Below are 72,089 nucleotides of genomic sequence, written 5' to 3' on the forward strand. Positions count from 1 at the left end.
TCAACCTCTGCACTTGACCTAGTCATAACCGGTTGCTTCTTTGTTTTCCAAGAGATCAAGTTTCCACCTACGAAAGTGCATACTCCTGATGTAGATCTCCTGTCATCTAAACACCTTGCCCGGTCTGCATCTGTATAGGATTCCAATTTCATATTTTCATGGTTTGAAAAAGGAATGCCTCTGTCAGGGTGTTTCTTTAGGTATGCAAGTATTCTCTCAATAGCTTCTCAGTATTGAACTTGAGGTGCATGCATATACTGACTCACAACACTGACGACATAGGAAATATCTAATCGTGTCATACACAAGTACAGCAGCCGACCTACCATTCTCTGATATCTCCCCACATCTTTTACCAACTCTCAATCCATAGCATTAATTCTATGGTTTGGATCAATAAGAGTATCAGATGGCTTGGTTCCTAACTTCCCAGTTTTCCGTACTAGGTCAAGAGCATAATTTCTCTGAGAAATGAAAATCGCATGCTTGGATCTTGCAACCTCAATCCCAGGAAGTATTTGAGCTCACCAAGATCTTTAATCTCAAATTCTTGTTGCAGTAGCCTTTTGAGAGCATTAATCTCTCTAGATCATTTTTTGTAACCATTATATCATCCACATATACAATTAGAATTGACACTACAGTGTCTCTCCTCTTCACGAAGAGGGTGTAATCAGACTGGGTTTGTGTGTACCCAAAACAAATAAGTGCCCCTTTGAACCTGTCAAACCAAGCCCTAGGTGATTGTTTCAAGCCATACAATGATTTTTTTAATTTGCACACATTTCCTCTACCAATATTTTCATAAAAGCTTGTTGGAATGTCCATATATACCTCATCCTGCAAATCATCATTGAGGATTGCGTTTTTAACATCAAATTGAAACAAAGGCCATGAGTTGATTGTTGCTAGTTATAATAGAAAATGAACTGAACTCGTCTTAGCTACTAGTGCAAAAGTTTCCAGATAATCAATGCCATATGTCTGAGTATACCCTTTTGCTACCAAATTTGCCTTGTACTTCTCTATCCTGCCATCAACCTTATACTTTACAGTGAACATCCATTTACATCTAACCGTTTCCTTGTTTGAAGGAAGATAAACTATTTCCCAAATTTGGTTCTTAACCAAGGCTTCCATTTCTTCTTATATGGTTGTTTTCCACTTAGGTTTGGAAAGAGCTTTAGTAACAATCCTAGGTATAGACACAAAATCTAGGGAAGAAAGAAAAGCTCGATAGAATGGTGATAAGGCATTATAGGAAAGATGGTGTGAAATGCAATGGACTGTACATTTTCTCTTCCCTTTGCGAAGAGCAATGGAAGATCAAGGTTAATGGGATCAGCAACAACAATAGTGTTAGGTACAGGAACATTATCATAGAAGAAATGACAAGCTCAGGCTCAAAGGGAATACTTGGAACTGCATCTACGGAACCTAGAGCTTCAGAAGGACTGATGGAGAGTGGTGCGGGTTGTGGATGTATGGAGTCAACCATCATCTGCTGGTGCTGCTCAGGTATAAAAACTGATGAAGGTGCTGCTAATGGGGATGTTGGTGAAGGCACAAAGGGAACAGGAAGATGAATAGACCATAAGTTCTCCTCCCCAAAACTCTCCCCCTTAGGAGAACCATTTGAGAAGTAGAAGGTAGATTCAAAAAAGGTAACATCCATAGTGATAAATCTACTCATCGACATAGGGTTATAACAACAATACCCCTTTTGTTTCTGAGCATACCCAAGGAAAACACATTTCTTGGCCTTAGGATCCAATTTCTTGTGATGGGGGCCAAGAATGTAAATAAAGGACACACAATCGAAAACCCTCAGATGAATGTGAAACATCTCTGCATTAGGAAAAAGAATGTTAAATGGCACCTTAAACCCCAAAATACATGAAGGAACACGATTAATCAAATGCACAGCTGTAAGAACTACATCTCCCAAAAAATGGATAGGAAATAAAGCACGTACCATAAGACTTTTTGCCACTTCCACAATGTGTCTATTTTTTCTTTCTGCTACTCCATTCTGTTGCGGTGTATGCGCACAACTGCTCTGATGAATTATATCATGTTCCAAAAAGTATGATGTCAAGTATTTCTCAAAATACTCTCTGGCATTATCCGATCTGAAGGCCTTAGTTCTTACTCCAAATTGTGTGAGAACCATTTGATGGAATTGTCAGACCAAGTTAGGGACCTCATTGCGGGATCTCGTCAAATATATTCAAGAATACTGTGTGTAATCATCTATAAATAGAATAAAATAACGATAGCCACCCATATAAGGAATATGATATGGTTCTCATACATCAGTGTGAACAATATCAAAAGCAAACACACTTCTTTTATCACTTGGTTTAAAAGAATGTCTACAATGTTTTTCCAACTAAAAGCTCTCACACTCTAATGTAGATAACTGAACAAACTCAAATAACTTTGGAAACAAAAATTTTAAAGAACTAAAAGAAAGATGCCCTAGACAATTATGCCAAAGCATAATCGAACTCACTGATTCTAATCTACTACCATTGCTGCAACTAACATGATGACTCTGATATCTCAGAATCTCATCAAGAATGTATACTCCATTCACCTCACGACCACTCACAATCATCCTCTTTGACTCCAGATCCTACAAAACACAATTATTAGGAAGAAAAGTCACTGAACAATTCAGATTTTTTTGTCAAAGAATTAACTAAAAGTAGGTTAGTATAAAGTTTACAAACATGTAAAACATGATAAAATAATATCATTGGTCACTCTAATTGTTCCCTTCCTAGCAATGAGAATATGAGAATCATCTGTTGTAGAGACTCTGCCTCTACTAGAGCACAACTGATAAGAACTGAAGAGGGTAAGGGCATCGGTCATGTGCTTAGATTCTCCTGAGTCTATAATCTAGGGAGGTCTGTCCTTACCTGAAGTGGATGGAAGGTTTGCAGTTGCATATGAACTACTTGCATATGCCAAAGAGGTCGTGTAGTTGGCTCCTGCACTCTGTTGTCCATATGGAGGTTAGAACTAGTTGCATATTTTTTACTCATGAGATATTCAAACCTTTCTAATTTTGTTCTCACAACTGCTAATACGATGGATTCCCAATCAATTTGGGAAAGAGGGGCTAAAGAATCTCCTGTAGTGGCCACATTCGCATTTCCCTTCTTGTTCTTGATTTGAGTAAGCATAAGTTGTGGATGGAGTTTCCAACAAGTATCTCTGATATGCTTAGGCTTCTTATAGTAATCACACACCAAGTCCTTTTTATCCTTCCTCATAATCTCACTGCTCCCTCTGTCTCCATTCGGTTTACGTTTGGATGTACTAACCATGGCCGACTGGTCAATCCCAAGCTGTCTCAACATGACATTCCTCATGCTTTCCTCTCCAGAAGCAAAGGCATAGGCTTGAGGGAGTGTCACACTCTCCCTAGAGAGGATATGCTGCCTTGCAATGTCGAATTCGGGGTTCATCCCTACCAAGAACTCAAAAACCCTACCAGTTTCCGGTAGGTTGCTGCATCATTGACACTTTCCCATATCATAGTTTCTAAGTGGTTTATTTCCTGCCACAGGGTTTTCAACATGGAGAAATACATAGCAAGAGGTTTATCTCCCTATTTTATACTAACCACCTGATTTCTTAGCTGATAAGCCCTGGCTACATTTTGTTTTTGAGAATATGTTTTGGTTACTCCATCCCAAATCTCCTTAGCAGTATTAGCCCACAAAATTTTTTTTTCCAATGTGAAGTAGCATAGAATTACATGGCTAGGACATCACCATGCAATTCTCTTGTACCCACCAAGAAGAATCTATATCTGGTTCCCTTTCCTCCCTAGTGATGTACCCTAACTTTCCGTGGGCACCAATAGCCATCTTGTAGATTGTGCCCATTCTAAATAGTTTGTTCCATATAGTTGTAGTAATAATTCCAGACCAAAAAATATCATTATCACTTCCAATACCTAATCCCATGGTGCTGGTGGATTTCAGCTCGGTATTCCAATTCTCCATCTTACTTCAAACAGTTTGATAGATTGAAAGAAGAAAGTTAAGAGCTTCCAGGAACAATTTTAAGGCACATGTATAGAAACAAACCCTTCCAAGAAAAGAAAAACCCTAATCAGAGAGAAATCTCTCTCCTCCTAGCGTCTTCCAATAGAGAGGAGACTGAAACAACCACTCTAGAAGGTTATTAGGCTACGTTTGTTTGGGGTGGAAAATTGAATCGGGGTAAACTTTACACCCCAGTTCGATTTTATTGGTGTTTGGTAAAAACGTAATTTTACACTTACATTTTGATTTAAATTTACATCGTTAATCGATGTAATATATACATCTCTCTCTCTCTCTTCTCCTTCTCTTCTTCTTCTTCCCCCCTTTTTTTCTCTTTCCATCACCGCCGCTGCAACCAGTTGCAATGGTAGATCTAAACCCACCTTTGAAGGGAGTGCCGGAGAGGAGCAGTTGCAACTCACCTCCAAAGGCATATCTCCGTTGCAACTAGCCGGAGAGGAGTAGTTGTTCGTTCTCTCTTTCTCTCTTCTCCTCCTCCTTTTTCTTCTTCTTCTTTTCCCCTACTTCCCTCCTCCTCTGTAGATCGTCTTCTCCTCCTCCGCACCATCTCAATGAATTTACACCTTGACAGCCAAACAAGGTAGGTGTAAATTTTCAAAATGAATCGGTTTTAATTTCCACCAATCACTAAATTGGTTCATTTTTTCCATGGTGTAAAGTTTGAATTTACACCTCAAACAAATGCAGCCTTACTGAACCATGAGATTCGCCTAAACCATTCCAAGCAGTTGTTTGACTCTTATCAATCAATTGCTAACTTGGCCCATGTTCCCACCACAAGACACTAACCTCTACACAAAGATAAAAGAACCAAACCAAAGAAGATTACTAAAGGTGCCAAAGGCAAGAAGCAAAACACCTACCAAGTTTGACAAGTCTTTCAAGCAAGAGCAAGACAAAAATGCCTCCTCTCCCTACCTACACCAACAACATACACTGCAACCACATCCCCTTCCTTTTTTATTGATGTATTTTTACATCTTATTATCAATGTAAATATGCATTGGTTTGTCATTTGTCAATGCATAAATGCAATGTTGCGAAACACAGGCAAAAGTGAACTAGAGAGTGCAAATTGACCCTAAACTGGGATTTACACTCCATTTGCATTGTTTCCAAACATGGCCTTAGTTGCATATACTAAACTTTGCTCTTATCTCTTTTACTCTATTTCCTTTATTTCCTTTATTTTTGGCCTTTTTATCCTCTACGATTGGTTTTACTAAAGCGAGATGCAAAGGTAGGAATGGAGTTGGTAAGAATTAGGGGTGCCCACTGTTCGATTAACCGAACCATGGGGTAATTTTTTGGACCGAATCAATATGTTTGGTTTTTACATTTAGCCGAACCAATGCAACTGTTTAACCGGTGGACTAGTTAACCGTGGTTTGATTTTTTGGTTTTTTATGCCCTTAAAATAAAAAAAAGGAAAAACACAGTCGAAGAGAACTCGAATTCCACTTTGCTAGTGTCACCGAGATGCAGTAGAGCTTCTAACCCGCAGCCGAGCCTCCAATGTCGCTGAGGTAGGAGGGATCGCCAGTGTCGGAGGCCGTCGGTGAATTGGTTGGAAGGTGGAACATTGAAGGCCAGAACCCAGAACTGGGAGAGTGAGAGTCTGTGTGTGTGTTTGTGTGTGTGTGTGTGTGTGTGTGAGAGAGAGAGAGAGAGAGAGAGAGAGAGAGAGAGGGAAAGAAAGGAATCCCTGCGTGGTGGGTGTTAGATGACTCGGACTATTAGATTGGTTGTTCGCCAATCTAGCTGCCAGTCTGCCAGACTGGCGAACATGAAAGTCTTAGATTCTTAGTTCAACAGTCTGAACACTCAGATTGTCGAACGTTTTTATTAAATTAAAAAAATAATAAAAAATATATAATATTATATAAAAATATATTATTGTATATATATATATATATATATATATATATATATATATATATATATATATATTAACCGTCAATTTTTTTAAATAGTTAGCTGAAGCCAAACTAAATCGGTCGGTTCGTTTTTTCGGTATTTTTGCTCACCCCAAGTAAGAATAGTAGTCAAGAAGGAGGTTGACGGGAAATTAAAGATGAACCAATTTCTAGAAGCAAGATGGGGTAGATAATAGAAAGGAAAGCAAATAATACCATAGCAAAAGGTAGTTTGGTAGTTTTATTATCCACTATAATGTCCGTTAATGGTGTTGTAAAGTGGCAATTTTTAGGAGTTCAAGAACTATAGTGGCAAATTTTAAAAATTAGGTACTATAGTGAGATTACCCCCAAGGTACAAGCCTATAACTATTACAAGGTTAGGAGTATTAGTGGCAATACAAAATGACTGAAATAACATTACCTTCTTTTTTTAAATAAACATGCCCATGTCTTCTATATATTCAACACATTGTTGGTAGCAATGTGTTATGGTCGTCAAATCTGGGAGATGATTAGCTGTGAAACCAATCATTTTTCCCTACACCAACCATAAATGAAAGTTAGAGAATAAGTGATTGTGGGTCACTTGGATCATCCTCATCATCTTTCTTGAAAATAGGTTGTGATTTGGGAGTTCTTGCCAACAACATTCTCAAACCCTTCATAGTTCCAACATGATTTGATACCATACATCTTCATGGCGAGTAAGAATCTACTACCAACAAAGCTCCCAACACCGTTCCAACAGGTCATTGCAACTACACATTGGGAGTCCCCAATGTATAATTGTAATGGCTAGTTAGGAGTTGGGATAGTATTGTGAGCTTTTGCAATCATTCATGGTGGGTTGCAATTTTATGGTGGATACTAGTCTCATGTGGATGCTTCTAACCAGTCCAACAAATTATCTGTCATGTTAGGATATTAACAAAAATCATTTAGAAAGGTATTTGGACATTAAAAAATAAGAGGTCACGTTATGTGCACATATACATTTTCCATCAATTGTCTTGATAAAAATATTAATGGAAGTGGTTATTTGCTTACTTTTGTCATAGTTCAGGGGGTGGCAAAAATAAATAAATAAAGTTTAGGTAGTGAAATGATACACCCCAAACTATGGGGTTATATGGCGTTTATCCTATAAAATAGGATAAATCTATGATATCAAAAAGATCAAAAGAGATTAAAACCTCTGGTGAATTTTGATGAATGCTACCTAATTGGATGCCACTTTTATGATACCAATTGATTTCTTCTAAGTTTTTCTTGGTATCAGGTTTTTCCAATGTCAGTTAACCCGATAAAATATATGTTTTGAACCCTATAAATTATGTGTTTTACAAGGGTTCGACTATGATACTAGAAAGATATGATGCAGAAAAAACTTATAACTAATTAGTTGGCATCATAAAAAGTGGTAGCCAATTTGATGGTTATTTATCAATTTCACGTGTGGTTTTTGATTGGTCAAAGCCCTTTCAGTACCATGTCTTCTTGCAACATAGATCTTAATTGCAAATCTATTCTAAAAGGACTATACCGGCCTAAAAATGACCACTCTTGCATGAGGCATGCTCTAGTATGAGATGCTCCCTAATTAATTTATGGTGATTAGTGAATTAAATGTGTGTGTATCTAGGGGTGCAGTCGGGCGGGTTGGGTGGGGTTTATGGTCAACCTAGGTTTGACCCTAAAAAGGTTGGGTTTAAGGCCCAAGCCCGATCTTCTCAACGTGAGGCCAGCCAGCACTATAATTTGATGCACTTGGGCCTGGGCCAGGTTCGGGTTAGTTAACGAACTCACTCTAAAATTATACATACATGTAATGTATATATGTAAATGTGTATATAAATAGGTAAATATGTATACAAATGTATATACATACAAATATTTGTGTATACATATGTAAATATATATGTATGCAAGATTTACACACACGCATGTATGTATATATATATGAATATGTATAATTGAGTTGGACTCTGGCTGGGTTCGAGCTACCTAAGGGTTAGGCCCAGGCCTCTTGGGCCCGAATCCAGCCTGAAAAATGGAAATTGCTTCCATTCACATTGCGTGCAATTAATAAATACAAATGGCAACAAACACGAAGCGGATGGAATTTCTCTCATGTGCTCCCCTGAGCTTTCGATTCTTTCCATCAAGTGTGTAGCTGGCAAATTGGCAATGGCATTGAAATAAGTACAACTATATCTATAAGCTTTATTCGGTTTAGTAGCTGTTTTCAATTTTCACTTGTGAAATCAAACCAACAGTACGTAGCAGACGGGTTTCTAGTGGGGGCCGCAATTATCGAACGACTGTCCGTCAGATTTTTCAACGTTCAGCTCTCTTATCGGAACCGATGCTAAACGATTAGATGTGGGACCATGCCTGATGCAAATTGCCATGTAGCGAGGACGGCTTTCATCCTGTCCTCCCATCCGGCACATAAATATTCCCCTCCGTTGATCAATAATTCCAGCCCAGCCCAGAGAGAGAGAGAACTACTCGACTCGAAATTCTGAACGCCAAAACCAAAAGACTCTTTGATGCGACGCCGAAGTGGAAGCAAACTGGCAAAGAGATCCATGGCTGCTGCCTGCTAGTGCTTGACTGCTAGGTCTCTTGTTTGACATCTTCTGGATTCTCTCTCTCTGCTGCAATAAATCCACCACGAGAGCACAAACAACAGCAGCAACACTAACTTGCTTTAATTCTCGAATCTTTGTTTTCATTTATTTTTCAGGCAAGTTTCTACTGATTTGCTTACTCAAAATTTCGTGGCTGCTCAATATGCATAACGATCTCAGCTTCTTTTCTCTCTCTAAAACCCTAACTTCAGGGCCCGGTTGCTTGAGTAATACCGATGCTTCTTTCGCTTTCTCCTTGTAAACCAGATTTGGTGAGCCGTCGTTTCAACACTGTTATGTTTTACCCGCCAAAGCTTTAATTTAATCAGTTAATGATTTAAAAATCTATGCTTTTCTTCGAGTCCAAGTGAGGCATGCATTTTGCATTTCCTTACTTGTTTCTTTTAATTTCGAATTGCTGGAACAAGCCATTGGTTGATTGATCCTAGTGTTGCAAATGCTGTTTCAGAGTCCGGTCTTTCGAGCTGAGTTGTAGTTAGGTCGGTTTGGTTCTGGGGTGTCGGATGCAATGTTGATGCTGTGCTGTGATGAGGACGAGGGCCTAGAAGATTGTGGACGGTCCGCAGAAATTTGAGCTGGATTTCTCGTGTCCTTGGATTTGGAGCTTTCTCTTGTGCGTTAGCTTCTTTAAAGTGGTAAGGACGGAAAGCGTTTGTGTCTTGATATGGATGATACGGCGGCAATAGTGGATACACTTGGATCCAGATTCACTTCGGTGGAGCTGATCGGGAAAGGATCCTTTGGTGATGTCTATAAGGGGTAAGTACTAATTCTCGAAAAAAATTGTAAATTTATACTTCAATTCCTGTACCATGTTTTGATACTGGATATCAGTGTATAACGGTTCTGAAGAGTGTCCGTTTTTTCTCTGTGTATGTGATTTTTTACTACTTCCTTCATTCATTACAAATTAAGAACTGATTTTGCTGCAACCTTACTGAATGTGGACTTTTACTGTATGAAAGCGGGATCTGACCATAATAATGAAAGACGGAAGTTAATCCGATGGAACTAACCTGAATAATGGAATGAATGACAAATTTAATCTTATGATATGACTTTTCTGTTGTTGGTGACAACTGACATGAAAATTCGTGTCTACATTATTTCTGAGTCTACAAATAAGAAGACTCAACTCCCTCCATGCACTAGGTTTCAAGGAGGTGACATAGAGATCAGGAACCTATAAGGGCAGCCTGATTTATGCTCCTAATTAATAAAGGAGCATATCAAAGATATGGAGGATTCTCTCAAGGATATAGAGTTGTAGCCTTGTAGGTTTATGGCTTTTTTGGTGATTCTTAATTAAGAAGATCTATGATCATGTATGGGGCTTAAATCACAAGCCGTCTAATAGTTTCTTTTATCAGGAAATCTTGGTTTGCACAACCACATATTCAATTTTAGGCAGTTCTTTATTGGAAGGGATGAGATAAATAACATGTTTTTGGTGATCCGTTGCTTTTGTGGGATCACAATCCACATGGTATTGAACTTTTAGATCTGTTATGCGTTAAGCCTACTGCATTTTCTTCAACAATAAAATTTGTTGTTGGTGTCTATGTCATCATGACTAGTATGCGTTTTTTCCATAGATAATTTATGGTGTCACTGGATAATTGAAACAGACTACATTAACAAAACTAGTGGTCTTTGTCATTAGGATTCATCAGCCACTAACCAGATTCCACTTTGATATTATGGCTCAGTTTGTTTGCAGTGCAAATTTCTTTTGCACTGGCGTAAATGTGTATGGGTGTGCAAATGGTCAGAGTGTACATTCTGATTTGCTTCAGATTTGACTTTGCTTTATTTGTTTGTGAGAAATAAAATAACATAGTCCCCACCTTATATTGGAAGAGAATGGAGGTAGGAGGAGGGTAAGGTTGGAAGCAAGATGATGTGCTCCCAACTAAATATGAGAGAGAATTGAGATAGGAAGAAGGTGGTAGAAAATTTTCATTAGTTTTTGAGATGCAAAACTGCACTACTAATAAGTGCAAATGAGATAAAAAGTACAAAAAATTGCATTATGATTGCAAACAAACACCTGCAAAACTGAATCAGGTACGAAATTTGTATTTGGTTCAAATTTGCATTGCAAACAAACAGAGCCTACAGATTAACAACCCCTACTGGATGCTGAGTGAGTGAGAGAGGACTTGTTTCGTTCTACACAGAAGACACCCGGACCCCAATTGGAAAGGTCTGAGTCCTTGGTATTGTGACTAGTGTCTGCTTTGGTATTTTTGATTTATAGATGATTTAACTGAATGCTTTTTTTTTTGACAAGTAACTGAAATTTCATTAACCATAAGCCGATCAAGGAGTGCAAGAACCACCACCAAGTTGCCCAAACAGGCAACAAGACATTATCTGTGCCTTATTCCAACTATATGGGGTGAGCTACATGAATCCTGTTTTGCCAATCCATTCTATTTACACGAAAAGGCAAATCAGGGTCCATATTTATGAGGGTTTGGCAAAAGTTTTAGTGCCAGCTGCCAACCTGATGTAACCTCCTTGAGACTGGCATGTAAGACAAGCTCACACCGGAGGAGTTAAACAGGCAACAAGACACCGAAAACAAAAAACATAAAACAAATAAACCAACAGGAAGAGTTGCAAATTAATTCCTGACCCAAGACAACGAACCAAGCTTACCTCTGACAACCCCAGCTCTTGCTAAAGAGTTTGCCAAGGCATTGGCACTCCTAGGAACCCAGTTGAGCAATTTGTTTAAACTGTTCCTAAGGATCCAAGCCTTTCTAACCAAAGCTCCGAAGGTCCATGGGATTTTCCTTTGCTTCTTCATCCAGAGTAACAGTTTGACAGTCCCCTTCCGCCTCCATGTTCTTCTAGTCATTCCTTTTCAAGAGGTCAAGGCCTTGAATCAGAGCCGACAGATCTGCTCTCACTGAGTTGCCATGTCCCACAGGTTCTGAAAAGTTGGTAAAAAAGGACTGCAAATGAGATAACAGATGTATTAGCAAAAGGAGTTAATGGGTCTCTTCTGTTTTGGGCAAAGTTGTAATCCGGTGTAATTTGGGCCAATGTTTTAAAACGCAGGGGCGTGATGCAAGGCGTTCCACTACCTAGAGGCGTGAGGCGTAGTTCAAAACGCAAGAGGCGTAAGCCTCCTTAAGAGGAGGGTGGTTAGGAGGAGGAAGGGTAGGAGGATGAAGAGGAAGGGGGATTTCATTTTTTCTTTATTTTTAATAAAAATCTTTTATATTAAGAAGAATAAAGATGCATAACATTAGTTGAAAGGGGGGGGGGTCCTATTGAAGTGGAAGGAGCAGGGGGCAAACCACTTTCTTTCCCCTTATCTTTTCTTCCCTTTCCTTTCCTTTTCTCTTTTTTCTTCTCTTTCTTTTTCTTTCCCTTCCCTTTCTTTTCCTTTTCTTTCTTTTTTTTCTTTTTTTTTTCTTTTTTGTCTTTTTATATAAAATGTGCATGAGGCGTACGCCTCTAGCACGCCTCATGAAAAAAGGGCATGAGGCATATGCCTCTTGCACCTGAGGCGTATGGCTCAGAGGTGTTAGTGCCTCTGGCATACGCCTTAGGGTGTTTTGGGAGCGCCTCGCCTGGAGGTGCGCCTCTAGGCGTATACCTCCCACGGCTTCTAAAACACTGACTTGGGCTGGTGGATTGCCTAATGACTGTACTGAATTTTCTGAAATTATTAGTAAAATCCTTTTGCTAATAAAAAAAGCTGAGCAAAACATTGCCATTATGATCCCTTATAAACACCTCCCACATCAGATTGACCCAGAGTAGCCAAACTGCAGCCATGATAGTTGAAATTTAATCTACCTGCCTCCGGAGTGGTCCACTCAAGCACAGAACACACATATTGATGATCGGTTTCTGTCATTAATGCGAGTTTAGGCAATTTGATGGTACAAATTAAAAAGTGTCCTTGGATGGCTGAATAGCAACAACTACCAACTCTTTGATTCTATGTCTGATGTCAGCATAAATTCTTTCTTTTTTCATCTTTTAAATATTGAAGCCTTATGAATTCCGATCTAAAAAAGAATATTGAAGCCTTATAAACAATGCTGCCAAAATATTCCAACGTTCATGATTCAAATTGTGGACCCCAAGGTTCCAATTTGAATCTTATGATTGAAATCCTTTTTTTATCCCTGAAAGATCTTATTATTATTGTTTGAATCCTGAAAATTGATTTGTGAATCTTATAATTTTTTTGATTCATATGAACTGGATCAATTTGACTGGGATCTAGTCTTATACTTTGTTTTTTTTTTTTAATTTTAAATGGACATTTTTTTGAAACCCATCCTAGAATAAGACTTATTTGGGTTGACTGAAACCTATTCAAAGACCTTTTTGGTTTATTTTACATTATATCAGGTTAAAGAACCATGATTTGTAGGTTAATTGACTTTGAGGTCAAAACTGGATTGTTTCATATCGTGCTTATAATGTATAAGTGGTAAACTTTGTTTTATAAAAACATACATGGAGAATATAGATTCATTTTTTTACATATTTATGTTTTTACTATTATGCATTGTGTATACTCGTCTTTTTGACAAATTCCTAAAAATAGAAATAATCTAATGGTATACAATACTATTCATGATTCAATTTGATTTAGTTTAATGTCCTCTATGATTTACAAATGAAGGTCTTAGCATAGTTTTCAAGGCGCCAAGGCGAGGCTAGGTGACAAGGGTGCCTAGTTGCCTAGGCAATGGATTTTTTTAAGTAAAAACATGTATCCTAGGGTGGTTCCTTAGGTTCCGTAATCATATTTCCTTAATAAATATCCATAATTTTCATAAGACAAGTATAAACTTCATGTTAAAGTATAGAAAATCAACATATTCCAACATATTCATGAGAAGAAAAAGAAGAAAGAAAAGCAAATTTGAAAAATATAGAGGCTGAACCCCTATTTCTGTTATAGGAAAGAGGAAAAGAAAAGGTTCCAACATATTCCAACATATTCATGAGAAGAAAAAGAAAGAAAAGAAAACTTGAAAAATATATAGGCTGAACCCCTATTTCTGTTATAGAAGAAGAAGAAATTAGTATATAAAAATACAAAATTAGTAAAGAAAAAGAAGAAAATGTATTGATTGGACAACATTTTATGTTCTTTCTTACTTATTGGTTCAGGTTTTGAAGTCTTTGAGGGTTCAATACAGCATTTAGCAATGTTTGTGTTGATTAAACCCTAACAAATAAGAAAATAATAAAAAAAATTAGTATATAAACACACAAAATGCTGTATTGAACCCTCAAACTTCTTGATCCTAACAAACTGTCATGCCCTCACTTCCTCTAGGAAGCCTAGAGTTCAAGTAACTTGGACTCCGCTGATGGAGGGTTTTGTTAAGCTGAACTTTGACGGGAGTAGTCAGGGTAACCCAGGACTGTCTGGGGTTGATGGTGTACTGAGAGATGAGAACAGCAACATCATTGCCTTTTTTTCGGGACCGGTGGGAATAGGAGACTCTGTGAGGGCTGGACTCCTAGCTGCGGCACAGGGGGTACAGATTGCTTATCAACTTGGAGTGCAAAACGTAATAATTGAAGGAGACTCTAAGGTGGTAGTAGGATGGTTGGCTGACCCGGGTACTGTCACTTGGAACTTTAAGGATATCTTAAAAAAGGTCAAATGGCTATTGAGGGGCACGACAGTTAGAGTTCAGTGGTTGGGTAGATCGGTTAATGCCTTGGCTGATTATCTTGCTAAACAAGGGGCTACTCAGGTTTCATTGTATTGGGCTTCCCTGTAATTTTCTTTTTCCTTTGTTTTGTTCTTTAACTAAAGGGTTGATGGTCTCTTCCATCTCCCCTCCTTAAAGGGGAGGTAGCATCTCGTGCCTCTCCCTAAATTGTACTATCTTTGGCTTTGATTTAATAAATCTGATAATTCACTGATCAAAATAAAAAAAAAATGTCTTCTTTATAATTATAACCTCAAAAAATTAAGAATATAAAAGTTTGTTATAACATGCTATAGAAAACTGCTTGGCGATTAGGCGAGGCGAGACTCCAAGGGCACCTTGTCGCCTAGGCGTCGCCTTGACAACTATGGGTCTTAGTTCTTGATGTGTCTTCTTATCACTTTGGACTACCAGATGAAATTGTTGAAATTAACTGAACAGACTGTCAATGATCAGTTGATGTCAGAATTATCCAAAAAAAAAGGATCAGTTGATGTCATTAATATAAATTAAAGATGATTTGGTGATACAAATTAAATGTGTTCTTGGGTGGCTGAAAAATAACAACTATCAACTATTTGATGCTGATGTATGTATGCATTCTCTCTCTCTCTCTTAGTTTTTCATAATGAATTCTTATGATGATGTAAGATAACTATAAAGAAAGAAGAGATTGAACTGTTTTACAGATGAACCTTTGGTTATTAAATGAAAATTCCTATGTACAATCAAGGACTGATTTTTTTTGTGTTCTTAGCAGTCTTTTGTACATTTCCTATGTACATCCTCTAGTTGCACAGGGGTTCTTTTTGGTTAATGAAATTCCCTACTTTACCTTCTCTCTCTCTCTCTCTCAAAATAAAAGACAAATCTAGGTGTCTCTCACTCATTGTCACATTTTGTTGTGCAATGTCATCAAGAGCAATGGAATAAGGATTTGGGTGACTCTAATTACTTGTTTCAGAAAGATAACATCTTGCAATGCCTTGCGTTGTGCTACTTTTTCAGAGGAAACAAAATAGAGCAATGTTGATTGCATTGAGTCTTGTCCATTATAAAGCCCTTGAATTACAAAAGGACAAAATATAAACAGTGTCTTCTGTGCATATACATGAGAGTTATGGGTATTTTGTATTTTTATCCTTTTGTGATCTAAAGGCTCCATGATGCTACGATTTGCTTACCATGTTAACACCAGTTCATTGGATAATAGTTGTGATAATGTAACAGCGTATTTCTCCCATAAGTTAGAAATCGTGTTGGCTGCTTGGAATTCTAAACATAGCAAATTTGTTCATCTCTGGGTTATGTAGATGGTCAATGTTTTGATTTGCTTTATGGAAGAAATAGATAGCAGTGTATGGGTCTCTGACATATTTGTGTTTAATTTTAAGAGGTTAGTTTTCCTTTTTTTTTTTTTTAATAATAAAATTTCTCTACTTCTGTCAACTAGCTATGGTCTTGTTATGATATTGAAAAATGTTATCAATAGAAAACTAGGACATTGGGAGAAATTGAAGAAACTTGCTTTCCATTTTTCATTCCCTTCACCAGTTGATTTGCTTTCCTGTTATACCTTTTCTTGCTTTGCAGGTTTGACAAGGAGCTCAACAAAGTTGTTGCGATTAAGGTTATTGATTTAGAAGAAGCGTGAGTACATAGCTTGGGCAGTTTATCTTTTAGTTTGTGTGTGTATGATTGACTGTATTTGACTATTCGTTGTTGACTATTAGTTGCTTGGTCTGCTAAAAACCATATTTTTTAATCCTTAGCTTCCTTGTCAAAGCTTGCTACATTAATGGAGGAACATTTGTTAATATTCTTCACAGCTTACAGTTATTGATGATACCAGTGAAAGAAAACCTGTTGGATGAATAAAGAATGGATAGAATAATGAAAACAATAAAATAGTGTAGAATACTGAACACAAACGCATAAATAAAGAATGCCTACAACTAAATTTTGCACTTTTTTTTCAGGATGGCGGAGGCAACTTGTCATTAATTGATATGTTATATGTACTATTGAATTTTTCTTTTGTAACTAGTGTATTTAATGAAGGCCACTGTCCAATGCTGGTTCCATCTATCCTGGGCCTTGGGAGGGTGGACTCGATATGGACTTAGCCACCGGGATATATATATATATATATATAATAATTTGTATGTGAAGAGTTCATTTGTTATTTGGTAGTGGGAAGTAGAAACAGGACTGGTAAAGTTGATTAACTGATAGTTTAGCTATGTCAGGGTGGCTACTGGCTAGAAAAGAAAATTATATCTGGGAGCTGATTTGTATATTCCTTCTTCAGTAATCAGTCTTGGGTGGTCTTCTTGGAAGGCTGGGGATGGGTCCATTGGTTGGGCCCTGATTTGTATATTCCTTCTTCAGTTTTTACTTATTGAGATGATTAATAAAGTGGTTCTGTCAATTATCAAAAAAAAAAAGTGGTTCTGTTACTGAAAAAAGGGGCTGAAATAAAAACCCTGTTGAAGTTATTTTCATTTTGGATTGCTTGATGTGGTCCATGACAACAATCATGCAATTTCTTCCCTTTGCACTCAAGTACCAATATAGTGGCTAGTAGGATGAATGTATCTTGCCTCAAGTTCATTGATGGTACTATTGCTTGTTGTTTTTTTTTTTTTTTTGTTTTTTGATAAATAACTAACGCATGATGGCATGATGATGAACCTTCGGGTATCACTAAAGTTTTGAAGGAACCTTGGCATTAAAAGTAAATCAAAGTGTGAATATAAGAGAGTATCAGACTGAAATAATTTAGGTACTATTTTTGTCCCTTTTATAACAAAATCTTGGGAGTTTAGTTTTCATTGTTATGGTTGAAAAGTTGGAGAAAGGGCTACCATCCATCAATTGGGGCATAATAATTAACAGCCAGAAGTTGTATGCAAGTGAACTTCTGCTGAAAACCTGGTTGGAATCATAACATGGTGACTTGGGCGGTCGGGCTTAGTATGATAACTACGTGCAGCAGCAATGCCATGACCCATTTTATAATACCTTCGTATATAAAAAATATTTTGGGTTAATGGGTAGTTTATCTTCTTGATCCTAATATTTTCTTGTAATACATAAATTGTTAAGCTAAGAAAACTTTACATTGTTCCCCTCTCTTTCCCCTATTTCCTCAGATTTTCCATTATATTTGGTACGTTCAAGGCGCATATCCTCAATATATCCCACTCATGGATATATTGCATGATAATCCTTACACTTTGGCTCACAAATAGAATGCAAGTTTTCTTCTGGTAATTAATCTGGTAGAAGTCAGATATGTGACCACATCATTTTTTTTTGAAAGTTAGGATTTCATTAAAAAGAGGGAGAGATCCTCTCAAAGAAAGGCTACAATGAGAAGGATGGGAGGCTGAAACTATTACAGAATCTGTTATCCATGTGTACAATTCTGTTTCTGTTGTAACTTAACTTCTAGAGTCTTCTGTAATACATTATAAATACCTGATCGTATCAAGATTAATACAAGCTTCCGTTATATTTTTCATGGTATCAGAGCTCCTCAGGCTCTCGATCCGTCCCTTCTCTGTATCACAAATCGCCGGAATTAATGGCTGTCTGCGCTGCAACTGGTGGTTCAGATGCTATCTCTGATCCAACCTCTCCTTTCTTTCTGCATCCCTCAGATAATCCAGGTGCAATCTTAGTTTCCTGTCAATTAAATGGAGAAAACTACTCCACCAAGAACAGAGCAATGCGAATATGCATTGTGCGCCAATAACAAGCTTGGTTTTGTGGACGGGACGATCAGGAGACCAGAAAAGTCATCTGCTCAAGAACTGGCCTGGAATAAATGCAATTCCATGGTCATTTCTTGGATCTTCAACTCCCTGTCCCGTGAATTACATGAAAGTGTGGCATATGCCGACTCTGCTCATGAGATTTGGCATGATCTGGAAGAGTGATTCTCACAAGAAAATGCCCCTCGGATCTTTCAACTCAAGAGAGACTTAGCACTGCTTCGACAGGAGAATCTCTCTGTTTCAGCTTACTTCACGAAGTTCAAAGCCTTATGGGATGAATTAGCAACCTATAATTCAATCCCAACCTGTTCATGTGGAGGTGCAGCAAAAGAATTTGTTGCTGAACGTGAAAAGGAGAAAGTGTACCAGTTCTTGATGGGATTGAGTGAGAATTTTAACACTGTTTGCTCCCACATCCTCAGTCTTGATCCCTTGCCTAATGTCAGTCGCATTTACGCACTGATCGTGCAAGAAGAACGTCACCAAAGTCTCTCGTCTCAACGAGTACCTGTTGTCGAAACAGCAGCAATGCATGTGAATGCTGCATCATCGAAACCCCAAGATAAATCTGTCCATTCGAAATTCAGATGTGACCACTGCAAGCACAATGGACACATGACGGACCGGTGCTATGAAAACCTGGGTTACCCACCAGGTTGGGTAGACAAAAGGAAATCTGCGTCTAGCAAGTTAACAGACAAGAATTCCTCGAAGAATGTGATTCAAACAATTGGACATTCAAACTTAGTTTCTCCAATTGCTGGTTTAAGTCTTGATCACTATCAACAATTGATGGATCTTTTGAACTCAGAAAAACATACTATTGCAGCAAATTATGTTGGTAAGGCTCATGCTTGTCAACTTAAGTCTTGATTACTGATGGGATTGAGTCTTGATCACTATCAAGACTGGTATGGCAAATTAAGTCTTGATCACTATCAACAAATTCTGGGTACAAGAGCCACGGACCATATGATTGGTGCACAGTCTGGTATGGCTCTTGATACACAATCAGCCAATGTCCATAAACCGGTCTATCTACCCAATGGCACTGTAGTGCCTGTACAAGCTCAAGGATCTGTCAAGATTACTGATCGTATTCGTTTAGAGAATGCTCTCCCTGTTCCAGACTTTAATTGCAATCTGGTATCTGTGAGCAAACTCACTAATCAACTGAATTGTGTGGCTTTGTTTTTTTCCCACATTTTGTGTCCTATAGGACCTGACCACCAAGAAGCCAATTGGAGTGGCTGAAATGAGGGATGGTCTCTACCGCTTTACTGGGCTACCAAACTCTACAACCTTACATATTAGTTCAACTGATCTTAATTCTCAACTGTGGCATTAGAGGTTAGGACATGTTGCCTATGATCAATTATCATTGATTCAAGAACTCCATGTTTCCCCACCTGTAACTACTGTATGTTGTGATGCATGTAATCGTGCTAAGCTTACAAGATTACCATTTTCCACTTAGCTATAATAAAATCACTACACCTTTCCAAATTATTCATTGTGATATTTGGGGAGGTTATTGGGTGCCATCCCACTCTGGAGCTTGTTATTTTCTCTCTATTGTAGATGGCTACAGTCAAGCCACTTGGGTCTATTTGATGATATGTGAGTCAGACACTTCACAGTTTCTCACTATGTTTTGTGAAATGGTAAGGACTCAATTTCACACCTCGGTTCAGACAATCAGATCCAATAATGGGCTTGAGTTCTTGTCTAAACCCATTCAGACTTATTTTCAAAACAATGGTATTCTTCATTAGCGAACATGCGTTGACACCCCTCAACAGAATGGGGTAGTGGAGCGGAAACACCGCCATTTACTTGAAATGGCACGTGTCTTGCGGTTCCAAGCTGGGCTTCCAATACAATTTTGGGGCGAATGTGTGCTTACTGCCACCTTATTAATAAATTACTTGCCTACACTACAGTTGCATGGAAAATCCCCTTATGAGATGCTACATGGTAAGCCTCCTACATATAACCACTTGAGGGTGTTTGGTTGTTTATGTTATGCCCAAGTGCAAGGCAAACCCCATGATAAATTTGTTGTGCGGGCCCATTGTTGTGTTTTCATGGACTACCACAAGGACAAAAAGGGTACCGGCTGTTCAACCTTGATAATAAGGACTTTTTTGTTTCACGGGATGTTCATTTCTATGAGGATCGATTTCCCTTCTTAAACATCCCGAATACCCCACAGACTTTTGATCAACCGGTGGTACCACTTCCTATAACTGATGATACTCCTATTGATACCATTGCAACCCATAATCAACAGCCCGCTATAGCCCATGATGATCCTTCCCCAGTCATCAATGGGTTTGAAGTAGAACCTAACATCACTCTCACTCCATCTATACGTTGGTTCAGTTGCCCCATTCGACCTCCCAAGCGATTCCAAGAGTTTATCTGTCCCGCCTTACATTCCAATGGTCAACCAAACCCTAACACACAACATCCCATATCACATTTTATTGGGCCTTCATCATCATCCCATTCATCTACCTTATTAAACACCACGGAACCACGAAGCTATGCTGAAGCCGCTACACATCCCAACCGGCAACAAACCATGCAAGATGAATTAACAGCTCTTACTTGGAACGGTACATGGACTTTAACTTCCTTACCACCGGGAAAATCCCCAGTGGGTTGCAAGTGGATATATAAGCTCAAACTCAAACCTGATGGGACTACTGATCGTTACAAAGCCAGATTAGTCGCCAAAGGTTATACCCAAACTCCTGGAGATGATTACAACTGCACCTATGCTCTTGTGGCAAAGTTGGTTACAGTGAGATGCCTCTTAGCCTTGGCTGCAGCCTGTCATTGGGATCTTCACCAAATGGACGTAAGTAATGCCTTTTTGCATGGTGACTTACGAGAGGAAGTTTACATGGTGCCACCTTTGGGTTTCTTACCAACTAGTGACACATGAGTTTGTCATCTTCAAAAATCAATCTATGGATTCAAACAAGCGTCACACAACTGGTTTGACACATTGGCCATAGCATTAAAGCATCATGGATTTCTTCAGTCTACAGCTGATTGCACATTGTTTGTTTCTTCTCGGCCAAATAGTTTCTTGGCAGTTCTTGTATATGTCGATGATATAATCATTACCGGAAATGATACCAATCTAATAGCTGGACTAAAGAATTATCTCGGTAGCTGCTTCCACATTAAAGACCTTGGAGCACTTTGGTACTTCCTTGGCATTGAAATCTCCAGGTCTCCAGATGGTATCTTTCTTTGCCAAAGGAAATAAACTCTAGACATATTATTTGAGATGGGCATGCTTGGGTGTCGTCCTAGTTCTTTTTCTATGCTTCAACAACAACAACTAGCTCTTGCGAAAGGACTTCTATTTCCACACCCAGATAGATATCGGAGACTGGTTGGACGTTTGATCTATTTAACAATTACCAGACCTGAACTCACATATTCAGTACATGTCCTCAACCAGTTCATGAGCATGACTAAACAAGCCCACTGTGATGCTGCAATTCATGTTCTTAGATATTTGAAGTCCACACTAGATCATGGTATCTCTCTCCCTGCCAACACTGACCTAGTCATTCGTGGTTACTGTGATTCAGACTAGGCAGGATGTCCTGTCACTAGGCGATCAACAACAGGTTACTTCACTATGTTGGGCTCTTCACCTATTTCTTGGAAGACTCATAAGCAACCTACAATCTCAAAGTCTTCAGCGGAAGCAGAATACCGTTCCATGGCTGCTCTAACTAGTGAACTAATTTGGCTTAAGAGACTCTTTCATGACCTTGGATTAAGCCATATTCAACCCATGATTGTCTTCTGTGATAATAAGGCAGCCCTACATATTGCTTCCAACCTGGTGTTCCATGAGCGAACAAAGCATGTTGAGATTGACTGTCACTTTGTCCAAGAACATATCCAAGCTCGGACCATTGCTACCTCTCACATTTCCACCAAAGTCCAACCAGCTGATGTCTTCACCAAGGCCTTGGGCAATGATCAGTTTCAAACGTTAAAATCCAAGTTGGGTGTCGGTCCTCCATCTCCAACTTGAGGGGGAGTATTACAGAATCTGTTATCCATGTGTACAATTCTGTTATAGAGTCCACGTGTACAATTCTGTTTTTGTTGTAACTAAACTTCTAGAGTCTTCTGTAATACATTATAAATACCTAATCATATCAAGATTAATACAAGCTTCCATTATATTTTTCAAAAACACAGCGCAAGGACAAAACAGAATGCAAATTTATAGAGAGCAATTCTCCTCCCAAATCATCCTCTCCCAGTTGTTACAAAAGTGCATATACTTCAGCCCGACAAATTCTTTTCTGATAGTAGCCCATCTAATTAAGCATCTCTCAGCTTTCCCGCAAACTATTTCTGCAGAGGAGCTGAGGTCCTCGAAAGCCCTGCTAGACCTTTTTTTTTTTTTTTTGATAAATAAGCCCTGCTATACCTTTCCTTTCCATATATACCAGAATAAGACAGTATGGACAATTTCCTATAGGATGCCCCCTTGCTTACTAAACAATTTGGCCTGCCACACTGAAAACAAGACTTGAAGATTGGGGTGGGGGTGTGGCACCAACACCTTGCTGAACAACTTCAAGGAATGAACCTAGACTGAGTGAGAAAATTCACATTGGAGAAGAAAGTTGTGGACAGATTCCTCGGCCTGACCACATAAGTAGCATTAGTTTATGATGACCTTCCTTTTGATCTCAGATTGTCTATTGTGTGAATTTTTTTTTCCTTGTGGTGGCTGTCAAAATGACACCTTAGATGGAATCTCGAGCTTCCAAATCCACCGCCATGCCTCCATCTCTCTATTTAAACCAGAGGGGGATTGGGACAGAGATTTGACTTAAAAAATGTCAGAATGGTCACCTGTCCACCACTTCTGATTGTGGGAAAGAGGACTGGTAGTAGCCTTGTCCAATGCCCCCAGAAAAGAAGCCAGATTTTCCACGTCCCTATCATCTATTGTTCTTCTAAGCCTTGGGCATCAGACAATATGATTGCCATTGATTCGTAGCAGTCTTCACCTTGGCCTCCTTATCTAGAGCCAGAGCATAAATACTTGGAAGGAAAGATATACAAGTCTGCTTCCACACCAAATATCCTTCCATAAATAGATGTTCTCCCAATTTCCAGATTTGAATGAGTGAAAACTGATGAAGAGATCCCCATTCTTCATGATGCCCTTCCACACACTAGATCCATATGATTCTTCGGAGGATTAGATTCCCAACCTAGACCAGCCTCACCATACTTACTGCAGATGAACTTATGCCATAATTTGTCCTTCTCAGAGTCAAATTGCTATAACAACTTAGAAAGGAGAGCATTGTTCATCGGGTGGATAAAATGAATACGAATGCCTCCATGAACTTTCTACTGATAAGTCTCATCCCACGGGCCACGACATAAGGTGGAATTTCTTCTCTTCATCTTTACCTTCCCACAAAAAGTCTCTTCTCAACTTTTCTATTGCTTGGACCACTAAATCCAGAGCCTGAAACAAAGATAAATAATATATTAGGAAGTTTGATAGGGCACTCTGGATGAGAACCACCTCCCCTGCTTAGAGAGATAATCACCTCACTCTTTTGAAAGTTTATCTTCAAGCCCGACATAGCTTCAACGAAAATCAGTAGGCATCTTAAGAACATAAGATCACAAAGGCTGGGATGATTATTGCTGACTAGTTAGTGATGCAGTTGGTAGGGCCCTAAACTGACTAGTTGGTGAACTAGTTGTTAACTAAACTCTTTGATATCACTAATTAAAATGCTAAATAAAAGGGTTAGAAGTCAGGGATATCTTCTCAACGAACATGGGCATGTCTCTTGTTGGCAATAACCTATATGGTGCATCATTATTACAATTTTGATGCCACATAGTCTTTTTACTGATTTTTTGGGATTTGGGGGTTCCTGAAAGAATTTCTAGATGTGAATGTGTAATATAATCATTATATTCTTTTGGTGATTCTTCTGTTTAACTTGAATTTCCATTTGTGTTTTATACAATATTATCTTTCCTTGAACTCTAAGATGTATTATCTGGCCTTTTTGTCATTGCCTTCTCTAAGTCCATTGTCCTTGGTCTTGTGCAGAGAGGATGAAATTGAAGACATTCAAAAGGTTTTCTTCTTTTCTTCTCTGTGTGTGTGTTTCAAATTCAAAATGACAGTGGAATATTTCTTTGATGAAATTGGATATCTTTTCTCACTTTAAATTGCTTTTCTTTCAGGAAATTTCAGTATTATCCCAGTGTCGATCTCCATATATTACCGAGTACTATGGCTCCTATCTCCACCAAACCAAGCTATGGATAATAATGGAATACATGGCTGGTGGATCTGTTGCTGACCTAGTAGGTTAACGTTTTTTTCTTTTATATGTCTGGATGTTAAGAAATACTTTTATATGCACAATACACAACAATTTTCAAGGGGTTGTAGTGTCAATGTGTCATACCTCTTTCACTCTCTTATGCCTCCAGTATTTGTAATTATGTATTCTGCAAACGTGGCAAGCCTTTTATCTTGAGGTTCTTTTTGTAAGAGAATTTCATGTGGCTTGTCAAACAGTGGCTTTCACCATTCAGCAATTCCTTGCAGTCCCTGTGCTACAGCTGCATGGTCAAATTTCCTGCTATTGATATTTAGATTTCTATGAGTTCTTTTTTCTTTTCTTTCCTTTTTATGCCAGTAAAAAAATTATTTAGGAAAAAAGAGATATAACAGGAGAGACCAGAGAGAAGTTAGGGCTGTCAGAAAGGTTGTAGAATAGCTGTAAGTTGTGTGGTGGCATTTGAAACTAGGGACTCAAGAACTGGAATCAATATAAATCTGTGCTGTGAATTAATTACTCCAAAAGAAGAGGTTGAACTGAGGGACAGACTGGAAGACAGTTTTGCTGGTGGAACTATTGGAGCTAATGCAAGCTGTTGTTTTCAGTCTGAAATGAAGTGACAAGTGTTGGGAAAGATGATTCCAGATGCATGAAAAGGTGTCCCACTACTTCAATGGAATGCAAACTAATAAAAAAAAACATAGAAACAATGGACTTGGGGACTTGACAAGAGGAAAAATTGGGCTGTTTTACATGTTTTTGGACTGGGTATTTCTTTGAACTATAGAGATTTAGTGGTGGAAGGAGACTCTTAAGTAATAGTGGATTGGCACTTGAATTGATGACAACCTTCAATTGGATTCAATGATCAGCTAACAGTATGGAAGATGCATTGGCAAGATAAGGGGTGTATAGAAATTAATTGTGTTGGGGGATTGTCTCCCAGGATGGGAGATTGTAGTATGTAAGCAGAAAGTGAGACCTAGTATGGGTGTTTTTTTTTTTTTTTTTTTTGGGGGGGGGGGGCGTGTTAGCAGGGGCCTTGTTCCTTTTTTGGTTCTTCCAACCATTATTACACCCAACCAAGGAGCTTTTGTGAAGGGAAGGCAGATCGCTGATCAAATTCTGATTGTGAATGAGAGTTTGGAGAGCTTTAGGAAATCCAAGAAGGGAGTGGTATGCAAACTAGACTTAGAGAAGGCTTATGACCTAGTTGACTGGTCCTTCTTGATGGAGGTGATGAGAAGTTTTGGCTTTGGAGACAGATGGTGTAGATGGATTTGGGGTTGTATTAGGAGTTGCCATTATTCAATCTTGGTGAATGGAACTACGGTGGATTTCTTTTCGGCCGTGAGAGAAATAAGACAAGGTGATCCGCTCTCCCCCTTTCTTTTCACTCTGATTGCAGATGTGTCCTGGGGAGACTGATCCATAGAGCTGATTCTAGAAACTTAATAAAATGATGGAGAGTTGGAAGGGGGGAAGTACCACTTACACACTTGCAGTTTGCAGATGACACAACCCTGTTTTGTGAAGGTGGGGATCTAAATTGGATCAGAAACTTAAAATTGACAATACAACTCTTTGAACTGATATCTAATCTTAAAGTGAACTTTGATAAGAGTTGTGTGGTGGGAGTGAATTTGGAGGAGAGGGAAGTAAGTGAATGTGCAAGTGTATTAGGGTGTGGAATCCCAAATTAGCCTATCATTTACTTGGGCCCTCCCCCTAGGAGATAACCCTAGGAATGAAAGCTTTTGGAACCCGGTAGTAGAGAGATTTGAGAAAAGGCTTGCTTCTTGGAGGAAAAATTATCTTTTTCTAGGGGGGAGAATCACCTTGATTAGATCTACCCTATCTAATCTTCTTGTTTACTTCATGTCAATGTTTAAGATTCCCACAAAGGTCTCCAACAGGGTGGAAAAATTAATGAGAAACTTCTTATGGGAACCAGGAGTGGAGAAGAAAGACCATAGGGTGAGTTGGGAAGTGGTAACTAGGAGCAAGAAGCTAGGGGGGCTTGGGATTGGGAATATTAGGAAAAGAAACATGGCGTTGTTGGGGAAATGGTTGTGGAGGTTTCCATTGGAAAATGACAAATTGTGGATGAAGATTGTGGCTAGCATACATGGGCTGGATGAGAATGATTGGGATATAGGAATTTTGGCAAGGGCTATTGCCGCTTCCCTATGGAAAGCCATTCATGATCTGCTTCCAGTTTTCTCCCATTGGATTAGGTACGATCTGAACTCTGGTAATCGAATAAAATTTTGGGAGCAAATTTGGGTTGGTGACTTACCCCTGAGAGACCAATTTCCCTCTTTGTTTGCTTTGTCAGGTTTGAAAAATGAACCCATTTCCTTTTTCTTAGTTCCTTTTGATTCTTCTTTTGGTTTTGGGTGGAATTTGGGGTGTATTTCATCCCTACTAGCCATCCTTGAAAATGTTTTCTTGAACCCCAGTAAGGAAGACACCAGAATCTGGACCCCTTCCTCCTTTGGCTCCTTCTCTTGAGCTTCATTTTTTGAGACATTAGTTCAACCTACTATTCCTCTTGGGTTGTCATTCCTTGTTAAAGAGATTTGGAGCAAACCCATTCCTCCTCGGGTTGGTAGTTTTTGTTGGAAAATTTTCCTGGAAAGAATTAACACAAATGACTTGCTTCAAAGAAAGAGGCCCAATTGTTGTTTACTTCCCAATAGGTGTATTCTTTGCAAAGCTGATGGGGAAACGGGTGACCACATTATGGTTAACTTGTCTAGTTACTAAGACTGTTTGGGAGTGGATGTTTTTCCTTTTTGGGTGTACTTGGAATCCCCCCGTGAGTGTGCAATGCTTGTTCTCTCCCTCGTTCTTTAGATGGCCTAAGAAAAGGGGGAAGGTTATGTGGAGAAGCATTAGGGCTGTAGTGTGCTGGTCAATATGGGAAGAAAGAAACTCATGAATTTTTTCAGACAAGGTAAGAACCACAAAAAACCTAATAGATTTAATACACTTAAAGGTAGCTCACTGGTTGAAATCTATGGAGATATTCTCTGAATTTTCTATGGCTGACTTGTTGAGAAAGTGGAAAGAGGTAGCTACTGCTGCTCTTTGTAAGAGGACCTATAGACCCTCTTGGACCTCCCTCCCGCTGGATTCATAAAACTGAATTTTGATGGATGTAGCTAAAGGAATCCAGGGCCTCCTGGGATTGGGGGTGTGTTCATGAATGAGGAGGGGTATATTATTGCCATGTTCTCTGGGCCAATTGGAGAGGGTGACTCTCTAAGGGCCGAAATTCTAGCAGTTTTTGAAGGAATCCAAAGAGCAAGAGAATTAAGCATCAGATGCTTAGTTATTGATGGGGACTTGGAGGTGGTGATTAGGTGGCTGAAAGGAGACAACAGTGGTTTGTGGAGCTACAACAATGAGAAGAAAAAATTTAAATGGCTGAGTAAGGATTTAGAGGTGAAATGCAGCTGGGTGAAGAGAAGCGCTAACTCAATGGCTGATGGGTTAGGCAAGGGGTGCTAAGGATTCTTTGTTTTGGGCTAATTTTTAGTTTCTTCTTTGTCCTTTTGTTGTTGGGGAGTTAAGATAGTTTACCTTCCCTATTCTGTAATTAAATTTCACAAATATTATTCATTAATAAAGCTTTCTGTTATTGATCCGAAAAAAAAAATTCTTCAATTGTACATAATAAAATCTCTGGTTTGTTACTCATCATAAAGAAAGAAAACAACAGCAAAGAATTGAGAATTGGACTTCTCCAGAAGTTGGATAACTAAAATTGAATTTTGATGGGTGTAGCCTTGGTTATCCTGGTGTTTTAGGCATTGGTCGGGTAATTAGGGATTAAGAAGGTTATGTAAAGCCTAGCTTCTTTGAAGACATTTACAGGAATTGGGAAGTGGTGGCATCTACAACTTCCATAAAATCTATTGTGCAGGAATTGTTGACCCCACCAACACAACAAAGAGTGAAATTGAACTTTGACGTGAGTTCTAGAGGTAACCCGGGCCCTTCAGGTATAGGAGGAGTATTCAGAGATGAAAGTGGCAGAATTGTGGCTATGTTTTCAGGATCAATAGGAGTGGGGGACTCATTGAGAGCAGAGGTGATGGCCTTGCTTCAAGGTGTAAGATATGCCAAACAATTGGGGTTACACCAAATTGAGATAGAGGGAGACTCTAAATTGTTGATTGAGTGGCTGCAATCTGGTAAGTTGGGAGCCTGGATTTATAGACAGCCCATAAGGGAAATCCTCAACACAACAAGGGGGATTGGTGCATGCTTCAAATGGACTGTGAGGGAGAGAATGTTCTGGGCAGTTTAGTAAGAAAGATTACTGGGGGCTCAACACCTGTTTAGGGGTTGACAGCTGCACTTAACTCTGGAAAGTTATTCTTTAGTTGTATTAATGAAGTTACCGTTTCCAATAAAAAAAAAGCCTAGCTCCTTTGGTCCAGCAAGGCTTGGTAACTCCATAAGGGCAGAGTAATGGCAGTAATGCAAGAACTAAAGCTTGCACAAGTGAATAACTGGAGGAAGTTAATTGTAGAAGGGGACTGTCAAATGGTAATGTTTTGGCTGTGCATACAAATGAGTTGCATGGAGATTCAGATTCTCACTCGGGGAAGTTCAGTCTCTGGGAGAAAGTTTGAGTTGTTCAATCAGATGTATTCCAAGGAGTGCTAATAAACTGGTTGACGACCTAGCTAAATGAAGAAAATCAAGGCAGTCCAAAAATATCCAAAATCTGAATTTCATTGATGACATGAGATAGCCTCCAAGAGTTGATTAAAGTCATTTCTTACTATTGATGGTGTTGTTAGAGGTTGTGATTTTTGCTCTATTACAATAGATCTGTCTATAATTTATCATCTGGGAGCAGAATCTTATAATTTTCTTCACCTCTTAATAAAACTAATCATGTGAGAAGAGGACCATGTGAACTGTTCTCAATTTCTTTCTCTAAAGTTTTGCTGTTGCTTGAAACCCTAGAACAGATTACAACTGATAGAAAATTGTGAGGTTTCTCTTCTATCATGGAACTAGAGATATTCAAGCTTTTGGTAAATCCACGGCCATGAAGAAGAGAGAGGCCTCCACTTCATTTGGTAACATTCTCCAACCAACCCTGTTCAAGCCAAAAGGACTATTATTTGTTAGGCCACAAACAATACATACATATAATACTTGGGATTGCTATAAATGAATACAATTATATACACACACACATACATAATATGTCATCTTCGGGGGGAAAACGTTTCAACAGGTTGTTTACCTCAAAAACTTCTAGTAAAACAGCAGAACAAGAAAAGGTATCAAGAACTCATTTTCAAACATGTGTGTTTTCCACTTGATTATTTTTATTTATGGATGTCATCATGTTGTCGTAAGAAAAAAATGCATGGATTGCCTTGACCATAAGGAATCCTCTCCCAAAATTTTGTTTTCAGATTTAGAATATGGATAAAACAAAGTATAAAACCAAAAGTGTGCTATTTTATATTGCTAAAGTGCATTGTGTGAAACTATCATCTAGGATGTGTATCAAAAAAATAAATAAATAAACAAATAAACAAATAAGGAGTTGTGTTTATTTGTTGTAATTGGTTCCATATAATAGATTACTTGCTTGGGTGCAATTGTTTGGTTTACAAATTAGTCAGCAAAATCCTGAAGGAGTAAAGAAATTTAACTTCTCTATTGGCACTTCTGGAGAGTAGGAGCTAACATACATTGTACTTTGGTAGATTCAAGCAGGACCTCCACTGGATGAGATGTCTATAGCATGCATTTTGCGCGACTTGCTACATGCCATCGAATACCTCCATAATGAAGGAAAGATTCACAGAGATATTAAAGGTCATACCAATTTCAAATTCTCTTTAGCAAATTATTTTTTGATGTTCAGTAAAGTAGTATTTGTGATTCCTTATTCTGTTCTTGTTTTAGATTCAAACATGCAGTCTTATATTCTTTTAACCATTTTCTTTAATGACACCCCTCCTACAATCATTTTGGCAGCTGCAAACATTTTATTGACAGAGAATGGAGATGTTAAGGTATGCCTTTTGTCTAAACAAAGCCAAAATCATTAATCCTGGCTGGCATGGAAAAGTTTTATGATGTTTAAATTGGATGATTCTAGTTTCTTAATCTTATTTCTCAAATGTGTAACAGGTTGCTGATTTTGGTGTTTCTGCACAACTAACAAGGACAATCTCGAGAAGAAAGGTCATGCTCTTTCCATGCTTTGATAAATATAACAGGATTGAAGTTTTCTGGCATTTCCTTTACTATGTTATGGAGCATCTATTTTATTTATGATAAGACGGGAATGTTCTAATAATTTATGTGTAGCAGTCAACTCTTTGTACTAATAAATTTAAGCTCTGGCAGACATTTGTAGGAACACCATTCTGGATGGCTCCAGAAGTAATTCAAAATTCAGATGGATACAATGAGAAGGTAAGTGTCAGAAGGGCTGTCTATTTTATTTGCTTCACTGAACCTTGGTCCACTTGTTTCATGCATTTGGATGCTACTTGATGCAGGCTGATATCTGGTCTTTGGGGATAACTGCAATTGAAATGGCTAAAGGGGAACCTCCACTTGCAGATCTCCACCCAATGAGGGTTCTTTTCATCATTCCTCGAGAAAACCCCCCTCAGGTTTGTTTTCTTTTATGTATCAAATAGACTGCTGCTGTAGTTTGGGATTAAGGCTTTGTTGAGTAGAGTTACTTTTTCCATATGGAAAAGTTATTTTTCATTGTTTTGAAGGGTGGTGATTTTGTTTGTGTTGTGCAGCTGGATGAACATTTTTCCCGTCCTATGAAAGAATTTGTTTCCCTGTGTTTGAAGAAGGTGCCTTCTGAGGTATCTAATTATACTTTTCAATATGTTTTTTTGTTTTTTTTTTGGTGAAAAGTTTTAGGTGCAGTTGATATGGGCATTGCTGTTTTGTACTTGGTACATATTTTTCTTGCTGCCACATGATGGATACGGAATTATGGATGTATATCATATGGACTTTTCAATCATTTAATAGCAATTATATGCATGGATAGTCCAAGTAATGTACCTTTTTTGGTCTGGGACTCTGGGTTGGCTTGGTATTATTTGGGTACATATATTATGGTTGTGCCATGCATGTTGGAGACTTTCTAATTGCATAGTTGAAATTAGAACATAAACTCTTAAGGAATAAATGCACATTTCTATCCTTTATTGTTTTGGCAGATTGTCTTGATTTTTTGTTTTCTTTATTGTTGCAGTGTTAGTCTCCCATCATGTTTCTATCTTGTACCCCTCTCCTTTATCTTCCCATGACATTGCAATCTCTGAAGTGGTTGAGATCAATTGTGCATTTAAATTCACATATATTTTTAATTTAAAATAATACATGTATAACAGGTGTGCCATGTTCTGAAATTCAGTGGTACTAGAGACATTTCTCCTTCACATATCAAATATATGCTACTACAGTTGGACAAAAAAAATCAGTTATCTAATATTTCTTTACTATTTTTTCAATATGCTGTTTATGAAATCCTCTTATGAACATCATCTTGTTTCAAGTACATCCTATGAAAAGAACAATATTTGTGGGTCCACATTTTATTTCAAATAACACCTATGGAAAGAACAAGTGCAAAGGTTTTCCATCTTTTTATGGACTTGGTATATGCCCTTTTAGCCAAGTACGCCCCGAATGCATATGATATTTTTTAAATGACTGGATCCAGTACTATTTACTTGGGCATCTTTTCATTTACTTAGAATATGCCTATCTATGTTCTGTATGTTACTGTAAATCTGTAATGGGTGTTTTAAAGTCTTCCAGTCTTCTGACCTAGTGGAACTACTCTATCAATAAGCAGCTCTATTTTTTATCATATGTTAACCAGATAACATGTCTACGAATTTTTTTTATGGATAATGAAACCCTGTTAAATGCTCAATAATTATTAAGGTGTAATCTAAAATTCTAATTTTATATCTTTTACTGTCTTCATTTCAGAGACCTAGTGCTAAGGAACTTCTAAAGCATCGTTTTATCAAGAATGCTAGAAAAAGCCCCAGGCTGTTGGAAAGAATAAGGTGAATGAGTTCTTTTGCAATTAGTGATTTCCAGAACATGTATTTGGAAAGTGTGATTAATATCTCATTGGAGTTGAATGGTTTTTCTTTTTCTTTTTTCTGGCATTGGAGTTGGATGGTTATGCATTGAACCTACAGACTGAAGATTTGTTAGAATTTTACTTTGCTTCATTTTTTTCTATGTTTTTTTGATAGGGAGCGTCCAAAGTACCAAGCAAAGGAAGAGGCAGGAACCCCACGAAATGGTCTTAACGCATTTGGAAATGCCTCTGATACTGTGAAGGTTTCCAGGGATCCGAGAGATGAAGAAACTGTTTGGGCTAGGTGTGTCTTTGGTTTAGATTATCATTGCATCTTCATTTCTTACAATTCTGATTTCCATTGGCTTGTTTTAATTGTTCTAGTCATGGTTACTTCTTACATTTCTGTTTTCTTCTAATTTGTTTGAATTAATCTAGTCATGGAATGTCTCCAAAAAATGCTGGATGGGACTTTAGCATGAGTGGACCTCAGGGTACGGGAACTATCCATAGTGCTTTAAAGCCACCTCCAATTTCTGGAACAAGAGAAACGAAATCAGAAGCTTCATATGGTCCGAGTGCCACTAAAAAATTTTCAGAAAGAAGTGATCAATTGTTATCTTTATCTGGAAGCGCTGTTCATGAATCATCAGAAGTTTCCTTGGCGAATGATGATAGTGACCATGATGATGGGTTACAAGAGAATTTTCATGAAGATGTAAGGTTCACTTTCTCTTTGATTATTTTCCCCCTCTTTCGCATGAATAAGTTTCATTCCATCTCTTTTTCTTTATGGTAATTTAATGTGCTCAATTTACAGGGGCAGTTTTCAGTGAGTGAGTCAGGCACTGTTGTTGTACGATCTCCAAGGGTATTGCAGGCATCATCCATATTTAGTGATCAAAGTAATTTGGTATGATTTGGAAACTTTTTTGAGTTTGGATGGCCATGCATATGGTTGTCTGGACAATCTCTTACCCATATCTTGATGTGTTATTGTGTAGTCTAGCAACAGGTGTGCTTCCTTTGAGGATATATCTTCTACTGGCACTGTTGTTCTACGTGGCCAACATGATGATTATGATTCTCCTCGAACTCCAAAGTCCAGATTGGGAATCCAGGAGAAGTCTTTGAGTGCATCACTTGAAGATAGTGCAACAAACCTTTCAGAGGTTGTTATCTGTTCTATGTTATGAACAATCTATATTGTGTAATATTTTAGGTAAATAGCTCTTCATCTGGTATGTGTTTCAGGCAAAGGCTGCTATTCAAGGCGGATTAAGGAAATCAAACGCACGGGAGAGGTCTGTACTGGGCAAACTCAATAAAGATCGGCAAGGAAGTAAAATAACAGAATCAGAAAATAACTCTGTTTCCTCTAGGTATTGTTTACCGCTCCAGACATGCTAGTCGGTAATTGTAACTGTTTAACAATAGCAGATGATGCAATAAAAATGGAATAATTTCTGAGAAGAAGTATTACATATTTCAGATATTCTCATCAGTACTTTGGTGCACAAAAAGAACTTCCTAGATCTCGTCAAGGAAGTGGTGATGAAGAAAATGCAAAAATTTCTGCAGTAGCAGAAGCATCTCCTGCGTTATCAGTTTTGCTTATCCCTTCACTGAAAGAGGTGAATATAGAATTTGTTTATTACCAACTTGTCTATTTGTTTGCATGGACACTTAAATTGGGTGCCTTGTCTGTTTCAATGTAAAAACCTCGTATATTGCCATGTCCTTGTTGTGTCAATGTAACATGAATTTGTTCTTTGCGGTAGCCTTGCATTAGTTGCTTTGTCTTTCATTATAATGTCATATAAAGAGAGCAATGCTAGCGTCACCAACTATTTCTGCCATCAAACCTTTGAATCATGGAACAAACCTAAACACCCTGGGTTTGGCTTGGCTGTTTGGAAAAACTGCCTAGGATGTTTGAAGCTTCCTGTGCATGCACGTTATCCAGTTTTATATTTGCCTTTTTAATTACTCTTTTACCCCACACCCATGCTGATGTGTCGTGCACATTAAGCTTCAAAACAACCTAGGCTGTTCTTCCCAAAGAGCCAAGCTTTTCCCAAACACCCCTCCCCCTCAAAATAGAATAGCACTATATTTACACAAACACCCTTGTTAATACTTTGTTTTGTGATTAAAAGATCCTTTCTGGCGAAGGTAATGGTAATGGCATTGTTCTTGTACATTCCTTTTGTTAGCAGCACTTGTTTATCCCTGTGTGGATAATTTACTATGTTGCCATAAATATTTTCCTTGATGATCAAACGTTAGATTTAATTGTGTTTTACCTATGTTTCCATAACAATGTTTGATGCAAGAGGATGGGGTAGAGAAAAGTATGGACAAATCATTGTATCTTGGGGCTCTATGTTGAACAAGGTCAAAGTGATGCCATCAACTTTTCATTGACTTCCTGTTGTTGTAACCTGCTTAGTGCTGAAGGTTCTGAATGCACTAGAGGAAAGGCGGAAAGCTTGAAAAATGTGGGTGATGTAGTGAAAAAGAGCTTACCCATAATATAACATAGGATGTGGCTACTGACAGAGTGAATTTGCAAAGCAAGATTTTTTTAGCCAACCCCGGATGGGAGAAGGTTTTGTTGAGTTGACTTGAGTTAAACCCCAAAGAACATCAGTATTTTTCCCTTGTCCATTCCTCCACCTTACGCCCCCCCCCCCAAAAAAAAAAAAGGAAGATAAAGAACAGAATCGATAAACATGTTAATAAAATCGCAGCAATCACTATTAAATGTTTGCTAGGAACTTTGGCTGAACAAAAGATCTGGGGCATTTTGATAGCATGATTGGTGGTGCTGGCTGCATGACATGAGCTATTAAATGACTGGCTCCCACATTTTTCACAGAAATGGAATATATTTGCACCCTGGTAAGGTGCATTTTGGTGCTATGGCTGATTTCTACGTGGTGACTGTCAAAAATCTCGACTTGTAGGATGTTCAACGTATGTTTTCAAGAAACACCTCTGCTTCAACCTGCGATATATAACCACTTGTAATCTGTTATTGTTTATTATATGTGCAGGTTGTTGGTGATGACAATGGATCAATTCAACGTGCTGTGGTAGATTCACTTGTAGAGATGGAATATTTAAAACCCGGTTCTTGTGAAGTCCTTGTCAGCAGGTTGCTACAACGACTTGGAAGGTCCACAAAGTTCTTTAATGTCACCATACGTCCTCTAGTTTAATGGTTCTATGTTCATTCTGTTTACTTAAATATTAAATAATTGGAGAGGAAACTTTGTGCAGCTCAAAAGAATCTACAATGAAAGGGCTCCAGGAGATGGCTGCCCGCATCTTTACAAAGGGCAAAACAGTTGCTGAAGAATCAGAAAACGCAAATGTAGAAGCCGTGGACCGGAAAAGACAACAACATCTACAACTCTCTGGGAACCAAAATTTAAGCCCGCTAGCACGGTTCCTTATTGCAAGGTTTGTCAGTGGGATGTTTTCCTTATTATGGTGTCCAATGTATTGTTCAAAAAATGATATGAGGTTAGTTTGTGATGCAGGTGGCAGGGTCAGGTTTCACGAGACTTAAGTTCAATTTAAGGAGGTTTTAAAATGATGTTTGGATTAACGGTTTCTGTTTTCTTTTTTTTCCCCTATATATTGTATATCTGTTATGATCTAATGTATATATCATTATCAGGATGGTCAATAGTGTTGATTTTTTGGCTAGTTTTTATTCATATTCTTTGTTTCTGTATGTTGTATTTCACTCTTATCAATTTTAGCCTCTTAAGGTGGGTTCATATGTATGTATGGCATTTCTCTTTTAATTCCCGGAGGGGGGAGGGGTGTCAAGGTATCAAAAAGCGAAAACTCTCACACCAGACTGTTGTTGTTCCAAGGGAAATCCTTACTACTTGGAGGTTTATAAAAGCAAACAATTGGAAGATTTCAACATGAAATTGATGTTATTAATTCTTCAAGGGGATTAAGTTACTAGCTTTCAATTCACTGCAAAAAGCCAAAAACAAGACCTATCTCCCTCGGAGTATGTGCACTTGTTCTCTAGAAGACTAGAACTGAACTCTGGCTGTAGAAAACCTCGAGTCATATTTTTGTTTGTTATTTTCTCCAGATTAAATGGTGGATACTTGGTCAATTATGGCGTGACATGTCAGCCTGATGTGCGAGTCCTACACGTACGAGTTGATGTGATATGTCGTAGTTGGCCCAGCCCAGTATTACGATTCGAAGTTGGCACTTGTCTTATTTTGCATCGACATCAAGGGGAGTTCAGATCTGCGCCCCCAGTCCCCACAACGTCCCACAGCACATCTCTTGGGAACATCATCATCGGAAAGGGCTTTCTGCTTTCGGACGAGATGGCAGCTTCTCGCTTTGAGATTGGCTTCGGTCCAGCCAAATTCGTGTTTAGGAATATGAAATAAAGCACATAAGTATGGAGATATTTCTAATTCAAGGATGTAAAGACTGTTAAGCTGAACTCCACTCAGAAAAGCCAATAAGTAAAGCTTTTTTTCAGAGATTATTCAAAACTGTTCAATCAAAGCTTCATCCTTCCCAGATGGACCTTCAATTGGCTAAATTGTGATTGAGAATCTGAGATACTAGAATTTAGACGTGAATTAATTGCAATTTATATTTGCATGCAAAATATACAGCCTATTATACTCCATTTCTTTGCCTTTGCTTCCTAAGAGAATCGAAACTGAATTAGAGAGGTGAACTGAATTAGAGAGGTGAGGTCGGAGACTTAAAAACAACATTCCATTGGAGCAAGATGTGCAGGTTTAAGAAATGAGGGCCATCAAAAGAAAGGAGGATTAGGATGTAGAAGATTAAATGAAATGAATATAACTCTTTTTGGCAAATGAATGAAAATGACATATTATGGGCCAAGGTATTATCTACTAAATATGTGAGAGCAGGGTTTTTTTTTCTTTTCTTTTTTGGAAAATTCCTAATCCGTACCCACCACTTTAGGGGCTATGTCAAGTCAATCCCTGAACTTTAAAATGTGTCTTTGCAGAATCACTTAATGGCACATGCCATTTAAAATTTTTGAAAAAGTCAAAACTACCCTTGAAAGAAGATACTATTCATTGTCTTCTATCACTCAAGAAACAAAGCCCAAACTCTCAGCTGAAACTGCCATTGCTACGATGCTGGCTTTGAAAAAGTCAAAACTACTCTCTCTTACACACACACACATACTTATGGCTGCTGTTACCGAACCTTAAAAACATGAACCGATGACTGTGCTGGGAACTGACCAAGTTCCAGTGACGGCTGAAACTGCCATTGCTACGGTGCTGGCTTTGTAAGTGCTCTCTCTCTCTAAGACAGATCTCCTCTGTTCCTTTGCATTTTTGTCCCTTTATTATTTTTTAATTTTATGTAATTGACAAAAATTTCCAGTATATTCTTAAATCTTAATTTCTAATATCTTTTTAATTTCTTGTGTATTCTTTAAACGTTTTCTATTAACATGCTTGAGATGAATTAAGTTAAATATCCTGTATTTGGATCACTAATATTTCGAGTAATAAAGTTGGTTAAATTTGAACCGTTTGTCTCATTTTCCTCAATTCTAGAGGACAACGAAAGTTATTTGTTACATTTCTGTCAGGAAGTAATCTTCTGAATAACGGGTAGCATTGAGATGAGATACACCAATACGGGCTGTGAATTGTTTATCTTTGCTCAGTTTCTCAGACTTCGGTTAATGATGTACTTACATTTCAGTCCATTCACTGTGTTTTCACGCCTTTTATTCATGATTCTCTTTTTAACAGTGAACTCAAATCTATCCATCTTTTGCATTTACCGGGGTCCCTTTTATTTTATTATTTTAATCAAACCATCTCTGAACAGCTCAAATCTGTTCATTATTTGCCTTCTGTACCTTGACGGATTTTCCATACCTGATGGGCACTTGTTCTCTTTAAGGCTTTCGGTTTTAGCTACCAATCTGCGCTTGAATTTGTTTATGTGGAAATGGCAGATAAAGAAAATTAGATGATACCTGATGGATATTTCTATCTTTTCATTTATTATTTATTAAGCACTTTTTAAAAGTTCAGGTACTCAGACATATTTTAAAATTTGGAGACTGACTTGACACAACCCCTAAAATATAGCCCCACTTCGAATTTGCTATCACACTTTTCGTGGCCCTGTGCTGAAACAACTAAATCAAAGCCCTTGATTTATTGTCATGGCCCCACTTCGAATTAAATGAAATGACTTCTTGATGGGGCCACTGTAATACATTCAAGGCTATCTGTTTTCGCTATGACAGTGATGTAGCAAAAGTGAATTCTTCTAGTGTGCAAGTCATCTCAAGAAATTGCTACATATGGCAAATTAAAGGAGGGACGGACTTGAGCAGTATTTAAAGGAATAAGGTACCATTCAGATTTCAAATATTGTTATGGAAGCTCTATGGGAGGGACTTCACACAAAGGAAAAACTATTCTTCCTTTCTGAACTGGATAAATCCTGTATTCTGTTCAATACTCATGAGGAAATAATTATACATCTCTTCTTTTGCTCTTTTGCAAGGGCAGTGTGGACTAGATTAGGGGTGGGTTCATTTGTGTTTTTGAACTGTTATTGACCCAGATGATCGAACTGTTTGGCCTGAAAATCATTCAGACAACTGGTTTTGTTTCACCATTAACCCTGTTCTTGGCCAAAAACTGCTGACTTGGTCAACAATTGTGATTAATTGGTTTTGACATGTTATGGTATAAACATTTAATAAATTTATAGCTAATAAAATAAATTGGAATTTTAAAACTTACAATAAACAAAAATGCAGTGTTTATTAGTTTAAAATCCATTTAAAAATAATTACATTAATAAGCCTATAAAATTAATCAATAAAGTTAATTAATTATTAAATAATATTATTTTTAAATTTAATTAATTGCATTGGAGTTAAATTGCTTTAGCCTAATTGGGAATGTAACAAGCATACTTTTACTTCAATTTTGCTTCACAAAGTTTGTACATTGCATTGGTCTCGATTAAAACTAATATTTATTAATTTTAAATTACTTTTATTTAATACAATAAGAACTAATATAGACTCAAATTGGCTTGACCTAATTGGAAATGTCATAAGCTCCTTATGATTCAATTTCAAATAATACTTACAATTGGGTCAATTCGATTTTGGTTGATTTATAAATGGCCAAACCAAAACTAATCCAACTTAGTTGGATTGAAAAATTATTTTATCAAAATCGATTGATCTATACATCGCACAGGCCCCTGCTAATATAAAAATAAAATAAAATAAATTTAAACTGGTTCAATTGAGAACCATGACATTCTTTTGGATAGCCTTTTTTTTAATATGTTTGCATTTGGATAGCTAGAAAAATGTGGCTATGAAAGCATGTTAGACTAGGGGGGTGTTACATTATCCCCCAAAGCTCTGCTTTGCCACAAAGTACCCTTCAATTCTGGGTTCTTTTTAATATGATTAGGCATTCAAACATATATGAATTTATTTTTGTATTTAGTTTTTATATTAAAATAAGTTTCTAATATAATAAAAAAGAATTTTCCAATATTTTCCTTGATTTTGAAAATGCACCATTCAACATTATTTTATTTTCAAAATACAAAAATGATGAGCTTGCTATAGCATTGCCTCCATCCATAATCAGGACAACAACCTTCTAGGTTTATTTTCCCCCTCTTCCTAGCATGGTTTTCAAAATCGGACCGAACCAGAAAAACCGATAACCGTTCAGCCCCCGGGTCCGGTTATACTATAAACTGTTATTTAGTAATAACCGTTAAAAAAGTCAAAAACCGCTGACCCGGGCGGACGAACCACTAAACCGTTTGACCCGGGCAGCGGTTTGCGGGTAGGCAAAATTTATTTTCGTCCGATTTAAAAAAAAAATTCCATTCATATCCTAGATTCTCCCCCATGAGTTAGGGTTAGAACGAAAGTAACTTCTAATCAAGTTCCAGCCTTCCTTCTCATATTCCGATGGTGCAACCAATGACCTGCGACAGCCACGACCAATGTCGATCAAAGGTGAATCATGAGGACCGGCGACTGTCATCTGGATTTCCTAACTCAAAAAGGGCTTCATCTACGACGGTGAGTAATAAGGAGTAGTGGCGGATTTCCTTCTTGTCATCAACGGCAAGGAGAAACAAGGACAGCGGCGGCTGGCGATTTTGTAGCGGTGGACGACGATTTTAAATAAGTTCTCTCAAAACTATTGCTTTTGTTTTCGAAGGAGCACGCACATCTACTCTGCTTCTCCTCCCCTTTCCATCTCTCCATTTATTTTCCCTCATTCTTGTTATCATTTTCATTCTCCCTCATACTCTTGCTTTTATTTATTAATTTATTAATTTTATTGTTTTTTTTAACTTTCTCCATCTTTAGAATAGAGACTGTCAGCTCTACTCTTTATCGCAGTGAAGAAGAAGGGAGAACAAAGAGGAAAATTCTGTATTTTTTTATTTTCTATTTGTTATATATTTTGTTATTTTTTATTTAGATAATTTTATGTTTTGTCTTTTTTCTGTATTTTTTTCTGTTTTTATTTAATTTTATACTATTTTTATTATTTGTAAATATACTTTTTATTTTAATTTATTTATGACATCACAAGTAGAACCATTTAACCCAGACGGTTGAACCGATTAACCGGAAACCGGTCCCTTGACCGGTTCTATTTCCGATTCGTTTTTAAAAACCTTTCTTCCTAGTATAAATATATACTTTTTTACGAGACAACCAATAGTAATGAGCAATGTATGAGACTGAGTTTGCAATATCAGTAAAAATTACTCCGAGAATGGTATATCATGAACAATATATATTGAAAATGCATTTAATGAAACTCGAACCAACGATTCTTTAATACAAACACAACATTAGAATTGACTTTACCAATGGATAGAATCATAGAATGTAAGTATCTATAATAAGCATCATCGTCATGTCTAATCTCAACTACATGGGATTGACTAGCGTCTCTTTGGAACCGTTGCGGTTGCTCCAGAAAATGGTACTATATAAAAAAAAATGATGCTCCAATAAATAAATAGCCATTTGTTTGGAACTGTTTTTCCATAGAAAATGGTATTTTAAGTCATGGCTTAGAAAGTGGGAAGGTATGGTTTGGAGCAATGTTAAATTTAGTGTTTCCTGGAGCTCGAGCTGCAGCTCATTGCTACCAATAGGACAGTGATGTGGCACTGGATAATTTGTAGAAGTGTAGAAAACGTTTCTTGGAGCATTGGTACCAAACAGAAAAAAGAAGTTGTTGCTCCAGGAAACGTCCTACCTGGCAACAACGATTCCAAACAAAAAAAAAGGCATCATTTTTTGCAAAAATGGTGCTTTTAACTCAATCTGCATATACAACACCGTTTTCTACTGATATGTGGGTTGGAAGCACTATTTTCTCAGAAAACGGTGTTTTTTTTCTATTTGGTACCAATGCTTCAGGAAACATTTTCAACACTAGTACCTATTATCCAGTGCCGCATCATGCTCCTATCACTGTCACCTCATGTCCCCGTTGGTAGCAATGAGTTGTGATAGCTCCAGGAAACACCAAGTATATGTTTGGTATCGATGCTGCAGATCCAGAAAATGGTGCTACTGATGTGTGGGTTGGAAGCACTGTTTTCTGAGAAAACGATTTCTTTTTTTTGTTGGAAACGTTACTGCCAGGTAGGACGTTTCCTGGAGCAACAACAACGCTTTCTATTTGGTACCAATGCTCCAGGAAATGTTTTCAGCTTCAGCACTAGTACCTATTATCCAGTGCCATGTCATGTTCTTGCCATTGCCACCTCATGTCCCTGTTGGAAGCAACGAGCTGTAGTTCCAGGAAACGCCAAATTCAATGTTACTCCAACTATGCCTTCTCAATTTCCAAGGCATGGCTTAGAGCACCATTTTTTATAGAAAAACGGTCCCAAACAACATGTGTTTCCTGGAGCACCATTTTTTTCCATGGTGGCACTGATGTGTCACCGTTTTCTGGAACGACATCGATGCCAAACAAACACCAAGTTTGGCATTGCTCTAAGTCATCTCTTCCCGATTTTCAAGGCATGGCTTGTAACACAGTTTTTTATGGAAAAACGATTCCAAATAGATAGACGTTTCTTGGAACACCATTTTTTCCGATGTAGCGATTATGTATCGCTGTTTTCTGAAGCAACGGCATTGATGCCAAAAAGACGCTAGATGAATCTTGTTTCACCATTCAATTTTGTGAATGTCGTTTTCGTTGTTAAATTATTGACACTTTTTTTTTTTTATTACTTAAGTATATATGTATTTAAATTGAATTATATTAGATTTAATAGAGATGGATTCATATTTGATCCAACTGCACATCGAATTTGGATCACCCTTAATCGGATCAATTTCAAATTAACATATACTATTTTGAGCCTAATAAATACATAATTTTAAAGCATAGGAGGATAATATTATCAAATCACCGGCTGAATTGGTTCAAACAGAAAACACAACTCTACTCGCCAAAAAAAAAAGAAAAGAAAAATCCACAAAATTACTTGTTTGGTTTGATAGAAAATAAGCAAGAAGCAGAAAGTTGAGGTAAAGTTATAATTTCACAAAATTACTTCCTCAAACCAAACAAGGCCTTAACGCTGGTTATTAGAGAAAGGAGGGATTCGACGGTGGAGATAAAGGTTTCGTAGTCCGTACCCAAGTGAAAAGCACAAGTATGTCGAAAATCCAGTCCAGGTCCATTGACTCTGGAATCTGGACCAAATTACCCAACCAAAAGCGATGGGCCTGGGCCTAGGTCATAGTTCGCCACTCCAACTGAAAATCGTATCGGCGCTTTAGATTTTAGATAAATCCTCAGAGCTTTCAGAGTGGGTCGGAATTTCAGCCACCACCGATTCACCGGGAGACCTGGACTGGCGACAGTGCAAGCAAGAATGTTGATGGCTTCCCTGCGAAATTTGTTGTTCAGACGCGTTTACACTTGCTCTACCACCTTCTACATTCCATCTCTCCAGTTAGTTCGCCCTACGAGTGCTCTCCTTCCTTCTCTCTCTACACTCGGTCATTTCTTACCGGCTCCCCGGATAAGCGGCCAAGCCAAAGAGTGGCGGTGCCTTAGTCCCTTGCTTGCCAACCTTTCGGCCTCTTCTGAAGCTTCGACCAATGAAGCATCGGCTTCAAGTTACCTGTCTGTTCGCATTCGTTGTCGAAAAGATGTTGCGGTGAGCTTCTCTCTTCTTCAGGTTTCCGAGAATGCACATATTTGCTTTCTTTTTCTTCCTCATGTTTGTTGGAAAGTCTCGTTATTAATTCACTGCCTAAAGATTGATAACTTGTGATGTTGTATAACTATGCTGTCTGTTCTTCGAGTTCGATTAAAGGAAGGTGGTAGCAAACAGCTTCCTTGCTTCCACCATGTGGTTATGGAATTGAGTCTGAAACCAAGTTGCATTTCAAAACTAAATGCTTAATCGGTTGACCTCTATGAAGCATTTAGCTATGAAGTTTGCACGAGAACTCATCAAGTGCATTCTACGACTAAATCTTTGTTTGATACGGTGCTTTGTGGTCCTTCCCATATCCTGGAGTTGGAGGGTCCCTTGTTCTTCTTTTGATTTTTCTCTTTCCTGGACGCAGTCGACTACCTCGAGGGTTCCTTTAATTTCTTACCCAAGTAGTAAGAACTGTACTCTATTTGTGCTTATGATTCTTTTTGTTAGCTGAAACGTGACATGGATGTTTGTTGGAGTCCAAAGTATTTAAATTTTAAAAGAAACAAAAGGAAACATGTTAGCGTAAACTGATGTTCGTTTATTCCTCAGGCAGCCACACTGTCACACAGGAGAACTCATTTAATTTACTCATTCTTGTATACTTCATGTGTTGTATCGTTATGTTATACTAGCAAGAAGACCATAATATGAAAAAATTGGACTAAAAATATTGCAACAGTAACTAATAAGATAGAGCTGAAGTGCGCTACAGAAAAAAAAAATGCAAGAAATTAAAAACTATTGCAACAGTAACTAATAAGATACAACAACATTTTTTATAGTATTTGTAATTGTTTTTGTTTGTTCAATAGTTATAAATTTTACATGGGCTTATTGTCCTCTTTGAACTGGTTATTTCTTGCAATCTTCTTTACCATGGTTCTTGACATGCCTCAATTCAGTCACGAAAGTTACTCCCTCACTGAATATTCATGTTGTTATCATTTAAAGACTATTTATTCATCTCAGCTCCTTAATAATACGCAATTCTGAACTGTCTAACAAACTCTCCATTGGCCAGGATATGCTTTCAGATGCTCTCCTATGCTTTGGTGCTAGCTCTGCTAGCATGGACGAACCAGATGATTGTGATAGTACTGATGAGGTATGCCCATTAGATAATTTGTCATTTCTTTTCAGCACCCTTCTTTATGAAAAGAGTAACCTACATTTATCATTTCCCTTTATTTTTTTGATAGATATTTATCATTTCCCTTTATTGATTTTGTTCTTTTTAATTATATCCATAATCTTTTTTATATCGGTAACTGTTAAAGCTTTATTAGGTCATATAAAAGAATGAGTTCTGTACAACATGTCAAGCATCCCTATGCATATATGCTGGAAATCATCCAGATGACCTACTCCTGTTCTTTATATTATAAGTGACCTACTCATGCTACGGAACTAGGAATTTCAATAGATTGGATAATAATATGTGCATGTGTGCATCTTTTCCTTGAAGTTGATGACTTCTAACATGTGTTAATTTGACTGTTAGAATTAACAACTTAAACAGGGTTAACTTGTAATTGGCATTATCTAGATTTATCCATTAAGGAAAGGATATCACACTAGAGGGTGGTCTTAAGCGCAACTGTTAGGTTGCTCCATTGTGACCTGGGTGACCAGGGTTCAAATCTTGGAAACAGCCTCTCGGTGTATCTCCAGGGATAAAGCTACATATATCTGGCCCTCCACAGACCCCACATTGGTATGAGCCTCGTTCACTGGGCTGTTCTGTATATCACACTAGCATATATTGGGGATAGCCCTGAATTCTGACTAGGAGTGATCATTGCTAGCCTACCCCAGAAGGCCTTGCCTATAAAATTATGAGCCTGCTGCTAGATCTTCTGTCCAAGCCCATCCTGGCGTGGACCAGGGCCCACAGAAGGCCATTTTGGATTATCTGGTCCATGGGCTACTGGCTCACTCTCTCCCTCTTCTCTCACATTGTTTCCCACAAAGAGAAGGGGGGATTACAAGGGTCTCTTTGGAGAAGAAAACTGACTGGAAGAAGAAATTTAAAAGCGAAAAGCTCCAGAATAAATTGGCAGGAGGAATTACAATCCAAAGATTGACAAAATGGAGTCCAGGAACAACAACACTCCCTTGACTTGGGTTAAATGTATGCATGTGGTGCACACCACTCAGATAACAAATAACTAGAAGTGGAATTTCAATGAAGCCTTTATTGGGTTAATGATGAGACTGAACCCACAAGAAAGAAAAGGAAAGGAAAGAAGAAAGGATGTTACCACTTCAGAGAAGCTGAATTGTCTGCTGTGATCTCTCCTTCCCCAGAATTCCTCACTCAAAAGCATTGTACCTGATTCTGTTTGATTTGTAAATGATGTTCCTGCAGATCAGCATAAATTCCATATTTACAGAATGCCAAGATGTGGGTGCATGTATTTCAAATGCTGCTGGCTCAATTGGGTTGAAAGATATGCCTAGTTATGTAGTCACAATGGGCGAGCACTGTGACTGGATAAAGAAAACACAGGTTAATACATACCTCTGTATGTCTTGCAATATGTTCTTTATCTGTTAATATCTATTGATTGTTTCATCTCTCTTTATTTTAATTTCTTAATGACTATGTATACACTATACAGTTCATTTAATTTGAATGCCTTCCTTTCTTTTATTATTTTCTTAGTTACACATGCCAGGCTTATCAACATCCTTTAGTGATTCATATTGATCTTCAGATATGGAATACCATCTTGTTAATACTATCCAGTAGTCACTTCATAATAGTATAGTATATGCTTATGTGTTAGGATAACTGCCTTGTATTGAATTATTGATGCTTCCTTGTCCTGATAGACTGATATTCAACTTATACTTCAGAAAAAACAGCTCTACTCTAGTGTATGGTGAAACAAGATTTAGAAATTTAGTTCACCAGATGTTGACTTGTTTTGGTATAAATGTGCAAATACCTCTTATAACCCATAATATTTATTGTTTGACTTGTTTTGGTATAAAATAGCTTTGAAAGATAATCTGGAAGTGTTTGCTAGTTTTTATTTTCCATTTTTTGCTTTTTTATTTAAACAAGATTAATGGCCAAACCATTCAACCTGTGACCCAGTGACCCAAATGGTTGTATCCAGTCCGAGTCTGACAACCTCGATAAAAACTAATTCCCTTCCAGTTATCTGCTAGCATTGGTAAAGGATTTGGATTCTATGTTATTAATTTTCTTTTTTCAATTTTTAAGTTACAATCTTTTTACTGGGAGAATGTTATGACCATCCTCACTAATTTCTTCTATCATGAAAAGATGCACTATTTGTTTCATTTTGAACTTTACCAGAGATGGTAAGGTTGCACTGTGGGTTCATGGAGTCAATTTTTTTTATCAGTAACTGTCAATTAATAATGAACCATTAAAGTGTACAGGTATACAATCATTTGGATGGAGATAAAACTTCTAATCTCCCCCATTATGTTCTTACAACTTTGCCCAAAACATTTGATCCCTTTCACCTCTTGCTTTGCTAGGTTATCTGCAAAACTATTTTCTGCCCTCTGTACCAATTGAAGCTTTACCTCCATGCTTCTTGTTAGCAATTTAAAATTTTTAACTCATTCTTATAGGCCCATAATACATCTTCTGATTAAACTGTTTCCAGAGTCCAATCATCTCTATAGTTTTTTTTTTTTTTTTGTCTTTTTTTGTTTGTATCGTTTGACTTTTCGTTTGATTGTTAATGTATGTTTTTTCTTTCTTTTCCTTTTTTTTTCATTTTGTCTTTTATTTTAATCAATATTAGAAACAGTTCGCTCTCTGAAATGAAAGATTAATTTTATTTTCCTATTGTATGGTATATTTCTTTATTTTTTACCAGTATCTATTATGTTTTATCTTCTATAAAATTCTCCATTAGATCCTATCAAGTGTCATACTTGCATCTATGCTATATTTAACCTCAAATATTTCATCTGTAACTTTTTCTTCATATGTTACAGGAATCTTTTCATCCTGTGAAAATATCTGAGGATCTTTGGATAGTGCCAGAATGGAGAACTCCCCCAGTATGGTTAACTACTTAACTCTCTTATACGTTTTTGAGGTTCTCTTGCTGTGGTTGTTGATTATACTTGAGAATTATCAATTTTGGAAGTTGATTTCTTTCTCAATTGCTTCTAGAGTTTCTGAAATTTTTTTTGTGATCAATCTGGTTATATTCAATTTACTTTCAGAAGCTTTACTGCATAGATAATCAGATTACCTGTATCTGATTTTTTGAGAAAGGTTAACTGAGATTTATTAAAAGTTAACAGAGTACAAGAGCCTTAGAAGGCACAAATAGAACTACAAAGGCAAAGAAGTATCAGCTACAGTGTTTAGTTCCCTAGGAATCCAAACTAACTTCACACTCAGAGAGGCCAAAATATCTCTAGCTTTGGTCAGCAGATGAGCAAGCCTCCAAGGTCCTCCGCTCTCCTGCCTTAGCTAATTCATTGTCTTAGCAGAGTCACCTTTACGGGTGAGAAAAAAAAAAAAAAACCGAAAAACCGAACCAACTGATAAAACTGACGGAAACTGAACCAAAAAACGGTTAACCGAACCGGTTGTTTCGGTGTTTTTAAAAAACCATAGGTACTGGTTCGGTTTCAGTTAACCAATATAGAAAACTGGCAGTTAACCGAACCAACCGGTATACATATATTTCTATATATTTTATATTTTTTATATATTATAAATTAATAAATATGCATTATACATAGAAATATATATTTATAATATAATATTTTATATATTTATAATTTTTATTATATATTTATATATATTTTTTATAATATATATTAAAATTAAAAAACCAAAAAACCGATGAACCGAAACCGATGGTTAACCGAACTGGTCAACCGGTTAACCGACTGGCTTCGGTTCGGTTCCGGTTACCGGTTTTCCAAAAAACAGTAGTACCAGTTCGGTTCCAAAAAAAGCCCCACGGTTTGGTTAACCGAACCATCACCCCCTAGTCACCTTCGATGGATAGAGAGGAAAGGCCTAACATTTTATCACAACAAAGACCTGTAAGAGCAACTGAGATCTCTGCCTTGGTAGCACCAGCTCTCCCAATCAGTCCATTGAAAGCCCAAAAGATGTTCCCCCCTGTCCCACGGATTACTCCTCTAATTTCTGCTTGGACTGTAGATCCTTGGGCACTACTGTCAAAACTTAGAGTTATCAGATCCTCCTCACTAGAACGGATTGTTTGAGTAAAAACATTTCCTGGAGAGGAGTAGAGGATTTATGTTAAATTACTCAGTAGGTCATTTAGGGAAATACCTTTGAAAACTTCAGAAATAATAACCCAAATGTTGCATAAGAAAGTAATGTGAGAGATCAGGTCTTTGGTATTCCTGGTTTTGTTTTCAAAAGTTCCGATGTTCCTTTCTTCCCCAAACACCCCACATCATTGCATGGATCACTGTGCTCCAATAGATCTTACCCCTGCTTCCTAGGCCTTTGCAATGCCACTGTTGCAGAAGATCCAAAACTTGTTCAGGAAAAAGTGAAAGACCCAGTTGTACCTATCTGATTATCTACTTTGTTTCTGAGATATCACTTACCTTGTTAATGTTGATCATATAGGGTGCTTTACTTTTGGCTGGATTTGCATCTTCCTAATGTTGATCATATACTTCATATCTGAGATATAACTTACCTTCCCAATGTTGATCATATATGGTGCTTTGATTTTGGTTGGATTTCCATCTTCCTATACATGTGGACCATGTCCACCCGAATTATATTCTGCACACTGAAATAAATTTGAACTTCACTGTCTATATTGTCTATTATTGTCGTTTGAATTATACGTAATTGTGTTTGTATATTCTGCTACAGGATGCTCAAGCAACAAATATTATTCTTAATCCAGGATTGGCATTTGGAACTGGGGACCACCCTACAACTAAATTGTGTTTGGTGCTGTTGTATAGCTTGATAAAAGGAGGAGAATTTTTTTTGGACTATGGAACTGGTTCTGGAATTCTTGGAATTGCAGCACTAAAAGTAACACTTTTTAGATTTCTGTTTTAAACAATTGAATTAAAACTTAAGAAAGCTTATCCAAGAAATTTAGCATTGTTCAATCTATTTAGTTTAATCAGCATTGTCTTTATAGAAAGCTAATACCAGCCTAAAGGGGATCCCAAAAGTGTGACTCTATGAAAAAGATGTTTTCAGAACTTATTAAAAAAAAAAGATGCTTTCAGAAGATAATTATTTAGAAAAAAAGAAAAGAAAAGATTGACATATATTTAGGGCAAACCACAATGACAATGGGAAAGCAATATGTTCACTCAGTAAAGCTTCAACTAGTAACCTTCATGAAATTTTCACAAGAGGCTTCTACTTCTTTCTCAATTCCAATGAACTAAACAAGCCACATCTCTTCTCCTCTGTGGAAAATCAAGGGCTTTGCCTCTTCATTTGTTCTTTCTTTTAAATCCTACATAACTCCTCTTTATCCTTTTAGCTGCAACCAAAACAGGGTCTTTGGCTCTCCACCCCTTCATGTATTCCTTTATTTTATTTTTTGTAATTATCACACTCATATACACTCTCTATCCTTATATCGCTCTGTTATATTCAAATTACATCTTTAATTTGTTTTTTTCTTTTCATTCTTTTATTTAATACTAACAGACACATGCACGTTATCTGTATCTCCTGCATTAACAAAATAGGGCCTCATCTCCTAGTTATTTCATAGGTTACGTGATGTTTGATTCTTCTTTGTTAATGTTTTCTAGTTGTTTCAATTTATTGTCTTGACAACTATGGTTGTACTATATCCTAATAAAACTTGCATGGGAAGCTTGCCTATGATATGCTTTATTACCATATGAAAAAAAAAATTCAACCCACTAATTCACAACTATTTCCCACCTCCTGATGAAAACATGGAACATTACTAGCCATTGGACTTAAGTATTTCTCCACCATGAATTTGGACCCATTCTTCCCCCTAGAGGTTCTAATATTAGAGCCTATATTACTTGGCAAGATGTGATAATGCATGAATGTGTGGGAAAAGTCTCTAGAAAGTAAAAATTCTATGCAAGAAAGATGCAGAGAAAGAAGGAAATTTTAAAGATGTTAAACCATCATATATTTGGCACATATCTTCTCATCTGATCAAATTTTGATCATTTAGCTTGAATTTTGGCATCATTAATAAGTCCAATATCATAGTTTTGAATGTCATTTGAGCAAATTCTCAGTTTTGTTGATGATGAAGAAATTGAAGTAGGTTGGAATTTATTGGTAGGAATTGCTTTTGGAAGCTAGTTTATGTTGTTTTAGTTTTTGGGTGATTTTCTTTATAAGAATCAATTTGAGAATTATGATAGCAAGCAAACAGAAAGGAAAAAAAAAAAAAAAAAAGAGAACAGCTAGATTGTAGGGTTAGGTGGATGAGAGAGTGTTGTATGAAATTAAAGCTTGCATAGATGTTAGTGATTTGAAGAAACTGTTATCTATAAGACTCTCAAAAGTTAAACAAACTATCTCGTTGAAGACTCCAAGCAAAATGATTTGCCTTCTAGATCTGTACAAAGTCATTTTGCATTGTTTTTCACTCTAGATCTTGATAAAATTTTGCTTCCTCTCATATATACTAGCAATTAAAAACTAACAAATTAGTATTTTCCCAATATAACCATCTTCACAATATCCTACATCCAACCAAAATGCAGCCTTGAAGTCCAGTGCATTTGCTGTTATAGAATAGGGTTACAATTTTGAATACAAATGTGCTTTTCAGAGTTCAAACTTTTGAATTTCCTAGATTAGCACCATTCAGGTGGTTTCTCTGTTGGTTTCCCTCAAGAATTCTAAAACTCAGGGTGATTGAAGTACTTCTAGACCAGCTTCCAGCTACTTATTGCCATTGGGCTTGAATTTCTCATTACATCAAACTGTGCGACCCTGTTCACCCATCCAGAAAACTTTGCCATAGCTTTTGGGCTCAATCCCTTTGTACATTTCTCCTACTTGTGTTGCCCCCCTGAATAATCTGAAGCAGCTTGAAACAGTCATTTTCACCAAATGAATGTCAAAATGCAGTTAGGTGCTGCCTTATCAGTCGGAGTTGATGTAGATCCCCAGGCGATAAGATCTGCACTTCAGAATGCTGCTCTGAACAACGTAGGACCTCAGGAAATGCAATTATGTCTGGTCGATAGCATGGGCAATCCTCTTTCTGCAGTTGGAACTACGGATGGAAATGTGAAAGGACAGAGCTCACATGGCATACGACTCGTTGCTGAAAAAGAAAAGTTTGATATTGTCATAGCAAATATACTTTTAAATCCTGTAATGGAAATGGCAGATCATATTGTTTCTTATGCCAAGCCTGGAGCAGTGGTCGGTGTATCTGGAATCTTATCTGAGCAGGTATGCACCATGCAGAATTCCCATTTGTATTTGATAAAAAAACATTAATAAACAAATCCGGGTAAATGCTTTAATAGGGAGACCGGATATGCTCCTCACACGCACATCGTACCATGCATTGGGATCATCTCCCGTACTTATAAGTTATTTTTCACGGGAGATGTTCCCAATGCACGGTGGATGTGCATGTGAGGCGCCCAAGTGAGGAGAAGATCCCGTTCCTTTAATAGGAGGCTAGGTGCTAAAGGAGCCATTCCCCACTGATTTCATGTGGTACACATCCAACAAACGTTGGATATATGCAGTTCCTGATGTCATTTTATTATTTTTTTTAAAAGCAGCTTCCACAAATTGAAGGACGATATATGCAGTTCTTGGAAGGTATGTCAGTGTCGGAGATGGATGGCTGGGTCTGCCTCAGCGGAAGAAAAAGGATTACCAAATACAGCTGAAGATTTCATCTGGGCTTTATTTGAACACGACGTGGAAGTTGGAACTGTGGAAGAATGGTTTGGTTTTACTGATTGACAGCACTGGTTCCCACCATATGAGATTCAGTTTCAGTACATTCCTAGACCATGTCGATTGACTTGGCGGTTGGCACAGCTGCAGCTTTCCAACATTCTCACTAATGTTTTGCAGTGTATAGGCGAGAACTGCTTATGGCGTGTTCAGCAGTTCTTCTGTGCCAAGCTCATCCGGTCATCCTCTTTCCTATCTATGCATGCCAAGGTCCCAATGAACAATTTAAAGCATGGGATTTTCACAAACTCCTTTTCCAATATATCTGGTATCGTACTTTTAAATTAGCTGCTGTATTTCATTGTAATTCTTGCTAAGGATCCATTGGAAATGTGTTTGCGTTCACTGAATCTGCCTTCTGAAGACGTACTTTTTTTCTAATAGGTATGAATAATTTGTAATAAATTTGAAATAATGTAGTTTATATATGAAATTGTGCATTGGTTCTGTCGTGCCCCTGTTCACGCCAATGATCATTTGTCTCACAAATCACGATGCAATCAATATTGCAATCATGCAAATGCTTGGAATTCCTAGTATTTTCGAACGTAGAATTAAGCATGGACAATATCATCACTTTTCTTCAATTATGAACAAGGATGACCGCTTACAGCATGGGATTTTCACAATTTTCTTCATGTCCATGAGTTCATAATTGATGATATTGTCCATGATATGGAAGAAAAGGACAATATCACCAATATCATTGCTCAGGCATCAATACATATATTTTCAATATGCTATGCATGAGTAACATTTTACAATTAATCTGAAAAGAAATTTTAAAATTAATTTATATAAATAAAGCATCACAAAATAATTAAACATAATTCAAAATAATATAAATAAATGAAACAAAAAATTATTTAAGTACATCTAACACACACACACACAATATATATATATATATATATACATATATATATATATATATATATATAAATCTAATATATAAAAATAATAATTATATTATTAATATATAAACATTATAATTCCAGTACATTTAATAAAAATAGATCAAATTACAAAAGCTTACAAAGGTCAATAAAAAGTAGTACAAATAGAAGTGAAGCAAGGAATCAGAGATAAATTTGAAATAATTTGTAATTTGATCAACTGTCTTCTGAAGATGTACTTTTTACTCCTAGGTATGAATAATTTGTAATAAATTTGAAATAATGTAGTTTATATATGAAATTGTGCATTGCTTCTGTCGTGCCCCTGTTCACGCCAATGAGGGGTGTAACATTTTAGAATCAGACATCGGTGGGACTAGGCTGGCACGAGATTTTGTGTTCCAAATTGAACTATGCACGAGATTTTTGTATATGTTTGGCATCGATGCAGCAGATGCAACGGTTCTGCTGATGTGTGGATTGGCACTTGGCAGTATTGTTTTCTGATAAAAGTGTTTTTTTTTTGCTTGGAAACGTTGTTGCTAAATAGGACGTTTTCTAAAGCAATGCTGCAACAATAACGTTTTCTGTTTGGTACCAATGCTCCAAGAAATGTTTTCAGCACTGATGCTTATCATTCAATGCTACATCACGTCCCTGTCATTGCCACCTCATGTCCCTATTGGCAGCAACGAACTATAGCTCCAGGAAACAACAAATTCAGCATTGCTCCAAACTATGCATTCTCGATTTTTAAGGCATGGCTTGGAGCCACTGTTTTTAAAACCAGACCGAACTGGAAAAACCGGAAACTGGTCACCTGGCCAATTGACCAGTTCCGTTTTTCTCCAAAACCGCTTTTTCCCCCAAAACCATTGATTTTGATCAGCAAACCGCTGAACCAGCTAGTTAACCGTTCAAACGGTTTTGACCATTTTTCAAAATTTTAAATTTTTTTATTTTAAAACCTTGCTTAGAGCACCATTTTTTCCGACATGGCACTGATGTGTCACCATTTTTTGAAACAACGGCAACGATGCCAAACAGACGCGTTCGTGTTCCAGAACTAACTGCAGCTTGTTCTTAAACGAGCCACACCCCTAAATAAATGAACACTGGCTAAGAAAATTCTAGCCACTAGAAATTCCCAAAAACAACTACTTTTTTGTTGAGAAATCAAGGTGGATCTGAGTTCTATAACAGATGGCTTTCACTACAAAAAATAAAATAACAGAAAAGAAAAGGAATTTTATAACAGATGGGTTGGTCCAATTGGAACCAATTTTGTATATCGACAGAAATCTTACCTGAATACATAACGTCTCCTCTCATGTTCAAATAGGGATTCAAAATTCTATTTTCTTTCGGAAACTAATCATAGCCAGACCCTGTCTCCTCTTCCCTTTACTAAATCTTTACTAAATAGGAAAGATAAAAGGAAAAAAAATATAACACCATTAGAAAATATATAGGGTGGGCTTTCACTATGATCAACTTCAAAAGACAAAGCTACCCAGAACACTAAAGGACATTCCTAGAGAATTTTCTTTTCCTGTGGATGGCCCAACGTTAGCACCAAGCTCAGTCTAGAGGACAGCTTATGGCACAAAGTTCCTCAAGAGCTTTCCTCCCAAACTTCTGTTTTCTCCCTTATTTTCTATCAAACACAGCCTAAATTCCTTCAAAGTTCAAATACAAACTTGTTTAGATCAAATTACAAATAACCATCATCAGATGATTAGTTTACAACATTACCAAAAAAAAACGATTACATCGGTAGTTAAATTCATGTTAGTTCATGCTATATTGTTGAAATAATAAGATATCCCACAAAACTTTTATGCTTCATGTCCTACCCTAGCACCTCAGTTTAAACATTGATTGTAACCACATCTATTTCTACACAAACCATAATGCATTCTAACAAGTTTTTTAAAAGGGCGTCCATAAGAAACCAAAGTAATAATGAAATACAGATGACCAAAATATAAAGTCAATTGTCTTTCTCCGGGAGGTTGCTCAATGACAACATCATACAAGCTACGATTCCTTGAACTTTGGTCCAAAAGAAAAGAGAAGAATATAGGTAACAAGCTTTTCTACCAACAATAAAACAACAGAAAATCTATTATCTATTTGCAATGAACCAACATACAATTCACCACCAAAAATGAACCAACATACATGATTTCATTAATGGAATAAAGTTCTACAAAGTTGTACAGGGTTTTTGAACAAGAACTCTCGTCAAATTGTAACTCTCAACTTAATAGAGAAAAACGAAATATGGGGTCCAACAATCTATGATCTTTTACATCTATTCCATTATAGTAAAAAACCATGGAAAAGACCGCTCTAATAAATTCCCAAGTGGTAAATACTACTGGTTTTATGGTTTACCATACCTTTTAACCTTTCGAGGCATGTAAAGAAGGCCTTCTACCAAAAAACAACAGACCTGTAAAGAAGGCCAAAGAAATGCCTTATCACTGAGCTTCCTTTTCCACTGATTAACATGCCATGCATTTCAAATCAATCCTGCACGTGCTTTCAAATACAATAAAACCGCAAAAGGTGAGTCATGACCCTTGACTGTAGAATTCTGAAAATACAAAATCCTACATGTTCTCAAGGACACATATTACACAAACTTCATCGCTGAAGATGTCTCCTTGCCAAAGCTGGGGTTTTCTTAGGAATGTAAACCTTGTAGCTCACCTAACAAGGACATAAATAAATCAACAAATGCAATGATTAGTTAAGTGATTAGATAAAACTTGGATCTAGGTACATCTAACTCAGATCCAACCCATTGACAACTGTAGATGTAGTATCTACAGCCAATGCAGTCATTCCACATTTACAGATTAAAAAAAACAGATATTGTCAGTATGTATGTGTGTGCGTGTGTGTGAGAGAGAGAAAGGAGAGAGAGCCTACCTGCACCATTTCACCACCATGCATCACGGACATCGTCTTTTTCTCAAACTGGGAGCCCTCCTTAACTTCATCCTGGGCTTCATTTAAGTCATGCTCTTCGGTTGTAGAACTGAGGCAAGTACCAGGAGCAGACAATGCAGAGTCTTTGTTAACATCTTCAAGGATATTACCACTCTCAGGCACAGTTTTAAAGGTCTCAGCAGCACTTTTATCTGCACTGTCTTTTATCTCTGGCAACTTCCCCCTGGGAGATTCCTCTGATGTGGATGTGGGCTTTAAGATGGATTTGCCACCAGAATTTCCCTGTTTAAATGTTATATTACCTGGTGCAGCTGATTTGTTATTAATGGCACCGACAATCATATTGTTCGTTTGTGTGACTTTACCACCAAAAACTGTCTGACCTGGTGAACAATTGTTTGGTGCTGGACAAACAGGATCCAGTTTAGCGTTGGATTTATGTCCTTTGAAGCTGTCATCAGAAACTTGTCCATCATTTTGTGGACTAATGGATTTTCTATCTACTGGTGGTATGCTAACGCTAGCTACCACTTTACCTGCACCTAGTAGTCTAATACAATCAGCCTTGTGGGACTCATTTTGGGTGGAAGCAGCCTTTGTAATTGGTGACTGTTTGCCTTCAATAGCAATTTCATCTTTCTGAGGTGCTTTTTTGTTATTGTATAACACCCTACGAAATTTTCTTAGATTTTCCAATGCCTTTTGCCTTAAAAGTGACTCCAAATCATCACCCTTGGTGATATCAGTGCCAGCAGAAAACTCATTCTTATTCACTGTCAAATCCTTGGTTGACCCAACCATGGGTAAGGTAGGATCTCTAATATCATTTTGAGCCCTGCTATCCTCTTTACTACTCCCTCCAGTTTCAGTATTCCTAATTTTGGAAATATAAGCGTCTTCCTTGTTTGCATCATCTATCCGCCTCTTCTTCTCAGGCACAATATGTGGGTGGTAAGCTGACTCCTTCTTTCTGCCCCCATCACAACTGTCATTGCTTCTGGAAGAAGGGCAGTCATCATAAGCCTGAATAATCTCCACCCTATTCTCATCCCAATTCCTCTCTTTTTCCTCCATTTCCTTTGATTGTGTTGTAACGTTAAGAACAGATTTAAGACGCCTAGAAGAATTCTCACCCATCCATCTGTCATCTTCATAACTACATTGGTTGCTGCAACCACTGCATGAAGAACAACTCCTGGACCTATATCCGCTTTTGCTTCTTCCATCACTCCTCCTCGAATTTCTCTTATCCTTCTCTCTTCCTTCAGACCTGCCTCTTGGCCTATCACATTCGCTCTCCCAACTGCCACTACTTCCACCCCGACAGGTTGAACAACTCAACGAGTCACTACTCATAGAACCAACACTCGCACCTCTCCTTGAGCGTGCATTCACACGTTTCCTTTGGTAGGTTTTCTTCTTTGCCTCAGATCTACCATTTCGTATCGACCCTTTTCTCTTCCTCCGATGGGGTGATTCCCTGACATCTTCAGGGCTTGACGAGCTTCGTCGAGCCCTCTTTCTTGTCCCTTTCGCATCTCTTCGAGTGCGAGAGCGAGCCCTCCTGCCTCTATAATCATCTTCCGAATCAGATGAATAAACAGACAGGAAATCCTCGCTCCTTGAATCGTCATCCGACGAAGAAAGCGAAACATCACGACGACGAAGCTTCTTAGCCTTATCTCTCTTTCTACTCCTACTCCTCTTTCGGACCTAAACAATTGATATAAAAGAGATATGTCGAAAGCGAGGATGGACATCAAATAACAAATAAACCCATATCAGAATCTCAGACCCAATTCATACTTCAGAAGCCAAATACGGGCAAATGAAAATAAATAAATAAATAAATAAGTAACAAGTAGACAACGCACATAACGAAAGAAAAAAACCAATCCCGAATCTAGAATCGTAAAATTAAATCAGAAAAAACCCTAAAAGTAAACAAAATTATGGAAGACAGAGAGAAAGAGAGCAATAGAAGACCTCGGAGGAAGGCTTAACATGCTTCTTCTTGTGAGATGACGAAGATTTTCTTCTGGAGGAGGAATTACCGGCAGCCATTGGCTTTAGTTCGACCTGCAACAAACAAAATAAAGAGAAGAGAAAAAGGAAAAAAAAATAAAAGACAAAGAGAAAGCGTTAAAGGGAACAGATAGATTGAAAGAATCGAACGTAAAATTGAAGAATTATCCAATCCCTGTTTCGGTGGTACAGGCTACAGCAAGCCTCGGGTCTTCAGAGGAACGCTCGCTCTCTCGCTGCCGGGAACCATTTTCGGGTTTTTAATTTTTTATATTGGAGGGGGAAGAAGAAATATATAGTTGGGTATAATATAAATTAGGGTAAATTACAAATACCCCTTGTAATATGGGATTTTGACAAAGACATCCTATACTTTGTTTTGTGACAAAACCCCCCTATATTATAACTGTGAGACAAAAAGACCCTTTTTTTGTTAGCCTTTGATTGAAATCTGTCATTGTAATATTTTTTAATCTCCATATTACCCTTTTAATAACTATTCGAAAAAAAATATTATTTATCTTCTCCGACCTTATGATACACGAACAACAATGGTGAACTTCTGAAATCTTCCCTCTGTCTCCCCTGATCTTTCTTCTTCCCCTTCTCCTTTCTTTTTCCTGATTTCCTCTATTTTTTGTTCCTTGCAAATGGAGAGAGAGAGAGAAACTATTTTATCTCGGCTGTTGGTGCTTGGAAACCTGGAAAATTCTGGTAGTGGGAATTTGGATGTTGTTAATCTATTAACTATTTTATTTCAGCTTCAAGGTAAGATGGACTTTCTCATGGTGTTAATAGTTCTTGACATCCCATAGGATTTTGCTTGATCCAATTATCATTGCAATCACAAGTAACAATGTGGACAAAAGTGCCAATGGTCTGTCAACTCCAGATAGAGAACGACTTATTCAGATTCTTAACAAGATTAACGCTTTGCCCTTCTCTGGAAATTCTGCTTCAAGATTGTCTGTACCTTGTAGTTTTGACTTGAATGTTTCACAAGAAGCTTCTTCAGACAACTTGAATAAAACAAATGGAAATACACCTGTTCCCTCTACCATGGACTTGCTTGTTGTTCTATCGACTACTTTGGCAGCAGCTACACCTGATGCTATTTGCACTTCTCAAAGAAATAGCAAAAGTTGTGATGATGATAAATGTAAGTTGAACCCCCTTGGTTTTCATTTACAGAAGAAGCCAATTTCTGGGTGCCCTTCAATTGGAGGTGAGAGAAGTGATAGTACCTCTCAATCTCCGACAGAGACTTCAGATTGCAAAGTTCACTTATCTAGACCAAGCTTACCATTTCAACTATTTAGTTCCTCTCTTGAGGGTGGCAGCCTACCTAAATTGGGATCTTCTAGGAGATATTTCTCCTCAGACAGCAGTAATCCATTGGAAGAGAGGTCTCCTTCATCCTTTCCCATTGTGCAGAAACTATTCCCACTGCATTCTGAAGCAGAAATTTTGAAACATGAGAGGATGTCCATGAGTGGAGAGGATAATGCAACACTCGTGGTCGGACATCACCTCTGGAATTCTCTAAAGGGAGAAGGCTCAAGAGTGGTTTAGCTCAAAACCTACAATATCAAGGAGGATACACTTCCTCATCTGGCTCAGATCATTCACCTGCAAGGAATGGAAAACAGATGAAATTGGGAAGAAGAAAGGGGATGAGAGAAAGGGGAAGGGGAAGAAGAGAGATCGGGGGAGAGAGAGAGAGAGAGAGAGAGGATTTCAGAAGTCTGCTGCCGCTGCAACAGCTATCGTCGCTGCTGTTCGTGTATCGTGAGGTCGGGGAAGATTAACAGTCTTTTTCTCCGAATAGTTATTACAAGGATAGTATGGGGATTAAAAAATATTGCAACGGCGAATTTCAATGAAAGGGGGTCTTTGTCTCATGGTCATAATACAGGGAGGTCTTTGTTACAGACCCCATAATACGAGGGGTTTTTGTAATTTATCCTATAAATTATAAAAAGGAAAATAAACAAAAAAAGAAAAGAAAAATGTTGAATTGAAAATGCAAGAAAAGATGAATTTGAGTGGCTCGAGTCAAGTGGGCTTATATTTGGGCCCTATTGGTCCAAGTATGGTAAGGACCGTTAATGAGTTGGACCATCAAATCATGGTCATCGGACTTTGAATACGAGCTTTTTTTTTTTTTTTTGATATTGACATTGTAGCCTTGTAGGGAATACAGATACAGTCCTTGTTTACAAGCGTCCGCATGATTTGCATTTAGAACTGAAATTTAAATCAAGATCCCTTGCAAGGTTCAAAGTATTGTTATGTATCGGCCAGTATCGGCTGATATATATTGTATCGGGGCCTTTTTGATATATTTCTATAAGAGATGTATCGGGTCAGTTTATAGTTTAGAGGGTAGCCGGGACTTAAACTGATTCTTCTGAACCGGTGGTTAAAAAAATATAAAATATAAAAAAAGCACCGATACAGGTTAATACACCCTACCTTAATTTAGAACCTTGATCCCTTGGAATTGGAAATGAAATGATTTATTCTTATAATCTATTTGTTTGGTTGAGATAGGAATCAGAATTGGAAATGGGCTAAGATAGAATGAATTCATTCCCAAAAGGGGTGGCTGTTTCCCTCAAGTGGGGAATGCGATCCTAACAGAAATGAGAACGAGACTTTGATTGTGCCTGAAATTTGAATGACCCAATTCCGATTCTAGACCCCTATTCCCATAAATCAAATGAACCCTAAAAATCCTTCACGCATTGTTTGTTATAAGCAGATCCAGATCTTCATAGCCAATAAAACAAAAGCATATCTGTATCCATTCCTTTTATCCGTGTTTGTAGTAGATGGGTTAGTCAAAATCCGCTTTAATAGAAAAATAAATAGAAAAGGCATGAATTGAGTTGGTTTAGGGTTGAAAAATATAAGCTCAACAGCATTGAGGCCTAATTTGTAGTAGGGATAGGCATTATCATAACATCAGTTTAGTTGTAATATTTGAATAATTAAAATAAAAAAAAAATCAGATTAAAATGTTGTTTCCCTAACATTTTAAGACAAATAGAAATAGAAAAAAAATACTATTCATAACATAGCAACGGTTAGGACAATTTTGTATCAAACCAGGGAGTTGTAATTTGTAATACACTAAGAGATAGAACTCCGGACTCCCAAATATACTTCGTCCTTTGAGAATACTAGAATGAATAGAGATAGAAGGAAAGAACTCTATTTGGTTTATCTAACAACTTTCTCAAAGCCTCCAACTATAAACTTCAAAAGATAACAAGTGGTTTGTGAAGGAATGAGAGATCCATCCCATGGACGCCCAAAGATTGCGGAATAAGGGGGCAAATTTCAAAAATTTTTCTCTCCCTTCAACTGGGAATCACATTCCTTATTTAGAAAATCATATTTTCAAAGATCATTCTTGAACCTTAAACTGAATCAGATCTAAACCAAAAGGAATTGGAGAGAATTATACCTGATACGGAAAAGTAATATCTCCCAACGAAGGTGTTCACGCCCAAGGAAGGATCCAAAGACTGCTCCCACTGAAAATGGCGCAGTGCAGGATAGAGCAGAATCAGCAGTGTTTTTCCCCAAAACTTTGTCATTCGCAAGAATCAGTAGAATGGTACGTGAGCACAGCTTCATCTTCAAACCTTTCTCAAAGAACTGATGTCAAGATCCAATCTTGACTTCTCCCACAACTGGAGATCGAACTGGCAAACAGAGCGACAAGAACATGGAGGCGGCAAGAGAGTATTCGCAGGGTGCAGAATTCTCTCTTCTTGATTTCAGCACTAAAGAGGATCTAATGTATCTCTTCCAAAGGCTGCCGCCCCCTCCTTCTTTTTGTAAACTTAAAAGATCAGCTCCTAATCCCATTAGGAGATGCTTATCCAAATCATATTTGGATCAGCCTTCTCTTCTAATGATAAAGATAAACCCTTATCTTATCTGCAGATTAGATCAGCTTTCTCCTAATCCCATTAGGAGGTTTCTAGATCTGAATCATATTCAGATCTGGACTCTCTAAGTGGATAGGATTAAGACCCTATCCTATATGCCATTCCATATCAGAATTCGCCCCTTTAAATAACTAAATAAATAGCCCAGTTCGAAATGGGCTTTAGGCTCATTAAGCTTATGTGCTCACGCAACCTTCCTAACTGCTGCCTAGTTGGGCTTCCTTGTATGGCGTGGGACCCAAGCATTGATCTACACATCAGCCACATGGGCTCAGCCCAGCCTTTGTTACAAGGCCTGGTCGAATACACTATCAAAGACAGTGCACCCCCTGAAACCCATCAAATGGGCTCTATGGGCCCAACACTTACCCTAAGTGGTCCCTGGGCCAAGCCACCTTGTAACACCCAGGGACTATGGGCAGATGCAAGATTAGCCCATCAGGTATTATCCTCAATGGTCTTACACTTAACCTCTCAGCCCTTAATGATCATACACTGCCCGACAAGAGAGGACCTCTCCCTCGGCTGTAAGGAACAGTGTTGCACTCTTCACTTATATGGATCCCGGGAATTAAAACCTTTTTACAAACATTTTAGAAACCATAATGTATATACTTTTATATCTCATATAAAATATACTTTGCAAAACAAATATCAACGGTTGAAATCGGCTGCCGGCAGTCTTGGTTTCCAATAGTGAGAGTGCATCCCCGATCATTACCTTTGTCCGACAAAGGGGTTGATCCTGTCACTATGATCATCCACTCAGATGAATTCTCGGATTGTCCCAACATACCCAAGTTTTGACCCCCGCTAAGGATCTCACTGATTGGTACATTAAAGACAGCCCGATCCGACACCTAGTGCAGTATCATAATCGAGTCTAGGGGTCGGGTGTAACTTTCCAGTTTTGCCCATCAATCTCCAAGGTCCAGGGCAATACTGGAAATCTGGTCCAGTTCAAAGATTCAATTGATCCCACACTGTATGTGCCTAGGGTCTCACCCCGGTAGCTGAGACAAGCCACCCCAACCGACTTGGTGGCACCACAGTGTCAGCCTTGTTAGGATAGGTCTCCCCAGACCGACCCACTGGCTGTGAACATTCTAAACTAACACGAGTCTCAATAAGTGTCCAGTTTAAGGGTATTACACAGAAACATACCAAGGGAACATGAATCAAATATGCACTTTTATTCATTTACAATAAACTCATAAAGTACATTAATTTTGATTGAAGCTAAGGGCATACAAAACTGTCTAACAGCTCCCACTTGCACTTAGGTCCAATCAGGTACTAGCCGGAGTCTCATGCTTTCCACGTGTTTCTCAAACACTTTATGTGATAGTGGCTTTGTCAATGGGTCTGCTACATTTTCCACTGACGCTACCTTCTGAATCAGGACGTCCCCTCTACCAACAATCTCCCACAGTACGTGGTACTTCCTCTCGACGTGCTTCGACTTCGAGTGGGCTCGTGGCTCCTTTGCCTGAGCAATGGCTCCATTGTTGTCACACAACAATGGGATGGGTGATGTGTCGGACGGAACTACTCCCAACTCATGAATGAACTTCTTCATCCATACGGCTTCTTTGGCAGCCTCACTTGCGGCAATGTACTCGGCCTCGATCGTGGAGTTTGCCATGGACCCCTGTTTGCTGCTTTTCCAGCAAACAGCACACGATCCTATCGTGAAAACATATCCAAATGTAGACTTTCTATCATCTGGGTCTGACTGGAAATCGGTATCAGTATACCCTTGGATCTGTAGTGAGCTACCGTCGAATACTAGACAAAACTCTTTTGTCCTTCAAAGGTACTTAAGTATATTTTTCACGGCAGTCCAATGCTCCTACCCTGGGTTGGCCTGAAATCTGCTTACTACACTCACTGCCTGAGCTATGTCAGGACGAATGCACAGCATGGCATACATGATGCTCCCTACGGCAGAGGCATAGGGAACGTCTTTCATGCCATCAATCTCCTCAGAAGTCTTGGGAGACATCTTTTTGGAGAGAGTGACTCCGTGCCTGAAAGGAACATTTCCTTTCTTGGAGTTTTTCATGCTGTATCTTTTGACTATTTTGTCAATGTAGGCAGATTGGGATAATCCTATTATCCGCTTCGATCTATCTATATAGAGTCGAAGACCCAGTATATAGGAGGCTTCTCCAAGATCTTTCATGGAGAATTGTTGTGATAGCCATACTTTCACCGTAGTTAACATACCTACATCATTCCCAATGAGTAGAATGTCATCTACATACAGAACCAAGAAGTTAACCTTATCTCCACTGTACTTCATGTAAACACAGGGTTCATCCGGATTCTGCTCGAAGTCAAACGATTTGATGGCAGAGTCAAAACGGATGTTCCAACTTCTAGAAGCTTGCTTAAGTCCATAAATGGATCTATTAAGTTTACATACCATGTTTTCCTGGCCTGCAGCAATGAAGCCTTGCGGCGGATGCATATAGATATCTTCAGTAAGATCTCCATTCAGGAATGTAGTTTTGACATCCATTTGCCAAATCTCATAATCATGGTATGCTGCTACAGCTAGCAAGATCCTAATGGATTTAAGCATGGCCACAGGCGAAAAGGTTTCCTCATAATTGATGCCCTCTTTCTGAGTGTACTCTTTCGCCACCAGACGAGCCTTGAAGGTCTCAACCTTACCATCGGGGCCCTTCTTCCTCTTGTAAATCCATTTGCAACCGATTGCTTTTACCCCAGAGGGCGGATCTACTAGAGTCCAGACTCCATTGGTCTCCATTGAGTTCATCTCTGCTCTCATGGCCTCCACCCACTTCTGGGAATCTATGTCCAACATAGCTTTCGTGTAAGTCACGGGATCCTCCTCACTAGTCAAGGTTTCCACCAGGTAACTATCCTGGTCATAACCATAACAGACTGGTGGCCTAGATACCCGAGTGGATCTTCTAGGCTGGTCACTACCTAGAACTTGTGAGACATATCCCGCTGCTCCTGAGCTCTCCTCATCAAGAACAACTTCCTGACGATGGGTGTCCAGGATATAGTCGGTTTCCAAGAATTGCGCATTACGACTGCAGAACACTTTCTGCTCACTTGGGTTATAGAATAGGTAACCTACAGAGCCTTTTGGGTAGCCTACAAATAGGCAACGGCTGGTCTTGGATTCCAACTTGTCTGCACTCGTTCTTTTAACGTGTGCTGGACAACCCCAAATCTTCAAGTGTCTGACACTTGGTTTCTTTCCGGTCCAAAGTTCATATGAAGTATTCGGAACTGATTTGGTTGGAACCCGATTCAGCACATAAATCGCAGTCTCTAATGCGTAACCCCAAAAGGATGTGGGTAACTCTGAGTGTATGAGAAGCGACTGGACCATATCCAATAAGGTCCTATTCCTCCTCTCCGAAACACTGTTAAGTTGTGGTGTAGCAGGAGGAGCTAATTGTGATACTATCCCATTGTCCTTTAAGTAGTCCCTGAATTCGTCAGAGAGATACTTGCCACCTCGATCTGATTGAAGGACCTTAATTTCTCTCCCTAACTGTTTCTCGACCTCTTGTCTAAACTCTTTGAACTTTTCAAAGGATTCAGACTTGTGTCTCATTAGGTACACGTAACCGTATCGTGAAAAATCATCTGTGAAGGTGATGAAATACACGTGTTGATTTCATGTCCTAACACTCAGGGGACCACATACATCAGTATGTATTAGGTCAAATGTGCCTGTACATCTTTCAGGCTTACCGTTAAATGGTCGTTTTGTCATCTTGCCTTGTAAGCAAGGCTCACAAGTGGAAAGATCTTCTACAGTTAGAAAATCCAAATGATCATCCTTTACCAACCTTGTGATTCGGTCAACACTGATGTGGCCAAGTCGATAATGCCACAGACACGTGGGATGAACTGTATCACGAGCTCTCTTCTTAGGGATTTCAGCCGACGTAGTTTCGGTTATGTTAGTTTCTAGAGAAGGATGTAGAACATAGAGACCGTTCTCCAGTTCCCCATATGCGATGAATATGTTGTTTTTTTAATAGTAATCGTATTACTAAAGAAGACAGAATAACCATCTGCACACAGTTTTGAGACAAAAATCAAATTTCTCCTTAAAATTTGCACATAAAGACAGTCTTTCAGTACAATTGTTCATTCTCTAAAAATTAACTCCACGGTTCCTATGGCCACGGCTGCAACGGTTGCAGTAGTCCCTAAGTAGAGTGTGACTTCTCCTTCACTCAGCCTTCTGCTTACCTTGAACCCCTGCAGTGAGTTACAAGCATGAGTTGAAGCCCCAGAGTCAATACACCAGGATGCAGAAGCTACCAACAAATTGGTTTCTATAACACAAGTTTCGAAGTTACCTTTCTTGGATTCCAGGTAGGCAGAACTATTCATTTTCCAGTGGCCGGTCTTCTTGTAGAAGTGACAAGCATCCGATGCTTTGTCTTTCTTCTGCTTCTTGCTCTTAGTGGCTTTCTTCTGAGGCTTCTTTGCCTTCCTCTTTCTCTTGCCTGTCTTGCCAGCTTCAACAAGCATGGCTACAGGCTCATCCTTTCTAATCAGTTCTTCAGCTCTTTGCAACATATTGTTGAGCTCTTGTAAGCTGACATTCAGCTTGTTCATGTTATAGTTCATGATGAACGGATTAAAGGAAAGAGGCAAAGAGTCAAGGATAGCATCTATCTGGGTTGCAAGGTCCAGCCCGGATCCAAGAGCCTCCAGTTCATTGATGTATCCCATCATCCGAAGACAATGGTCGTGAACTTGTTGACCCTTGGACATTTGTGCGGTCATGAACTGTTTCAAGACCTTTTGTCGAGGAGAACGATTCTGCTCTTCATACATTGTCCTGAGACTGTCCAATATGTCTTTGGCAAGTTCGATCTGATCGAACTGCCTCTGTATCAGGTTGTCCAGAGAGGCAATGATGTAACACTGGGCAAGGGAGTTTTTCTCCTCCCATTCTTGATAGTCTCTCTTTCGGGCCTCAGAAGCCCTATCACCCGGATGCTTCGGGGCAGGATTCTCGCCACTTTGTCCAGCTTTTCAGAAGCAAGGACCAGCATAAGGTTCCTGTACCAGTCAGCATAGTTTGGGCCCTTCAACTTGTTGTCATCAAGCAGTTTTGCAAAAGATTCGTTTGCCATTTTCTGATAAAAGAGCAAACATCAGTCCACAACCTAATTTGATTCATGTTCATTTCATAGATATGGATTTTAATCTACGATCCATTTCCATTTATTCGTCTCTGAGATTTCCCTCATTTCTCAGTGACGGAGACTACGAGTTGTCTCTGGATATGTGGGAAATCACATAGGGTGCATGGAGCCAACTGTTTCAACTGCATAACCCCACCACCTTTCTGTGAAGAATCATATCCACTCATCATATGAGTTTTCCCTTTGGCCTCTGTCAGACAAGGTTCAGAGTAATTTTCAGGTAAACCTTTCTGTCCAATGAGTGCTTACCCATCATATTCGTGAATGCCAAGGTACCATGAGAGAGTTCCCATTTTCTGGTGAAGCCCCTCCCACATCGGTCTATGACACCCCTATCATCTTATGAAACACTTAGACAAGCCCAACAGCAAATGGATAGCCCATTTTCTGGTGCATTTCCTCATTACTGAATGACCCATCCTCATGCTAATGATGGAAGGCCTTTAGAGAGTTCATCATATGAATCTCCCTATCACATGCAATCATATTAGTTGGAGGGAACAAAATTACGCCCTAGTTTGATTTAGATCAAACTAAAGTAGCTCCCACTGACTTTCATAAAGCCAGATTTCGGTGGGCCTTGAATCGGCTAGGGTTCCGCACGCAACCTCTTGATGAGGTGTGGGGCCCACCACTGAGGGAAGTCATCCAATGACCAAAAGGGACACCATGGCAATGATGTGCATTCAGCCATGGTGTGCGCAAGAGCCACTGTCGAATGAGCATGGGCCAAGTACTTATGGCCCATGTACGCAGCACATCACACATCCATACATCACATGCAGGGACAAATTGATCCAATCAATTAATTATCTGTAAGGCCCATTGGAAGCCCGTTAAAATTCTATAATATTAACCATTAATATTATCTAGGTATATGGGATGAATTAGGGTTACCCAGTTCGGCCCATATAGCTTTATCCTTTAAAATGGGCTTTTATAGTTTTAACTATTTAAAACTGGGCCTTTACAGGCTGGGCCGAATTAACCATTTAATTAAATATCAATCCTTAGGCCCAGTAGTGGAAAATTAGGGCTGACTTTTAGCCTTGATTAAACCCTAGAATTGGTCCAAACAGTTTTGAACCAATCTCGGTTCGAATGGGTCTAGGGTTTGATTTTTAATTCAATCCTTAATTCAAGAAAATAATATGAAATTAAATATTGATAAAAGGAAAAACAAGAATCAGTCAATCAGGGCTGTTCGCACAATCCTTCCTGCAAAACAGAGGTTAGATCACAGAATGCAGTTTCACAAATTGCAAATTGCAGATAGCATTTCTCTTATCTGCGAAATCTCCTTCTCTATGAAATCTCCTTTTCTACGCTGCCATCTTCGATCCAAAATAAAATTAAATAGAAATCCTATTTCTATTAACAATTACATCAGATCGAATACCTATACATTGAGTCTAGAAAATAAAAAAAATTATTTACAGACCCAAAATTAATTCAAGAACTGCAAAATCACAGGTTCCTTGCGCAAACCAAGAATTCGATATCCTCTTGTACGAACAACCCATAAATCAAGAAAATTATAAAGAACAATTCTAAATAATAATCAGATTTATTTAAAATTAATTTCAGATTATTTGCCCATCTGTTTTGGGAACAAATTTCCCAAAAACCATATCTGCACAAATTGGGTAGAACGCCTTCTCCCTAATTACGCAGGTTCAGATCTGAAACAGAATGGTTCAAGATTTGAACCTGGCTCTAATACCACTGAAGGAATGAGAGATTCATCCCATGGATGCCCAAAGATTGCGGAATAAGGGGGCGAATTTCAAAATTTTTTCTCTCCCTTCAATTGGGAATCACATTCCTTATTTAGAAAATCATATTTTCAAAGATCATTCTTGAACATTAAACTGAACCAGATCTGAACCAAAAGGAATTGGAGAGAATTATACCTGATACGGAAAAGTAATATCTCCCAACGAAGGTGTTCACGCCCAAGGAAGGATCCAAAGACTGCTCCCACTGAAAATGGCGCAGTGCAGGATGGAGCAGAATCAACAGTGTTTTTCCCCAAGAACTTTGTCATTCGCAAGAATCAGTAGAATGGTACGTGAGCACAGCTTCCTCTTCAAACCTTTCTCAAAGAACTGATGTCAAGATCCAATCTTGACTTCTCCCACAACTGAAGATCGAACTGGCAAATAGGGCGACAAGAACAGGGAGGCGGCAAGAGAGTATTCGCAGGGTGCAGAATTCTCTCTTCTTGATTTCAGCACTAAAGAGGATCTAATGTATCTCTTCCAAAGGATGCTGCCCCCTCCTTCTTTTTGTTAACTTAAAAGATCAGCTCCTAATCCCATTAGGAGGTGCTTATCCAAATCATATTTGGATCAACCTTCTCTTCTAGTGATAAGGATAAACCCTTATCTTATCTGCAGATTAAATCAGCTTTCTCCTAATCCCATTAGGAGGTTTCTAGATCTGAATCACATTCAGATCTGGACTCTCTAAGTGGATAGGATTAAGACCCTATCCTATCTGCCAATCCATCTCAGAATTCGCCCCTTTAAATAACTAAATAAATAGCCCAGTTTGAAATGGGCTTTAGGCCCATTAAGCTTATGTGCTCACGCAACCTTCCTAACTGCTGCCCAGTTGGGCTTCCTTGTATGGCATGGGACTCAAGCATTGATCTACACATCAGCCACATGGGTTCAGCCCAGCCTTTGTTACAAGGCCTGGTCGAATACACTATCAAAGACAGTGCACCCCCTGAAACCCATCAAATGGGCTCTATGGGCCCAACACTTACCCTAAGTGGTCCCTGGGCCAAGCCACCTTGTAATACCCTGGGACTGTGGGCAGATGCAAGATTAGCCCATTAGGTATTATCCTCAATGGTCTTACACTTAACCTCTCAGCCCTTAATGATCATACACTGCCCGACAAGAGAGGACCTCTCCCTCGGCTGCAAGGAACAGTGTTGCACTCTCCACTTATATGGATCCCGAGAATTAAAACCTTTTTGCAAACATTTTAGAAACCATAATGTATATACTTTTATATCTCATATAAAATATACTTTGCAAAACAAATATCAACGGTTGAAATCGGTTGCCGGCAGTCTTGGTTTCCAACAGTGAGAGTGCATCCCCGATCATTACCTTTGTCCGATAAAGGGGCTGATCCTGTCACTATGATCATCCACTCAGATGAATTCTCGGATTGTCCCAACATACCGAGGTTTTGACCCCCACTAAGGATCTCACTGATTGGTACATCAAAGACAGCCTGATCCGACACCTAGTGCAGTATCATAATCGAGTCTAGGGGTCGGGTGTAACTTTCCAGTTTTGCCCATCAATCTCCAAGGTCCAAGGCAATACTGAAAATCTGGTCCAGTTCAAAGATTCAATTGATCCCACACTGTATGTGCCTAGGGTCTCACCCCGGTAGCTGAGACAAGCCACCCCAACCAACTTGGTGGCACCACAGTGTCAGCCTTGTCAGGATAGGTCTCCCCAGACCGACCCACTGGCTGTGAACATTCTAAACTAACACGAGTCTCAATAAGTGTCAAGTTTAAGGGTATTACACAGAAACATACCAAGGGAACATGAATCAAATATGCACTTTTATTCATTTACAATAAACTCATAAAGTACATCAATTTTGATTGAAGCTAAGGGCATACAAAACTGTCTAACAGTTTGAATGACCCCTTTAACCCTTTTAATTTTTAGGGATAAATGCTTATCAGTTGTCCTATGGAAAAAAATTATGAGGGTACAAGAATCGCTTCATTTCTTATTATTTCAATTTTAAATTTTCAGTGGGTCATGGGACATAGTTGTCATTATTTGATCCTTTACTAATTACAAAAAAAAGAAAAAAAGAAAGAAATTGACTCCTAGTATTTTATTTGAGTGAGGATAATTGTGAACATTTTAAAATTTTGATTGTTATATAAAAAAAAATTTCATATCTCAGTGGGGACATCTACCCACACTAACATATACATAGATTCTCTACCAAAAAAAAATTTGTTGGTATAACATAATTATACTCCTAAAGCACCTAATTTGGTCCCCATATATAGTCTGCACCAGTTCGAATGCTAACCAACCCTAATAAGCTAATCCTAATTTTAAGAAATGAGAACAA

The 72,089-nt window shown here is 38.2% G+C and overlaps 3 protein-coding genes across 9 annotated transcripts; 2 read left to right on the top strand and 1 right to left on the bottom strand.

The window, feature by feature from the left end:
• Positions 1–8,118: 8,118 nt before the first annotated feature.
• Positions 8,119–36,435, top strand: LOC148875955 (uncharacterized). 6 transcript variants are annotated; one of them, XM_088965809.1, is made up of 22 exons: positions 8,119–8,753; positions 8,850–8,909; positions 9,107–9,417; positions 15,957–16,013; positions 24,282–24,309; positions 24,419–24,541; positions 30,267–30,378; positions 30,541–30,578; positions 30,697–30,750; positions 30,916–30,984; positions 31,071–31,187; positions 31,326–31,394; positions 32,539–32,618; positions 32,814–32,942; positions 33,077–33,356; positions 33,459–33,551; positions 33,643–33,810; positions 33,893–34,020; positions 34,131–34,272; positions 35,698–35,819; positions 35,924–36,106; positions 36,187–36,435. In XM_088965809.1, exons 3-22 carry the CDS (start codon positions 9,323–9,325, stop codon positions 36,224–36,226), a joined length of 2,127 nt encoding a protein of 708 aa, XP_088821935.1. In that variant the 5' UTR covers positions 8,119–8,753; positions 8,850–8,909; positions 9,107–9,322; the 3' UTR covers positions 36,227–36,435. The 6 variants fall into 6 exon arrangements, with proteins under 6 accessions (XP_088821935.1, XP_088821940.1, XP_088821939.1 ...); XM_088965814.1 differs by having other exon boundaries at positions 8,246–8,627; positions 8,754–8,909; positions 35,698–35,798; XM_088965813.1 differs by having other exon boundaries at positions 8,248–8,753; positions 35,698–35,798.
• Positions 36,436–43,419: 6,984 nt separating this feature from the next.
• LOC148875956 (ribosomal protein L11 methyltransferase-like protein) lies at positions 43,420–53,374 on the top strand. 2 transcript variants are annotated; one of them, XM_088965817.1, is made up of 7 exons: positions 43,420–43,903; positions 44,976–45,059; positions 46,323–46,463; positions 47,939–48,004; positions 49,827–49,994; positions 52,053–52,382; positions 52,724–53,374. In XM_088965817.1, the coding sequence occupies exons 1-7, from the start codon at positions 43,616–43,618 to the stop codon at positions 52,832–52,834; spliced, it is 1,188 nt and encodes a 395-aa protein (XP_088821943.1). In that variant the 5' UTR covers positions 43,420–43,615; the 3' UTR covers positions 52,835–53,374. The 2 variants fall into 2 exon arrangements, with proteins under 2 accessions (XP_088821943.1, XP_088821944.1); XM_088965818.1 differs by lacking the exon at positions 49,827–49,994 and having other exon boundaries at positions 43,490–43,903.
• A 2,597-nt stretch (positions 53,375–55,971) lies between these two features.
• Positions 55,972–59,087, bottom strand: LOC148875957 (transcriptional regulator ATRX-like protein). The gene is made up of 3 exons (XM_088965816.1): positions 58,748–59,087; positions 56,741–58,474; positions 55,972–56,518 (listed from the first exon to the last, which is right to left on the bottom strand). The coding sequence occupies exons 1-3, from the start codon at positions 58,823–58,825 to the stop codon at positions 56,453–56,455; spliced, it is 1,878 nt and encodes a 625-aa protein (XP_088821942.1). The 5' UTR covers positions 58,826–59,087; the 3' UTR covers positions 55,972–56,452.
• Between the last annotated feature and the right edge of the window lie 13,002 nt (positions 59,088–72,089).

This window comes from Nelumbo lutea, chromosome 1, assembly GCF_056320005.1.
Source record: "Nelumbo lutea isolate HS-2025 chromosome 1, American lotus-T2T, whole genome shotgun sequence".
Lineage (NCBI taxonomy): Eukaryota > Viridiplantae > Streptophyta > Magnoliopsida > Proteales > Nelumbonaceae > Nelumbo > Nelumbo lutea.

Bases quoted from the DNA above. Each gene is read 5' to 3' on its own strand.
- LOC148875957 (XM_088965816.1), bottom strand. From the start codon at position 58,825: ATGGCTGCCGGTAATTCCTCCTCCAGAAGAAAATCTTCGTCATCTCAC. The intron at 58,475-58,747 runs GTCTTCTATTGC...TCAATTGTTTAG, and splicing joins ATGTTAAGCCTTCCTCCGAG to GTCCGAAAGAGGAGTAGGAG. The intron at 56,519-56,740 runs GTAGGCTCTCTC...TGTCCTTGTTAG, and splicing joins ATGGTGGTGAAATGGTGCAG to GTGAGCTACAAGGTTTACAT.
- LOC148875956 (XM_088965817.1), top strand. From the start codon at position 43,616: ATGTTGATGGCTTCCCTGCGAAATTTGTTGTTCAGACGCGTTTACACT. The intron at 45,060-46,322 runs GTATGCCCATTA...ATGTTCCTGCAG, and splicing joins ATTGTGATAGTACTGATGAG to ATCAGCATAAATTCCATATT. The intron at 46,464-47,938 runs GTTAATACATAC...CATATGTTACAG, and splicing joins ACTGGATAAAGAAAACACAG to GAATCTTTTCATCCTGTGAA.
- LOC148875955 (XM_088965809.1), top strand. From the start codon at position 9,323: ATGGATGATACGGCGGCAATAGTGGATACACTTGGATCCAGATTCACT. The intron at 31,395-32,538 runs GTATCTAATTAT...TCTTCATTTCAG, and splicing joins TGAAGAAGGTGCCTTCTGAG to AGACCTAGTGCTAAGGAACT. The intron at 33,811-33,892 runs GTTGTTATCTGT...TATGTGTTTCAG, and splicing joins GTGCAACAAACCTTTCAGAG to GCAAAGGCTGCTATTCAAGG.